Source organism: Euleptes europaea, chromosome 4 (assembly GCF_029931775.1).
Source record: "Euleptes europaea isolate rEulEur1 chromosome 4, rEulEur1.hap1, whole genome shotgun sequence".
Classification (NCBI taxonomy): domain Eukaryota; kingdom Metazoa; phylum Chordata; class Lepidosauria; order Squamata; family Sphaerodactylidae; genus Euleptes; species Euleptes europaea.
Genome location: NC_079315.1, coordinates 106,198,407 through 106,269,262, shown reverse-complemented (window position 1 = coordinate 106,269,262; position 70,856 = coordinate 106,198,407). Strand labels below are relative to the sequence as shown.

General features: G+C 45.2%; 4 protein-coding genes across 5 annotated transcripts in view; 1 reads left to right on the top strand and 3 right to left on the bottom strand.

Moving 5' to 3' along the window:
- The first annotated feature begins 10,173 nt into the window (after nt 1-10,173).
- Nucleotides 10,174-11,535, top strand: RXFP3 (relaxin family peptide receptor 3). Its single transcript, XM_056848867.1, has one exon. The coding sequence runs from the start codon at nt 10,174-10,176 to the stop codon at nt 11,533-11,535; it is 1,362 nt and encodes a 453-aa protein (XP_056704845.1).
- A 7,527-nt stretch (nt 11,536-19,062) lies between these two features.
- Nucleotides 19,063-48,228, bottom strand: SLC45A2 (solute carrier family 45 member 2). Its single transcript, XM_056848309.1, has 8 exons — nt 47,781-48,228; nt 43,003-43,179; nt 42,447-42,509; nt 34,738-35,060; nt 29,139-29,282; nt 28,059-28,182; nt 25,592-25,797; nt 19,063-19,293 (listed from the first exon to the last, which is right to left on the bottom strand). Exons 1-8 carry the CDS (start codon nt 48,226-48,228, stop codon nt 19,069-19,071), a joined length of 1,710 nt encoding a protein of 569 aa, XP_056704287.1. The 3' UTR covers nt 19,063-19,068.
- Nucleotides 48,229-51,071: 2,843 nt separating this feature from the next.
- Nucleotides 51,072-59,272, bottom strand: AMACR (alpha-methylacyl-CoA racemase). Its single transcript, XM_056848506.1, has 5 exons — nt 59,023-59,272; nt 56,438-56,581; nt 55,069-55,229; nt 53,696-53,882; nt 51,072-51,481 (listed from the first exon to the last, which is right to left on the bottom strand). Exons 1-5 carry the CDS (start codon nt 59,270-59,272, stop codon nt 51,072-51,074), a joined length of 1,152 nt encoding a protein of 383 aa, XP_056704484.1.
- Nucleotides 59,273-69,000: 9,728 nt separating this feature from the next.
- The window catches only part of C1QTNF3 (C1q and TNF related 3), an 18,367-nt gene continuing 16,511 nt past the window's right edge, over nt 69,001-70,856 (bottom strand). For both annotated transcript variants that reach the window (XM_056848847.1, XM_056848849.1), the window contains exons 5-6: nt 69,494-69,593; nt 69,001-69,180 (exon numbers count right to left, since the gene is read on the bottom strand). In XM_056848847.1, the coding sequence (XP_056704825.1) occupies nt 69,021-69,180; nt 69,494-69,593 (260 nt within the window). In that variant the 3' untranslated portion in view covers nt 69,001-69,020. The remainder of the gene's footprint in view (nt 69,181-69,493; nt 69,594-70,856) is intronic.

Sequence of the window (70,856 nt, the reverse complement as noted above, 5' to 3'; positions counted from 1 at the left end):
AATAGATCTGATGGAGCCAGCAGGGATGGCGTCTACTAAGAGCAGAAGACCTGCCTTGCTGGTGTAGACAAAGGTCCAACTGCTCCGATGTTCCATTTCTAGCAGTTGGTGGCCAGCATCAGTAGGGTTGCCAACTGCCAGGTAGTAGCAGGAGATCTCCTGCTAATTCAACTGATCTCCAGCTGATAGAGATCAGATCACTGGAGAAAAATGGCCGCTTTGGCAATTGAATTCTAGGCATTGAAGTCCCTCCCCTCCCTAAACCCCGCCCTCCTCAGGCTCCACCCCCAAAATCTCCCACCAGTGGTGAAAAGGGACCTGGCAACCCTAAGCATCAGGTGTCAGCATGGCTGAGCAGCTGTTGGAGCAGCTGAGGGCCCATACTCAACTGGAGATGTTGGGTTGGTCTCCTGTTCCCTAGCGTTCAAGAGGCTGTGTGTAGGAAGCAGAGTGCAAGAGAACAAAGCCTGATGCACCTATTTGAGTCTGGAGATAGAGGATAGAGCCTGCGTAGTGTAGTGGTTAAGAGCAGCGGATTCTAATCTGGAGAACCAGGTTGGTTCCCCACTCCTACACATCAAGCCTGCTCGGTGACCTTGGGCTAGTCACAGTTCTCTCCAAATTCTCTCAGCCCCACCTACCTCACAAGGTGCCTGGTGAGGGGAAGGGAAGGCAATTTGAGACTCTTTCAAGGTAGAGAAAAGGAGGGGTATAAAAACTTCATCATCATCATCATCACCTGGACACCCTTTTTAACCCTCAGCTGGAGTTGAGAGTTGGGTATATGATAGCTAAGAGAATGATATGTGACCCAGGGTGTCTGTGGTTCGAATCTCACCTCAGTGATCAACTGCCATGGGGCTTTAGGCAAGCCACTCTCCCTCATTTCCAATCTACAATGATGACAGTACTGGCTTACCTGACAGGGCTATTGTAAGGATTACAGAAAGATAACATATGTGAAGTGCTTTGAAAATGAAAAAACTATATAAATACTAAGTATTGTGTGTGCGTGTGGGTGTTTATGTGTATCTCACATGAAGTGATACATCTCTTAAATGATTTCAGTATTCTTAAAAGTTATGACATTTCTCCAGGCATGCCAATGTAAGGATCATGCCATTGATTCCTAGGCATGTGTTTCTCCCTATCCATTAGGAGCTGCAGATGCAATCTGATTCAAGAAATGCAGCATGAATGGCTATGCCCCAGCAGCCATCTTTGAACCACCCTAAATCACATGCACTGGGGAGGATGATGAAGAAGAAGAGTTGGTTTTTATATGCCGACTTTCTCTACCACTTAAGGCAGAATCAAACCAGCTTACAATCACCTTCCCTTCCCCTCCCCACAACAGACACCTTGTCAGGTAGGTGGGGCTGAGAGAGCTCTAAGAGAGCTATGACTAGCCCAAGGTCACCCAGCTGGCTTCATGTGGAGGAGTGGGGAAACCACCCCGGTTCACCAGATTAGTGTCCGCCACTCACATGGAGGAGTGGGGAATCAAACCTGGTTCTCCAGATCTGAGTCCACCACTCGAAACCACCGCTCTTCACCACTACACCACTACTGGATGTAAGCAATGCAAGGATTCACGTTTGAGTGAGGCAGATAGACTTTCATGGTCAGTTATATAGTCCCTAATGTCCAGTTCAGTTCTAACAGAGAAGATGGTTGGGAGTATGTATAGCAGACAAGAGAAGGAGCCAGCGGAGGGAGTGCTTGAACTCCCAGATTAAGGTTAAAATTATCTCATTTATAATAATTTTTACTTGATTTAAAGCGGCCCTGAAAGGGTCCTTCCAAGCTGTAATGATCCCGTTCTGCTCATGCATGCGCTAGGCCCCTGCTCTTCAAAATCATTTTAATGATCACTCATGAGTTGCTCAGGCTGTTTCCAGCACTCCGGCTGGCACAAGTGATGCTTCTCCCAGTAGAAGGGTCACGACACTTCTCCACAGCTCAAGCAGGAAAAGATCCTTCCCATCTGGATAGTCATAAAAATATACAAGTGCATCATTACAGGGCTCTGACCTGGGTGGCCCAGGCTAGCCTAATCTCCTCAGATCTCAGAAGCTAAGCAGGGTCAGCCCTGGCAAGTGTTTGGATGGGAGATCTCCATGGAATACCAAGGTTGTGAGGCGGAGGCAGGCAAGGGCAAACCACCTCTGAGCATCTCTTGCCTTGAAAACCCCGCCGGGGGTCGCCATAAGTCAGATGTGACTTGATGGCAAAAAAAAAAAAATTACAGGAAGACAAATAGAGCTTATCAGGTAGAAAAGATCTGTTCAAAGATGGCACGAGGTTTCAAATGGAGCTATAAATTTGGTCTGCCTTCTGGTGTCGTCCCCCCCTTCCCCGCTAATTTCAAAACTGGATTCCAGTTGTTGTTGTTGTTTTTTATTAAATTTCTACCCCAACCTCCCCAGCAAAAGCTGGCCTTGGAGCAACTCAATGTGGTGTATAATAACTATGCCTAGCACCTCCTCGGCTGATCCGAGGGTCCAGCATCCTGTTTCCTGCAGTGGCCTATCGGATGCCTTCAAGCAATAATCATCTGCTGCCATGTCCCACCACCCGGGTGACTTGTATGCAGTGGTACACAGCTGCAGAACACCAAGGAGCTGTGGCTCAGTGGCAGAACATCTGCTTGGCGTGCAGAAGGTCCCAGGTTCAACCCCCGGCATCGCCAATTACATCAAGAGTCCCCAACCTTTTTGAGCCTGTGAGCATCTTTGGAATTATCACGCAAGGTGCTAGGCACAATTACATAAGGGCTGCCACAGGAGGCGGAGCTGTGCCCACGTAGGAAGACCAAGCACAGGGGGGAAAGGTACTCCTCTACAAGAATGCCCTCCAGAACAATTCTGGTTTGCACATTTTTGTGAAATGATAGAAGGCACGGGGGCCTTCCTAACAGCCTCAGGCAGACCACGCTATCATGTGGGACCTGCTACAGAGAACGTACATGAACGGGCAGTTGCCGATTTTACCTGTTTGCAGGGTCGCACCTTCAGAAAGCTTTGCTCTGATGGGCAAAGCTGTCACAGCAGAACATAGCGGGACAGGTGGTCCTGCAGGTACACAGGTCCAATACCATGAAGGGCGTTCTAGGTTATTCTTAAAACCTTGAACTGAGAATTGAGAAGAATGGCTATTTGTAGCGTGCGAGTTTGTATTGACTTGGCTTGTCCTTAGTGGCGTCCGCATGTAGCCAGTTCTCACTCACTGTGCGACAACGCCATTGTTTGCGGCCACAAAAGGGAACAATTTCAAACAAATGCAACCAGCACCAGTGGGGTATCACGACCCCTCGTGTGCGTGCTGAGGGAGAGAGAGACTGCTAGTCAAAATGTTTGTTCAGAGTTTTAATTTTTCTCCTTATTTCCCTTTTTTTACCTATTTTACCTCAGTAGAAATAAGGCACCAGAGGCTTTTTCACATTAATAAACAAGAAACAGAGATGTATTCAACACTGTACCAGGGATAGATTTAGAGGGAGAACTGTATGGAGGAACAGCATAGAAACCAGAGCTCTTTTATAAGTCTTACTGCAGAGAAGGCATAGATCTTAGATGGTTTAGTTGTTACAGAATTACAGTTCTTAAGTTCACAAGTTCCTTTCCGTTCCCAGAACTTCTTATAGATGTTTCTATTCAGACTCTGCTGCCTAGCTATCCGGGAAAGTGGAGATTATTCAACCTCTCTCTCCCAGAGAAATACAGAAGTATGGAGATTTCTCCTCAAATCTCTCTTCCTGTTCTCACTACAGAACTGTCCCACCTTTCTGTGGCAGTAATCCACTAACAAAACCCTGTATCTGGAATCTCCCCTTCCCAGAGCCTATTCCCCTTTAGTGACCTGAGAAAGGGCCCTTTTCCTCCCAATCTCTGCCTGTCACTCCACACGATTTGTTTCACACCAGTTTAGGCAAATCTGAACCTTCAGATTATCAGAGTCATACACAGCTACTGATCACGCAAGTTAACCAAAACCAGAATCCCATTCCTTTCCTCAGACCAGAGAGGGTCCCTTAGCTCAGCTCATTCCCTTTCTCTGAGCTTCTCTCAAAGATTAACCCTTGGTTCGTCACATGGGGTTATGAACGCAAGCAAACAGGAGGAATGGGGTAATCATTTGGGAAGACAAGTTCAGAGCACTTCGTACCTCCTCCGCCCTCTGTTGTGCTGAATATGTTCGCGGGCAAACTTTCAGCTCTGTGGTTCTAGTTCTGCAAAGCCTGTCAGCTGTGTTCCACCAACAGGGTGAAAGAAATGTTTGTGTGCCCTAGGAAATGCATCCTCTTTCAAACCACTTGCAACTGCTTAAAAAAACTATTGTCTGCATCCCGCTAGTAGTAGTAGAAGAAGAAGAAAAAGAGGAAGAGGAGGAGGAGGAGGAGGAGGAGGAGGAGTAGTTGGTTTTTATATGCCGACTTTCTCTACCACTTAACGAAGAATCACCTTCCCTTCCCCACAACAGACACCCTGTGAGGTAGGTGGGCCTGAGAGAACTGTGACTAGCCCAAGGTCACCCAGCTGGCTTCATGTGTAGGAGTGGGGAAACAAATCCAGTTCACCAGATTAGCCTCCGCCGCTCATGTGGAGGAGTGGGGAATCAAACCTGGTTCTCCAGATCAGAGTCCACCACTCCAAACCACCGCTCTTAACCACTACACCTCGCTGGCTCCCAATGCCACTTAAGAAAATGGCTTCTTTCCTCTGCCCTTGAGCGCAGCTGCCTGTCTCCCTAAGTACAATACAAGTGATCAGGGACCAATGCCTGCCACTCACAAAAAGCTTCAGCCTCTGCAGACGTGTCCTCAAAGTAGCAGGTGGACGAACAAAAAGCAGGCTTCCTTCCTGGAAAATTTTTGTGCCTCTTTTGACATAGAGGACTCTGGACTGTTTAAATTTCTCTTATTCTGGCTGACAAGGGGGGGGGGAATCACATTCTTTTTGCGGTACTGTGATAAACTGCTGACGATCAGTTCTTTATTCACTCACGCCCAGTGCTTCTCTGCACTTAGAAATGAATTAGTTCACTGTATAATTTTGCAGCATCTCTGTCCTTAGTGGTATAGCATTAGAGGAATCAGAAAATTAGCAGCTTGGAGAGGGTAGTAACAAAGCTGGCAATTTGGGAAACGAGAATGTGTTTACACAGAGGAAATTGTTGACATATTGAAGGCAAATGAATAAAACCCTCACATTTTCCCTTGAACACTATGTTAGAGCCAGAAAAGCCCCAGCAATAGAAATATGGAATATTTCCTGCATAGAGTCTTGTTATAGGGGAGGCAGCACTTCTCCCATTTCTGCTATAAAACAAAATCAGAGGAGATGTGAAGACTAATGGCTGCACATAGCCTTTCTAGAACATAAATGTGGTAGTGGGAAAATATATATATCCTCAGTTGTCAGATTCATATACCCACCATTCCGCTTATACGCTCGGAGGAGGAGAGCGTATTGGTTTTTATATGCCAACTTTCTCTACCACATAAGGGAGAATCAAACCAGCTTACAATCACTTTCCCTTCCCATCCCCACAACAGATACCCTGTGAGGTAGGTGGGGCTGAAAGAGCTCTAACAGAGCTGTAACTTGCCCAAGGTCACCCAGCTGGCTTCATGTGTAGGCGAGGGGAAACAAATCCAGTTCACCAGATTAGCGTCCGCCGATCATGTGGAGGAGTGGGGTATCAAACCCGGTTCTCCAGATCAGAGTCCAAGAGATTCTCTTGGCTGAGTTTGGGTCTCAGCCAGTCAACTTTGGCCCAAGCATGGATTCAGACTCCAATCTCCCTGGTCTAAGCCTAGCACTGTATCTCCTAGACAAGAGCTGTGGCTCAGTGGCAGAGCATCTGCTTTGTATGGAGAAGGTGTCCAGTTCAACCCCCAGAATTTCCAGATGAAAGGCTCAGGTAATAGGTAATGTGTAAGATTTTCACCTGAGACCCCGGAGACCTGCTGCCAGTTACAACAGACAATGCTGACCTCAATAGACCAATAGTCTGACTCAGTATTAAGCAGTCTGATGTGTTCATATGTACTACACCAAAATGCTTCTCCAGTATAGGGCAAAACAATGAATCACTGCTGTGGAGGGGCAGGTTTTGTTGCTGTTTTCCGCATCTCTTGTTTTCAAAAAAAATGAATGGCATGAGTCCTCCCTCCACTGTTCAGCTGGTACAGCCTTGAAACAACTAAACACATACATTTTAAATAAGAGTCACAGAATGGTGCAGCTGGTGTGGTGGGAGGAGTTTGGGTAAGGGGTTGTGGTTCAGTAGCACAGCCGAAGGTCCCCGGTTCAATCCCTGGCATCTCCACTTAAAATAATCTGGTAATAAGTGGCGTGAAAGACCTCTGCCTGAGAACCTGGAGAGCAGCTGCCAGTCTGAGTAGGCAATACTGACCTTGAAAGATTGCGGGTCTGACTCAGCAGAAGGCAGCTTCGTGTATGAGTTGTATTGATCATCGCTGGTGACGTAATGGGGCATATGGTCAGTGGATATCTGTGACTCATGGGCAACCATACTCCCCAGATCTGCCGATGATTAGATGGTTAGTCCCAGTTTCCCAACGGCAAAATCTTGCAGTTTCAGTGCTGGCAACAAAAGTCTTTGCCTTGAAAGGAAACTTCGGGATTCCTTGCCACAAATTAGTAACTACAGTGCCACTTGTTGTTCAAATAAATCTACAACCAGTGCTAATAAGAGCCTGGGAGAGGTTGACCACCAGAGAGGCTGACTGCAACCAACGCTCAGCCTTCCTCGTGGTCTCCTGTTTGAGGCAAAGGTTTACTTTGAGGCTGTCCAGTTTAAGAAGAAGAGTTGGTTTTTATATGTCAACTTTCTCTACCACTTAAGGGAGACTCAACCCGGCTTACAATCCCCTTCCCTTCCCCTCCCCACAACAGACACCCTGTGAGGTAGGTGGGGCTGAGAGAGCTGTGACTAGCCCAAGGTCACCCAGCTGGCTTCATGTGCAGGGGTGGGGAAACAAATCCAGTTCGCCAGATTAGCGAGAACAGTGGCCAAATACAATCTTTTGATCTGTGGGTGGTGCTAAGGGAAGAATGCAGCAGATGGTTTTATTTAACGGAATGGCTCTAGCCCACGAAATCTTACGTTAGAAGAAAAACTTGTTAGCTTTTAAGGTGTCTTAGGATGCCTGTTTATTTTATCTGTGGCTGATGTAATGCAGCTAAAGCTCTAGGGCAGGGAGCTTTTACTCTCAAAAGTGTATGCCCTGAAAGTCTTGTTGGTCTCTAAGATGCTACTATTACTATGTATGGGTGCGAAAGCTGGACAATGAAGAAAGCTGATAGGAAGAAAGTAGATTCCTTTGAAATGTGGTGTTGGAGGAGAGTGTTACGGATACCGTGGACTGCCAAAAATACAAATCAGTGGGTTCTAGATCGAATCAAACCTGAACTGACCCTAGAAGCTAAAATGACTAAACTGAGGCTGTCGTAGTGCTTTGGTCACATCACGAGAAGACCAGAGTCACTGGGAAAGACAATCATGCTAGGAAAAGTTGAGGGCAGCAGGAAAAGAGGAAGACCCAACAAGAGATGGATTGACTCTATAAAGCACTGGTTCCCAACCTTTTTTTGACCAGGGACCACTAGGACCTTTTTGTTCGGTGCAGGGACCCCAAGGTTCAAAATAAAAATTCCGAGAATTTGAAAATAAACTTTAATCATAACTGTTAGTTAAACATTAAACTTAGAATAATATTTGAATATATGTTTTTATAATAGAGAACTTTTAATCGAAAATATTAATTTATTATGGGTTTATAACTTTGTTTCATGGACCTTAATTTCGTTCTCGCGGACCCCTGGGGGTCCATGGACCCCCGGTTGGGAACCAGTGCTATAAAGGAAGCCAGGGACCTCAATTTGCATGACCTGAGCAAGGCTGTTAAAGATAGGACGTTTTGGAGGGCATTGATTCATAGGGTCACCATAAGTCGGAAGCGACTTGACGGCACTTAACAACACACACACAATGCTACTGGACTCCAATCTACCTGTTTTGCTGCAGACCAACACAGCGAAGCCAGATCTGGAAATAGCTACACTTTCTTTCATAGCGTTCGCGACCTCTAGTGGCAAAGGTTGGAACAGCAACTAGGGTTTCCTGATGAAGAGGCGTTTATAAAGATCAGAGGCGAAACTAGCTCTGGATTCGTCAATGGCCTAAAGTTGCTAACTCCTTCTGCCAATCCATACCTCCCTTTAGCTGCCGGACTCTCCAGGCTGCCACCCTTGAGCACTACATTTAAAAAAATATTATCGTTAATGTTAAATATTAAATTAAATATTAAATATTACTATTAATAATCACGTTGTTCTACTGATAGTGATCGTTCCGCTTTACCGACGGCACTGGCCTTTATGCAATTTAATCAGGTTTGTCATTGTACAGAGACTAGTTCCCTAGGGCATTATTATTATTATTATTATTATTATTATTATTATTATTATTATTATTATTATTATCAATGAACGTATTGGGTTTAGAATCATCCACAGCCTTCCCCCCCCCATCCTTATTGCTCACAGAAAAGTCGGGGTGGGGAGAGAAGTAATGAATGATACAGTTAACTTTTGCAGAATAAACGAGCATCGGAGAAAAACAGGCTTTTAAAAAAACACTACAGCAAGAAACTCTTTCAAAGCTCATACAAACGATGCATCGCTTGAATCACGTTAAGGGCTTGAGAGAATTGAGGTCTCTGGTCAGGTTTTTTTTTTTTTTTAGTTTCCCAGGTTGCAGAGTGTCCGCCGTGAGGTGGGACTGCAAGCACATCGTGCTAGAGTCATAACGAAGAAAGCGATTTTGCAAGACAGACTGAAAACAGAAGAGAGACAAGTTCTTTACTTCTCTGTCTAAACGACTAGGTTCCATTTGCTGCGTATAGGAAAGCAGGACTTCAGTTCATAGAATCATAGAATTACAGAGTTGGAAGGGACCCCCAGGGTCATCTAGTCCAACCCCCTGCCCAATGCAGGACATTCACAACTACCTCTCCCCCCCAAAACCTCAGTGACCAGAAGATGACCAAGATGCCTTCCCTCTCATCATCTGCCTAGGGTCACAGAATCAGCATTGCTGACAAATGGCCATCTAACCTCTTCTGGGGAAGCTGTCCTCAAGACAGAAACGATGGTCGCTCCCCTCCCCGACAGACCGGTTGGGTAGCCTTCTAGGAACCTGCAATTTTTTTTAAAAAAAAAAAAGCATGCAAAAGATCCGCGCGTTTGAAGTCGAGGGTCGTGCCGTGGGGTAGAATCGGGCTGGGGTCCCTGCGGGAAAAGCAATCCGGGTTTCGCTGGTAAGGGAGAGGGGCATTTTTTCGAAAAAAGCAGAAAACCCCAAAAGCCCCCCCACCCACGCACCCCCCCACCCCCGCCCAAGCCCGTGCGTGCAGGAAGTCCCCCGTTCGCGCTCGAACAGGCGGCTCCGCGCCGGCTCTTGGGGCTGCGGAGGAGCGCCTCTGGCTCGGAGCGCCTCTCCCCCAGCCTGCCGGGTTTCAGCACCTTGGAGAGCCCCCGGCGCGCGCCCCCGCCGCCGCCGCCGCCGCGCGCGCCCCTGCCCCCAAATAAGAGCCGGCGGCGGGGGCGCAAAGGCGGCAGAGCTGCGCCGCTCCGGAGACGGGCAGGACTGGGGACCAGGGAGGCGGGCAGAGACGCTCCTTTGGACGTGGCCAGGCGCAGGATCCGTCTCTGGGTCCTTAGCTGCACGCCGCTAGATCCCCTGGAAAGGAGCCGCTAGATCCCCTGGAAGGCAGGGTCAGAGGCTGGCTCCCTTTCCCCTCTTGCTCTCTTGGCGCTTCAGCTCTCTGACTTTGGATCGGCGCCTTGTTCATCTGGAAACCTGTGTTTTGTTTTGTTTTGTTGCTCTCTCTGTTGGACTCCTACCATTCCCTCCCCAAGAGAGAGACTGGCTGTGGGGGTCTCTCTTTTTTTCCCCACCGACTCCCTAGCCGAGGACTTCGCAGTCCCTGTTGGATCTCCGGGCACAGGCTCCCAGGGTTTTGGATACTAAGCTCCAGGCTGGAAGGGGGAACCTCTTTTTTTAGATCCTAGGTGCCGGCTACACTTTGGAGAGGTGGAAGGGGAGAGAGGGAGAGGAGCGGAAGCCTCCCTCTACCATGGGATGGATGCCCTTTGCGAACACAGCTACTGCTCGCTGGCAGCTAGCATGAAAGAAGCCGGGCCGGGAGAAGCCCTGGATTTCTCCCAGAGCCTTCTGGAGGAGAGGCAATGGAGCAACCTCAGCAACGAGTCCCTGCAGGAGCTTTCCATGAGCTTCACCAACCTGGACCGAGCGGACGGGCTCCAAGGGGCCGGCTGGATCGTCCTCCGCATCCTCATCTCCATCGTCTACTCGGTGGTGTGCGCCCTCGGCCTGGTGGGCAACCTGCTGGTCCTCTACCTGATGAAGAGCAAGCAAGGGTGGAAGAAGTCATCCATCAACCTCTTCGTGACCTGCCTGGCGGTGACGGACTTCCAGTTCGTGCTGACCCTGCCCTTCTGGGCCGTGGAGAACGCCCTGGATTTCACCTGGCTCTTTGGCAACGCCATGTGCAAGATCCTCTCCTACCTTACAGCAATGAACATGTACGCCAGCGTCTTCTTCCTCACCGCCATGAGCGTCGCCCGGTACCACTCCGTGGCCTCTGCCCTGAAGACCAAAAGGCAAGGGAGGTTCTGGGGGAGCTGCTGGTCGGCCAAATGGCTCTGCGTCCTCATATGGACCTCGGCCATCCTGGCTTCCCTCCCTAGTGCCATCTTCTCGACCACCTCCACCATCTTGAACGAGGAACTCTGCCTAGTCAAGATCCCTGACAGCCAAGGGAACAATACTCAGTTTTGGCTGGGGCTGCACCAGTCACAGAAGGTACTGCTGGGCTTCGTGGTGCCGCTGGGCATCATCACCCTTAGCTACCTGTTGCTCGTCCGCTTCATCAGCGACAGACACGTGGGCGCCAGCTCCTGCGGCCCCAGCACCAAACGCCGGACCAAAGTGACCAAATCGGTGACCATTGTGGTGTTGTCCTTCTTCCTCTGCTGGCTGCCCAACCAAGCGCTCACCACCTGGGGCATCCTCATCAAACTCAACGTCCTCCACTTCAGCCATGCTTACTTCCTCTCCCAGGCGTACCTCTTCCCCATCACGGTGTGCCTGGCACACTCCAACAGCTGCCTCAACCCCATCTTCTACTGCCTCATGCGCAAGGAGTTCCGCAAGGCCCTCAAGAAGATGCTCTGGAGGATCACCTCGCCCTCGCTCACCACCATGCGCCCCTTCACGGCTACCACCAAGCCGGAACAGGAGGAGAAGGCGTTGCGTGCCCTGATGTCCGTTCACTCCGGCAACGATTCTCCCGCAGCTGATGCTGCTCCTGCCGTGGCAGCCACCATGTGCAACGTTATCTCTTATCCCCCTGGTGTGGTGGTGTACAGTAGCCGATGTGACGTCTTGCCCACCAGTGGCTCTGCTGAGACTCACTGTTAGGCTTCACGGGGTTAGGTGCGGTTGACGTTTTCGAGACTGTTCCTGTCCCCAGGGTCGGTTGATAGGTATCTGTGCGTCGGGGAACTTGCCTGTCTTACAGAGAGCAGGAGGATGGGTGTAGGGTTGTGCCCCTTGGGTTGCTGCATTCCTAGGGGAGATAGGGAGAAGGAAAGGAAAATGTGTGCAAGGATGTGCTGTAACCCAGGGACAATAGCCATAGCGAGGCGTTTGGGAGAGGTTTCCCAATACCAATGCTATCATGGGAACTTAGCTCCAGCAAAGAGAGGAAACAAAGGAGGTGTTCTCAGGACTTGCCTGGACACTTGCTTATCTCTTTTGGAAATTAGCCAGAATTTCTGCTGCTGGCACTATTGGTGGTGCGGGAAGGGAGAAGACTAGGTTGGAGCTGTTCCTGATGAAAGTGGGTGCCTTTTTTTAAAATACAGAAACCACCCTCGGATCATGGTCCGACTCCAGAGGGGAAGGAAGTCCAGGGGACCATTCCTGGAATAACCCTAGAAGTGGAGATTGTTGATATAACTTTGTGTCCTATCCTAAAGGCAGTAGGGAAGGTACCAGGGGTGAGAAGAGAAAGACCAGATCTATGAAGCTGCCATACTCTGGCAGCTGGCAAAAATCTCTGAAGGAAAACAAATCCGGAGCAGTTAGAGACGGCGCATCCTCCTCACGCATCCTATTCGTTTTCTGTGGTAATATTCAATTAGCAAAACCACAGAGGACATCATTCTGGGACCCGAAAGGCTCGGAGCTATAGTGCAGAGTGGGATGGAAAGGACGAGAGATCAGATGGTAGCACAGATTTGGCTTGAGAGGGGTGTAAAGAATCCAGGGTTGCCTTGACAAGAGCTTGGCTGCGTCTGACCAAAGGTCTATCTGGTCTAGCATCCTGTTTTCAAAAACAGACAGCCAGATTCTTCTGAAACCGTACAAGTGAGGCAGGAAGGTTACAGCCAGCCCTTCATTGTCCCTTGCCACCCCCCAAGCACTTGTTGTTCAGAGATATACTGCCTGTGAGGATGGAGGTTCCATTAGCTCTCATAGGTAATACAGCCGCTGATAGATCTGCCGTCCATGGGGTTGTCTAATATTTGTGCACCTTGGGCAGAAAAGAAGTCTGCACCATTTAAAAGAGATAACCTTCCCCCCCCCCCACCCCCGGAACAAGTTCTGGAAAAGATATTTTCTCCATTGCACCTTTTCCTGCCTATCTGACATTCCAAATTATCCAAAGTCCTCCTATTTTGTTAAAAGGGTGATGGCCAGCTAGGGTTAGCACTTAAGCAATAGAAATGGCTATTATGACCCACTTTTCTTTCTTCTACTGATTGTTTTAGAAAAATCCTAGCTCTTACGTTGCTGCCATGCAGAAGTTGGTCACTGCCCCAACCCTGATTTTTAGGTAACCTTCCATATATCCATGGCTACTATTGTACTCATCCAAAAGGGGGCTAACCTTTCACCAAAAGGCTGATTATCATCATATAGTACTGTTGCTGAACATGCTATGACTGTAAAGTGATAGAAACGCAATAGCCTGGTTGATTTCCCAGGATCGGGCCCAAAGAGATGATTCAAGACTGAAGATTTTGCATTAGATATTATGTTAAGTATCAAGAGATCGAGCCTTGTTCCTTATTAAACCATTCTGCTTTATTCTAGATTGAATATTATTGTGACTTCATCCGCCGGCAAACTGCTTGAAAAGATTAGATCATTCTGTTGCCAGTTTTAAAGGTACTAAAACCTCTGCAAAGTTGACTTTTTGTGCTTGCGTCTTTGTACATAGAATTTGAGGCCAGGAACCTTCTGCGGAGATTATTAGCACTGGAATTTCGAGAAAGGGTAGCGGGCATCACTGCAAAACAGCTGTCTTGGGGGCACTACAAACCTTCACTCTCCCCCCATACATATTTTTTTTAAAAATAAAGTTGCAATTAAGTGAAACTTGCAACAATGAACATGGAAAGAAAATGGATTTCAGGGTCTGTAGGAGGTCAAGAAAACTTTCAGGTAATTTTGCCTGAGCTTACTAACTGATGTTTATCCATTGGAAATGAATAGTGCTGAGGGGACTCCAATAACATCTGCAGGCATTTGTGAGCTTAGAGGCTCTGGGAGGGGAATCCAGTTGAAGTAGGGCTGCCAACCTCCAGGTGGTGGCCAGAGATCTCCCGCTATTACTACTGACCTCCAGGCGACAGAGATCAGTTCACCTGGAGAAAATGGCCGCTTTGGTAATTGGACTCTATGGCATTATACCCCACTGAAGTCCCTCCCCTCCCCAAACTTTGTCTTCCTCAGGCTCCACTCCTAAAATCTCCAGGTATTTCCCACCCCAGAGCTGGCAAACTTAAGTTGAAGCCGCTAGTGTGGAGTCCATAAAGGAAAGACTTTAAAAGGGAAGTGGACAAATTTCATGGGCAACGGGGCTATCAATGGCTGCTAGTCATGATCTGAAGGACTGTCTCTTTCCATATGTCCCTGTGTGCCAACTACAGTTGCCAGGAAACCATCTGATGGCTATCCTACCACTTAGGATGGCCTGTCTGGCATCAGCCAGAGCCCTGGCCTTTTCGATCATGGCTCCTGCTGTGTGGAATGGGCACCCACAAGAGGTGTGTGTGTGTGGTGGTGGTGGTGGGGTTCCCTAAACATTATCCCTAAACAAGCCTACTTGTTTGCCAGGGCTTTTGAGAGGGTTTGGATAACAAGCAACTTTTTAAGGGGGGGGGGATTTGGGGTTATTTTATTTTGGTTTCAACTGCTTCTAACTATTATTGTAAGCTACCTTGCCCCATGAGGAAAGGTAGGATATAAATGTTTGAATGTTTGAATGAATGAATGAATGAATGAATGAATGAATATGGATATCTACTCCCTCCAGTACCAGAAGCACTAGGCCTAGGGTTGCCAGGTCCCTCTTCGCCACCAACGGGAGGTTTTTGGGGTGGAGCCTGTGGGGGGCAGGGTTTAGGGAGGGGAGGGACTTCAATGCCATAGAATCCAATTGCTGAAGTGGCTATTTTCTCCAGGTGAACTGATCTTTATTGGCTGGAGATCAGTTGTAACAGCAGATCTCCAGCTGGTACCTGGAGGTTGGCAACCCTAGCCAGGCCTCTTTGTATCAGCTGGTGGGGAGCACAGGTGGGAGGACGTTGTTGCAGTCATCCTGCTTGTGGGCTTCCTAGAGGCAGCTGTTTGGCCACTGTGAGGACAGAAGGTTGGTCTTAGGCTAAAAATCAGGCCACTCTCAATTTGAATCTTAAAAGGTAAGCACCGGGTCATTCCTGACCCATGGGGTGATGTCACATCTCAACGTTTACTAGGCAGACTATGTTTACGGGGTGGTTTGCCATTGCCCCCAGCAAGCTGGGAACTCATTTTACCGACCTCGGAAGGATGGAAGCCTGATCTCCAGCTAGTACCTGGAGGAAGGATGAGGTCTGCCTTGAGTCTCAGTGGGAAAGCCAGACTATAAATGACATAAATAAGTAAATACAAACCGTGTACAAAAGTTTGTTTTCTCTGCTCTGTTACTTCAGCCACCGAGTGGCAGCTTCCTTCTGCTTCCAGTCATAAGCCCTGTCCCCAGCTACCTCTACCCTTCCTTTGGCATGCTATAGGCTTGGGCCTCTGGTAGGAATGCCAACCTCCAGGTACTAGTTGGAGATCTCCTGCTATTACAACTGATCTCCAGCTGACAGAGATCAGTTCACCTGGAGAAAATGGCCGCTTTGGCAATTGGACTCTATGGCATTGAAGTCCCTCCCCTCCCCAAACCCTGCCCTCCTCAGGCTCCACACCCAAAATCTCCTGCCCGTGGCGAAGAAGGACCTGGGGTGACAGATATTGTAGTACAAGAGGCCATGTGATCTAGAGCAGGGATTCTTAAACTTTTTCCACTCGCGACCCCTTTTCGCCTGAGAAATATTTACACGACCCCAGGTATATAGGTATATAAAACAGGTATACAAATCAAACATTTACTTACAATAAATCAAATTTTTTGCCTCCCCACATTCAGTTACTCGACCCCAGTTTAAGAAGCTTTGATCTAGAGAGGTGTCGACTGTGCTGAGCGAAATTTTCTATTAGACATAATCACTACTTGTTGAAAATTGGCTATTGTGTGAATAAGCTCTTCTAGGAACCAAAGAACACAGGTCACGAGAGAAAATAATAGGTCCTGCAGTGTGATTGCTTAATACTTAATGTTGTTCAAAATCTTTTCAAAAAGTATTTTTCCCCACACATGGAGAAATGCCTAGAGTCTTCTGCACTAGATTTCTCTCTCTTTCTTTTCGGTGGTGGTGGGGGTAACATTTCATTTTCTTTAGCCAATATTTTTACACTTTTCTTGTTCAGAAGGTGAGCCTGTGGATTTTGGGCCGGGTACTTTGTGAAGGAGAGGCTCAAAGCTATTGATGTAAGCAAAATATTTTGAAAAGGAGATGGCACTTCTTAAACCGCATCCTCTGGGGTAAATCTATTGGAGGCTGCACAGCTCCCCTGCCAAAGGCAGTTTGAAGGCATCAAGGATCTGTTCCTACATTATTGCATCTGGTTTGTAGCTTGATATATCCAGAATAGACTGTCATTGTTCCTGCTCTCAAGAAAGCTATGCTTTCGGACTGGAAGCGCTGTCCTATAATTCCAGCTGTGTATCAAGTGACTCTTGTAACCCAGTGTGGGAGGGAATGTAGACAAGCTGGAATGTGTCCAGAGGAGGGCAACAAAGATGGTGAGGGGTCTGGAGACCAAGTCCTGTAAGGAAAGGTTGAAGGAGCTGGGTATGTTTAGCCTGAAGAGGAGACGACTGAGAGGGGATAGGATAACCATCTTCAAGTACTTGAAGGGCTGTCATATAGAGGATGGTCATATAGAGGATGTTGTTGCTCCAGAAGGTCAGACCAGAACCAACGGATTGAAATTAAATCAAAAGAGTTTCCGTCCAGACATTAGGAAGAATTTTCTAACAGTTAGAGCTGTTCCTCAGTGGAACAGGCTTCCTCGGGAGGTGGTAAGTTCTCCTTCCCTGGAGGTTTTTAAGAAGAGGCTAGATGGCCATCTGTCAGCAATGCTGATTCTATGACCTTAGGCAGATCATGAGAGGGAGGGCACCTTGGCCATCTCCTGGGCACGGAGTAGGGGTCACTGGGGGTGTGGGAGGTAGTTTGGAATTTCCTGCATTGTGCAGGGAGTTGGACTGGATGGCCCTGGTGGTCCCTTCCAGCTCTATGATTCTATGAATGCACTCTGCACATGAACAGAAGCCCTCCCATTTACGCCGCCCACCACTCCTCCACATGCAGCCTGCTGGGTGACCTTGGGCTAGTCACAGTTCTCTCAGAACTCCCCCAGCCTCACCTACCTCACAAGGTGCCTGTTGTGGGGAGAGGAAGGGAAGGCGATTGTAAGCCGCTTTGAGACTCCTTACAGAAGAGCAAAGCAAGGGGCGGGGGAACCCAACTCTTCTTCTTTTCAAAGCTGAGACCAGTTATACGAAAGAGACTCCAGGGTAAAGTTCTGTTGAGCCCTGGTTTATTAAAATGCTGTCACCGTATACACATTGTGTATGTGTGTTACGGTGTATGTTAGCAATCTGATGAATGCTGACATTTACTAATAAAAGTATCAAGGAGCACAGGGGCAAATGTCAGCAATGTCTGATATTTATCCGTAAATATCAAAGTCACCTGAATGCCTTCAGTAAAAGTCATATATATTCCATACCATGGATGTAAATGTCAAAAGTAAAACAAAAATAAACCCCTCAGATGTGCTGCCATAAGCTTTTCTGATATTTTCCATAAATTTTAAGAATTATCAGTAAACATCAACATCCTTATCGAAGAAGAAGAGTTGGTTTTTATATGCCGACTTTCTCTACTACTTAAGGGACACTCAAACGGGCTTACAGTCACCTTCCCTTCCCCTCCCCACAACAGATGCCCTGTGAGGCAGGTGGTGCTGAGAGAGCTCTAAGAGAACTGTGACTAGCCCAAGGTCACCCAGCTGGCTTTGTGTGTTAGGAGTGGGGAAACCAATCCAGTTCACCAGATTAGCCTCCGCCGCTCATGTGGAGGAGTGGGGAATCAAACCCGGTTCTCCAGATCAGAGTCCACCGCTCCAAACCACCGCTCTTAACCACTACACCATGCTGGCTCTGTGAAGTTCTGAAGTTTACTGTTAACACTCGTTTGATGGCGGAGTTAAGATTTTAACTGAAGTCAGCAAAAATCAGCACTGTTTCTTAGGCCTCACATACAAATGCCACATCACTGTAGCTGTCTCAAAACAGCCTCAGATACAGTGTGAAACTGGAAAGCTGGATTGGGATGTTGGTGGGGAGAAATCAATGACAACTATTCTTCTTCTTTTTTGTCTCCCTGCAGTTGTTTGTGGGCCCTGTGCTACAGTTTGACTGGGCCAGACATTTAACATCTAATATATTAAGAAAACTAAACTGAAAATTCAAGGCAATTCGACATTGGCAGGGGAGGACCAACTAGGATACATGCGCAGGTTTTTGAAGTGTAGAACATTTTCAAATTTCACTTTTAAAATTTGAGCAATATTTAGGGTTGCCAACCTCCAGGTACTAGCTGGAGATCTCCTGCTATTACAACTGACCTCCTGCCGATAGAGATCCGTTCACCTGGAGAAAAACGGCCGCTTTGGCAATTGGACTCTATGGCATTGAAGTCCCTCCCCTCCCAAGCCCCACCCTCCTCAGGCTCTGCCCCAAAAACCTCCCACAGGTGGCGAAAAGACCTGGCAATCCTAGTGATACTTGGAGCACCTCCCACACACACACACACACACACCACTAGAGATTTTTCAGGTTTTATTTAAAAAATCATCTATTGAATATTGTTTTAATGTTATATCAATATGTGAATCAGGTTCTCTGAATCCCCAACTGTCATTAAAGACTAGTCTCTGGTCCCTTTTCATTGCTGAGATATAAGGGGAAAGGCATATGTCTGCAACAAAAGGGGCTAGAGACTTGCTTTTTAAAAATGAAAGCTGGGAAAGCTGGGACTGCAAGTCGCAGCCCAGGGTGGCGCTCAAGGTGGCCCCAACCCACACACACACGGTGCACCATATGATCAGCAGCAGCCCTGGAGACTTGGGCACGTTCACCCAGACGGAGTCCCCCAGCCCCACCCCCGATGGAGGGAGGGAGGAAGAGCAATCGCCCCGTTTCACACTGTCTGCCTGGCTAGTAGTGGTAGCTCATTGCCTGCCTGGCTCTGCACACATGCAGGTCACAATGGAGGGGTCCCAATGTGGATCCTTCACCAAAGTCACGACTGCCTAGGGTACCAAAACCATCCGCCCCAAACTTTTTTGGGAAAGAATTCACGCCCTGAAATTGTTCTGGAACAGATCAGTGGAAGACAGATGTTGTACAAAAGACCCAGGTGGCTACAGCACCGTCTTCCTCCCACCATCAACCGAGAGCATCCTCCGTTGGACAAAGGGCAGTCGTTTTCGGTCAGGCAGCCACTATTTATTGCTTTCTTCCACGTAGCGCACAAAGAACGCCACGAAGCAGCAGCCAAACAGGGCTATGGCAGAGGCAAAGATCACCACCACCACCACACTGCCAGCGGCGCTGACCAGGAAGCCCAGCCCCACCCCCACGATGATTTGGGCCAGCTGCACCATGCACGTGAGGGCAGCGCAGTCGATTCCCTTTCCTCGGCTGCCCTCCAAAGCTTCCTTCTGATTCTGAAAGGGAACAGAAAAAAGGAGACGGAGCTCAAGTTAGAGGAGGTGCCGTCTGTGCTTGGTTGACCATTGCCCATTCATTTCCCTCATGGGTTGTGCTCTGTAATTCAAATACGGCCCAATCTTGCCAAGTGATAGGGCTGCCAACCTCCAGGTAGTGGCTGGAGATCCCCTGCTATTATGACTTATCTCCGGCCGATAGAGATCAGTTCACCTGGAGAAAATAGCCACTTTGGCAATTGGACTCTATGGCATTGAAGTCCCTCCCCAAACCCTGCCCTCCTCAGGCTCTGCCCCCCAAATCTCCCGCCAATGGCAAAGAGGAACCTGGCAACCCTACTGAGTGAGCATCTGGAGCCATTGATGCACGGCTGTTTCCTCGCGGTCTACTTTGGGGCTTTGCTTTGATTATGCATGTATTTTCCAACTGTCAGAGGTCGCCTCTCCCTCCCTGTGCGTTTCCACCCGTTTTGCCCACGTTTTCTGGATTCGTGTTTAGCCAGCATCCAGAAAATGCGGGGAAAACATTCGGGGAGAGCGAGGGGACCTCTGACAGAAAAAGCATGCATAATCAAAACAAAAGCCCCGAAGTAGTCGGAGGGATGACTGCGAGGAAACAGTCATGCATAAATGCCCCCCAAAAAACCCTCTATTAAAAACAAACCTGTTTAAAAGGGGTAGGACATTTCTCCAGATTGTCCTCTCCTTTTAGCTCTTTACTTGAAAGTAAGTCTCACTGAGTTCAATTGGGCTTACTTACTCCCAGGCAAGTGTTTTTGTGTGCGTACCCCCTTTTGATTACGCATGCCTTTTCCGACCATCCAAAGCAGTCGGTGAGGGAAATGTCCCTGCATAAAAGGCCCAGGATTGGCTTCAAACTTGGGTTTTTTTGCAGTGTGAAATGGTTTGAAGAAATCCAGTATTCACTGGATGGATGGCCAGATATCAAAGGATTATTTTTTTGCTATTATCTACCATTTGTGGCTATTTTAAGTGTTTTATTTTCCTACATCATTGAAATGTTCGAGCGCTTGACTGAAGGGTCTTCCGTGGAGATTAAGTTCACATTCAGCAGGAAACAAGAGTGCTTCATGAATTTTAAAGGTTTAACTTTGCACGGTCAATGATTAATACTCTACTGAAGTGCATATTTTCCACAGAAAAACCTCTCGATGGCCTTGACATCAGCTTAATGAATCTACAGATCTTCCAGCAACTCTTGATTTTTTTTCTTTTTGCTGTGCAAACTTTACCTGAGAAAGTCTGAAATAAAAAAGCTTTTTTTAAAATATCAGAGTTGGCCAAACCAATTGAATCATCAGTAAAGCAAACAAAATTGATTCTCTTTCAGGAGACATCAAATGACATATGATGAGTATCAGATTTCTGCTCAAGCATCTCACAGTCCTTTTAGCTTTGCTCAAAATTGAACAGCCCTGAGAGAGTTCTGTGGAGGTAGCTTCTTCTGATTGTGCTAACCTGACTAATTTGTAAAGGCTGACCTGGGTTCACTGCTTCTTCTGGTGAAGTCCCACCCCAAAATTCAATCTGACTTGCATTCAAAACACCTGCTTAGCTGGGCTGTTTGACCCAGTAAAATTAACTGTCCGTGGACTTCAATATGAAGTTGGAGAAACATTTGGCCTCATTCTTTGGATCATCGTGATAGATGAAATCACAATGCAGTTTATCTTTGACTGCAAAGAAAGATTTATTACAATAAATGGGGTGTCTTAGTATATTCTGAGACACCAGACAAAGATGCATCCATCCCCTTAAGGGATCAATGGCCACATCCGCAGAAGAGAACAGGCAGTTCCAATGGGGATGGGGGTAGAGGAATCCCTGAAGGTTAGCTACTGGGCAGCAGCAGTAGTGGAAGGTGACACTGGCGGAAGATCTTTCGTAGACAACGGCAGTGCCACTACGGCTAACTCTGGTTAGTACTGCGCAGAAGAAGGCACTGGTAAACCACTTCTGACCAACCTTTACCTTGAAAACCCTATGATGAGACAATCCAAAATGAAAAAAGATATAGTGCTGGAAGATGGGACCCCCAGGTCGGATGGCACTCAATCTGCTACTGGGGTAGAGCAGAGGACAAGTACGAGTAGCGCTGTTCTTAATGATGCGATTGGACTAAAGCCGAAAGGACGTTCAGTGGTTGACATGAATAGATGCAAAAGGAAAGTCCGAAGCTGTTCGACGCATATAATAGGAACATGGAATGTGAGAAGAGTGAATCAGGCTAAGCTTGAAATTGTTAAACAAGAAATGGAACGCATGGACATTTCAGTCCTGGGAGTAAGCGAATTAAAGTGGACTGGATTAGGACATTTTCAATCAGAAAATTACAAAGTGTTTTATTCAGGGAATGACAAAAAGAGAAGAAACGGAGTTGCTTTAATAGTGAGGCAAGATGTAGCAAAGGCAGTCAGGAGCTATAATGCAAAGTCTGACCGAATAATATCAATCAGACTTCAGGGAAAGCCTATCAACATAAGCATCCTTCAAGTTTATGCCCCAACTACAGATGCTGATGAGGAAGAAATTGAAAGTTTTTATGCCAGTGTTCAGGAAGAAATTGATCACACACCTAAACAAGATATGCTGATAATCATAGGTGATTGGAACGCAAAAGTAGGAAACAAAGCAGAATCAAATGTTGTTGGCAGATTTGGGCTAGGAGCACGGAATGAAGCAGGAGAACGCCTCGTAGAATTCTGTGAAGACAACAATCTGTTCATTGCAAACACATGTTTCAGGCAACCAAATAGACGATTGTATACATGGACATCACCAGACGGCCAGTATAGAAATCAAATAGATTATATAATTGGAAGCAGAAGATGGAGAAGCTCTATTCTCCCAGCCAAAACAAGACCAGGAGCCGACTGCGGTACAGATCATGAATTGGTAATATTGAAAATCAAGATAAAGCTTAAGAAAAACACCAAAACATTCATAGCACCAAAATACAATCTAAGCAATATTCCGGAAGAGTTTAAAGACCATGTAAGGAACAGATTTGCATTACTAAGTTCAAGTGAATGTAAACCTGAAGAACTATGGGTGGAAACTAGAGATATTATCAAGGAAGAATGTGCAAAGACTATTCCTGTAGCCAAAAGAAAAGAAAAACCTCAATGGATGTCTGAGGAAACTCTTAAAATTGCCAGAGATAGACGAGAAGCAAAAGTAGAAGAAATAGACAGAAATAGAATCAAAAGTCTAAGTGCAACATTCCAGCGACTAGCACGTAGAGACAAAAAGACCTATTATAATAACCAGTGTAAAGAAATAGAAGAGAACAACAAAAAAGGAAGAACAAGAGATCTGTTCCACAAGATCCAAGAAATCAAAGGGAAATTTAAAGCACGGTTAGGCATGCTGAAAGATCAGCATGGAAATACATTAACTGAACAGGACAAAATAAAGAAAAGGTGGGAACAATACACTGAAGAACTATACAGAAGAGATGAAAGGATAAAAGATTCTTTCCAAGAAGAATCTTTTGAAGAAGAACCTACAGTTTTAGAAAGTGAAGTGAAAGCTGCATTGAGAGCAATCGGGAGAAACAAATCACCAGGAGCAGATGGGATATCAATAGAGCTATTTCAAGCCACAGAAACGGAGTCCATCAAAATCTTGACAAGAATATGCCAACAGATATGGAAAACAAAACAATGGCCCACAGACTGGAAACGATCCATTTACATTCCAATTCCCAAGAAAGGAGACATCAAAGATTGCAACAACTATCGGACCATTGCATTAATTTCTCACGCAAGTAAAGTGATGCTCAAAATCTTACAGCAAAGGCTGTTACCATAGATGGAACGAGAAATGCCTGATGTTCAAGCTGGTTTCAGAAAAGGAAGAGGCACTAGAGATCATATTGCAAATATACGCTGGTTACTGGAGCGTACGAGAGAATTTCAGAAGAAAATCAGCTTGTGTTTCATAGATTACAGCAAAGCTTTTGACTGTGTGGATCATGAAAAGCTATGGCTGGTTTTAAAGGAAATGGGTGTGCCACAACATCTGATTGTTTTGATGCGCAACCTGTACTCTGGACAAGAGGCCACAGTTAGAACAGAATATGGAGAAACGGAATGGTTTCCAATTGGCAAAGGTGTCAGACAAGGATGTATTTTATCTCCCTATCTCTTCAATCTATATGCAGAACATATAATTAGGAAAGCAGGATTAGATTTAGATGAAGGTGGAGTGAAAATTGGAGGGAGGAACATTAATAATTTGAGATATGCTGATGACACCACATTATTGGCAGAAAATAGTGAAGATTTGAAACAACTACTGCTGAAAGTTAAAAGAGAAAGTGCCAAAGCAGGACTGCAGCTGAACATCAAGAAAACAAAAGTAATGACCACAGGAGAATTACACAACTTTAAGGTTGACAACGAGGAAATTGAAATTGTTCAAGACTTTCTATTCCTTGGCTCCACCATCAACCAAAAGGGAGACTGCAGCCAAGAAATTAGAAGGAGATTGAGACTGGGAAGGGCAGCCATGAAGGAGCTAGAAAAGATTTTGAAGTGTAAGGATGTGACTCTGGCCACCAAGACTAGATTAATTCATGTCATCATATTCCCTATTACTATGTATGGGTGTGAAAGCTGGACAATGAAGAAAGCTGATAGGAAGAAAATAGATTCTTTTGAAATGTGGTGTTGGAGGAAAGTGTTGCGGATTCCGTGGACTGCCAAAAAAACAAATCAGTGGGTTATAGATCAAATCAAGCCTGAACTGACCCTAGAAGCTAAAATGACTAAACTGAGGCTATCGTATTTTGGTCACGTCATGAGACGACAAGAGTCACTGGAAAAGACCGTCATGATAGGAAAAGTTGAGGGCAGCAGGAAAAGAGGAAGACCCAACAAGAGATGGATTGACTCAATAAAGGAAGCCACAGCCTTCAATTTGCAAGATCTGAGCAAGGCTGTCAAAGATAGGACATTTTGGAGGACTTTTATTCATAGGGTCGCCATGAGTCGGAAGCGACTTGACGGCACTTAACACACACACAGTATATTCTGAGCTGCATCCTCAGGAATTATTTAAATTCAAAGTCACAAGAACACATGAAGCTGCCTTATACTGAATTAGACCCTTGGTCCATCAAAGCCAGTATTGTCTACTCCGATCGGCAGTGGCTCTCCAGGGTCTCAGGCAGAGGTCTTTCTCATCACCTACTTGCCTGGTCCCTTTAACTGGAGATGCCGGGGATTGAACCTGGGACATTCTGCATGCCAAGCAGATGCTCTACCACTGAGTCACAGTCCCTTGCCGAAAGTTAGATTTAAACTTTTTTGTGGCATTGTGTTCACTGTTAAGAAGAAGAAGAAGAGTTGGTTTTTATATGCCGACTTTCTCTACCACTTAAGGAAGAATCAAACCAGCTTACAATCACCTTCCCTTCCTCTTCCCACAACAGACACCCTGTGAGGTAGGTGGGGCTGAGAGAGTGTGACTAGCCCAAGGTCACCCAGCTGGCTTCATGTGCAGGCGAGAGGGGGGTGGAATTTGTTTGACTTTCATCTCTTGCATCGGGACCGCGAATAGGCATTTTAAAGGTCAGATTTAAAAAAGGAGCGTTGAGAGAGCATCAAAATCGACCCTGCATAAATGGCCTACCACACATGCCGAATAATGCACTTTCAATCCACTTTCAATGCACTTTGCAGCTGTCTTTTACTGTGTGAAATGGCAAAATCCACTTGCAAACGATCATTCAAGTGCATTGAAACTGGATTGAAAGTGCATTTGGGACATGTGAAAGCGCCCTAGATCTGCTTCCCTGACTATGGCTCCCACATTATGATCAGCAGATCCGAACTGGAATGTTGCATTTTGTAGCTGATATAGGTAAGAGAACCTTTAAGCAAATGCTGCCGTCTCCTGAATTGTACCAACTGTCTGGGAAGATGGCACCAGGATGAGACGCATGATCCAGATGTGTACCACGCTGACACAGCAAAGTGAAAGGAAGAAGCAAAGAGGCTTTGCCAGAGAAAGTGGCCCTCCCAACTGGTTCCAACCATGTAATTTCCCCTGAGACTTAAAAGCACCTCCACACAAAACAACCTGGGGCTTTCTGCATATTAGTATTAAAGAGAGAGACCTGGGCTGTGGTCTGTCACCCCCTTGTTGCATAGTGTTGCTCCCACCCTCGATGGGACACATGAGGAGTCAGAACATGGATCTGGTAGCAATGAAAGTGCCGATTTTATTAACGAGAAATATGAAATACCAATGCTGGTTCATTCTCACTTACCTCTTCCTCCCTGTGATATTCAGCAATGAGGTTGAACGGTACGGTATATAATGTGCTGGACATTACGCCAAAGAGGGAACACAGAGCCAGAGTAGAATAGATTTTGGGGAAGAGTCCAATAAACCCAGTGCCCAGTCCAAAAAGCAGATATCCAATGAAATAAAGTCCCTTTAATCCTATGTAAGGTAGTAGGGCTTTCTGCAAATCTGTTGGGGTGGGGGAGAGATGAGAAAAAAGAGGGGATTTTGTTTTTGAAGATAGAAGTATAATTTATTAATACGGTCACTGACCAGCAGGAAAAATAACAGCCACAACAGATGATAAGAAAACCACAACTGCAGCTACTACAGCTACTACAAATAAGCCTAAAAATTACATATTACATGTATGAATAAAATTTATATAAACATCGTATAACTTGGTGTGACCCCTTTAATATTTTGAGTAATAAAGTATTTCTGTTACTCTTATCCTGTCAGGGTACGACATATTTTAATAGCGGCAGCGCAGAATTTGGCAGTCAAGAGTGTAAACTGTGATTTTTCATCCGTTAGAAGCTTCTTAGCCAGAAACTCATCTGGCTGGTCAGGGAAAGTGTTAAGCAAAGGGGAAAGAACCCTTGTGCAGACTTCTTGGTAGAATGAATGTTTTTAAAGGTGGGCATTTTAACCACAGTTAGAGTATGGGATGTCTCACAAATTTTGAAAACACTTTTTTCTTCTTTACAAGTAGGGTTGCCACCTCCAGGTGGTGGCTAGATGAATCAGTGGCCTGAGTCAGAGTAAGGCCACTTTATATGTTTCCTGGGAATGGGAAGACCAAGCAAACAGTATGAAGATAGACAAGGATCATTGCCCTGAAAATACTGATTATTGAAAAAAAGTGTTTTTGGAGCCTGGTACTTCCAAGAGTGTCTGGAAACTATATAAGGTACTTTGAGTTCTTCAGAGAAACAACAGGATGCAAATGAAATCAATCAGTCTATCAATTTGCGTTGGAACTTCACATGGTTCCACTTGTAGGGTTGTCAGTTCTGGGTTGGGAAATTCCTGGAGATTTTGGGGATGGAGCCCAGGGAGGATGGGGTTTGGGGAGAGGAGGGACTTCAGCAGGATATAATGCCACAGAGACCAACTTCCAAAGCAGCCATTTTCTCCAGAAGAACTGATCGCTGTCGGCTGGAGATCAGTGGTAATTCCAGGAGATCTCCAGCCACCACCTGGAGGTTGGCAACCCTACTAGATCATTTCTAGCACTAAACCCAGACTGAAACAAAAATACTGAAAGTAATGATGGTATACCACAGTAATTAAGGAATGAGGGGAAGTTTGGCTGCCTTCATGTGTGTGGTTTCTTTTTGAGGATATATATCTCCCAACCCTACTCTTTACATGTGAACAGGCAGAAACATGAATATGTGTGAATCCACACACACACACCCATCATACAGACCACACTATGATTTAAGAAGCACTCGATTTGGACCTCATCTTCACCATAAACTCACTATTACCTTGGGCCAGTCACATACTCTCAGCTTAGCCTACCTCACAGGATAAAACAGAGGAAAGAAGAATGATGTAAGCTGCTTTGGGTCCCCACTGGAGAGAAATAAATATGAATAAAGTAAAAAAATAAATAAATTATCATTAGGTAGGTCACACTCTCAACTTCTCACCTGTAATTGTGGGATGGGTGCAATAACAATGCTGTAAGACCACTGAAATAGCATATGTGAAGTCCTTTTAACATTTAAAGGGCTCTATAAATGCCGACAGGGATGCCAGCCACCAGGTGAGACCTGGGCATCACCTGGAATTACAGCTCGTCTCCAGACTACAGAGATCAGTTCCCCTGGATAAAATGGCTGCTTTGTAGGGTGGAACCTGTGGCATTGTACCCCACTGTCCTGCAAAGGCTTCAGTCCCCAAATCTCCAGGAGTTTCCCAACCTGGATCTGGCAACCCTAACCCCCCCCCATCCCCTGCTGGTGACCAAGGGGGCCTAGTAACCCTAAATGCCTAGAAGCATTCACATCATTATCAGGCAGGAGTCTATGGCCATTTATGCTTGGTAATTAGCAGTGCATTCCAGGCCGAAGTGCCCCGCATATATATTTTTTTAGTTTTTCACGCTGAACCGTTATTCAGGAAGTGACTGCGAAGCCGGTGCGCACCTGCTTCGCATTTCTTAACAGCCCCTTTAACACGACTTTTTGTTTTTGCTCTGCCCCTGCCTCGAAGAATCCCCTCAAGGAAGCATGCAAAATCACAGCCACGCGCTAGCTATGCAAACGGTGTTTGCTAATGGCTATGCAAACGAAGGACCAAAGGAGCAGGCGAGTGGGGTGGGGGTGGAATTTCTCCTTTTGCATCGGGACTGTGAATAGGCATTTTAAAGGTCACATTTAAAAAAAAAAAGAGCTTGTTGACCCTGCATAAATGGCCTATGTCTTGGTGGTACTCACAGGAGTAGAGTGAGGAGGAAATGGCATTGATGCACATCCCCCAACATCCCATCTCGACGCCCCTTTCATAAGTCAGATAAGCCGTGGAGTTATGAGGTGCGTAAGGATCGCCGTCGAACACAATCTGCAGCGCCGCCACAAAAGAGAAGGAGAGGGATTATGCCGATATCGTCACGTTTTCCCTTTGTCAACAAACATGCAGACAAAAGACTAGGAAGGGAAAAGGGGAAAGAATCAGAGGGAAGAAACACTGGAGGTTGTTGTGTAAATGTATGTTGTTTCGTGACTGTTATTTTGAAATTTTATTGTGAACCACTCTAAGCACCAGCTGGGGGGTGTTTGGGGGGAAGCAAAATGGAAATATTTCAAATGGATACATGAATGAGAACTATGCAAATGAGGCTATAATGATCACACTAGCTCATTACTGGGGATTTAGAACATGCATTTATTTAGAAAATAATTCATAATGCCTCGTGGAACCAACAGAGTTTGGAGAATGTAAGGCGGATTCCTCTTTAAAGTTGCTAGCCTGCAGTGCTGCAGGAAACAAAACAATATATTGCTAGGAGATGCTAATAGAGTCCTAGGGTGAGGTGGAGGGGAATGAGGGATTTGTAACACGTTGCTCAGCTTTATTGTAAACAGGCAAAAGGAAAATAACATTACTGCAGGCTCAGGAACCTTCACTATTAAAACTGGCCTTTCAACCTTGGAAGATAAAAAGGCAGATGCGCTTTAAAACGAAATCCCCATCCATTAGGGTTGCCAGATCCCTCTTTGCCACCGGCGGGAGGTTTTTGGGGCAAAGCCTGAGGAAGCCTGACTATTTAGTACGTGTGCAATTTTTGCTCCAGCATTACCTGGAGGTTGGCAACCCTACCATCCATTCAAGAAACCCAATAAAAAGGCCTGAGGGCATCCATCCTGGCTCTATGGAGTCTCCTGTACGGCTGTTTGACCCTAGATTTTTACAGATCTGAGTTTGCCGCCACGTACGCATAACCAAATGGATATAATAATCCAAATAAGAAGGGGGTTAGTCTGCACTTTTAGGTGACGGTGGATTGTTTTCGTTACCTGTCCCATGAAGTCCGTGAAGAAGAGCATGTTGGAGAGGAAAGCCGTCCATCCCATCAAATGGCTCATGCACAAGCAACGATAATGGGAAGGCATGCTTAGAAGCGCTTTGAGGAGGGCCTTAAGCGTCACCTGCCTCTCAACCTGAAAGGAAGAATTTCCCAGTGTCTAGTTTAAAGCCCACCAAAATCATCAGTGGAAGACAGTCAAAGAGATAGGACGTCCCTGCTTTCTTACCCCAATGAATTACTTGCACTCTTTTAACAATGGCAAAACCTGAATACTCTTTCTTGTGCTATTTGCCCACGGACACTGGATGACACTTTGTAGCCCAAGGGGTCTCAAACCGGGTATCTCAGCACCAGGATTAAGGTTGCCAGGTCCCTCTTCACCACCGGAGGGGGTTTTGGGGGGCACTGCCTGAGAAGGGCAGGGTTTGGGGAGGGGGTGGACTCCAATGCCATAGAGTCCAATTGCCAAAGCAGCCATTTCCTCCAGGGGAACTGATTTCTATCGGCTGGAGATCAGTTGTAATAGCAGGAGATCTCCAGCAAGTACCTGGAGGTTGGCAACCCTAACCAGGATGCAAACACTGGACTCTCTGCCCCATCAGGGAAGCATGCCAGAGAAAGATTCTACTGGCCTGCTTTCCGCTGCACTCCAGCGCCACCACTGCAAATGGGCAGAGAACGATATTGGAGCCAACAGCAGGGATCAGCTGAAACAGGAGGCCAACAGAGTTTGAGCTGCTCTTGGACTGCTCAACCCCTCTGGGTTGTTTGCCTCCAGGCCCCCTGGCCTGACAGTAGGGTTACAGCGAGTTGTTAAAGCCGCAAAAAGTAAAAACTGGACCTGCAAACATGCAAGTATTCGTATTTAGGTGTAAACCCGTTTTATGAGTGAAAAGGATACCTAGCTGGCTGACAAAGTTTGGGTTCACACTTAACGTTGGAATACACCATTGCTTCACACATGTTCCATGAATAGGGTTGCCAACCTCCAGGTACTAGCTGGAGATCTCCTGCTAATTCAGCTGATCTCCAGGCTGATCAGTTCGCCTGGAGAAAACAGCCACATTGGCAATTGGACTCTATGGCATTGAAGTCCCTCCCCTGCCCTCCTCAGGCTCCGCCCCCAAAATCTCCAGGTATTTCCCAACCCGGAGCTGGAAACCCTATCCATGAAGTTATGTCAATAAAACTATTTCACCAGCGGATAGCTAGAGATTCTCTCATTGGGATGTCTGGTGTGTGTGTGTAAAGTGCCTTCAAGTGGCAGCCGACTTATGGTGACCCCTTTTTGGGGTTTTCATGGCAAGAGACTAACAGAGGTGGTTTGCCAGTGCCTTCCTCTGCACAGCAACCCTGGTATTCCTTGGTGGTCTCCCATCCAAATACTAACCAGGGCTGACCCTGCTTAGCTTCTGAGATCTGACGAGATCAGGCTAGCCTGGGCCATCCAGGTCAGGGCGGGATGTCTGGTACATAATTATTTTATTTAGAGAGTTTTTATGCTTCTTCTTCAAGGAACCTGTCTAAATGAAAGTTGATTCAGTAGTATTTTAGTAAATAAAACTGCTAGATTAAAAAAAAAAGTAAAGTGCTATTCTACTTGCTTTTCTCCCCTTTGGAGCTTTATACAGCCTGGAATGGGGGTGGGGCTGTACCGATTAGGGTTGCCAGGTCCCTCTTCCAACCGGTGGGAGGTTTTTGGGGCAGAGCCTGAGGAGGACGGGGTTTGGGATGGGGAGGGACTTCAATGCCATAGAGACCAACTGGCAAAGCGCCCATTTTCTCCAGGGGAACTGATCTCTGTCGGCTGGAGATCAGTTGTAATAGCAGGAGATCTCAAGTTAGTACCTGGAGGTTGGCAACCCTAGTACTGATGAGGAAACAGCGTGAAGGGAAAGCATTAAAAAAAAAACCTTTCCAGAGTACCACCGCCCTAGTCTAGATCAGTGCCCACACATCTCCCGCATCTTTTTCTGAGGGAAAATTACACATCTGGAGTTCCAGTCACAGGACCCCAGTACCACACACAGTTTGGTTCTTGCTTTCCAGCACAGGTTTACAGCTTTAGTTCCTAAATTTGCCCTCCTACGCTGGATCTCATAACCATGCTGCCTCTAAATTTCTCAGACGATAAGTTGGTGAACACATCAGTCTACTGGCTAGGGTTGCCAGGTCCCTCTTTGCCACTGGCGGGAGGTTTTGGGGGTGAAGCCTGGGGAGGGCGGGGTTTGGGGAGGGGAGGGACATCAATGCCATAGAGTCCAATGGCCAAAGCGGCCATTTTCTCCAGGGGAACTGATCTCTATTGGCTGGAGATCAGTTGTAATAGCAGGAGATCTCCAGTTGGTACCTGGAGGTTGGCAACCCTACTACTGGCACAGATGGGTGGGCCTGAAAGTCCTTGTTTAATTCCTCCAGGATTTTGGCTGTCTCTATGTGCTCGAGTTTCTTTTCAAAAGATGACTGGCTTAAAAGGCAGCTGTGTTTGTACCTCCAGGTACACAGGGATGATGCTGAATTTCAGGGGAAGAAGAGGCTCAACTGAAGCTAAACCAGGACATCAAAGAGACTTTAGAAGCATGACACTGTTGTACTGGAGGAGGTGATGTAAGAGGCCTGATCCTCTGGGAATTGCCTCTGACAGACTGCCCAGCCGCTAGAGAAACACAGCATGCTTTTACACTAGAAATATCAGATTAAAAAGAAAAAATCTGAACCAAATGCTTACGGCTCATTTCCAGCTAATATATTAGATCTGATTTGTGCAGTTCTCATTGAAAGGTGAGGCTTATTTCTGAGCAAATATATTCACAAAAGTCCAGGGCTACACATTTCTTTTACTTTCTAACATTGTTTCCCAAAAAAGAGACTCCAGGTGCTCCAGGGTGGTGTAGTGATTAAGAGCGGTAGACTCTAATCTGGAGAACCGGGTTTCATTCCTCACTCCTCCACAGAAGCCTGCTGGGTAACCTTGGACTAGTCACAGTTAGGGTAGCCAGGTCCCTCTTCGCCACCGGCGGGAGGTTTTGGGGATGGAGCCTGAGGAGGGTGGGGTTTGGGGAGGGGGAGGTACTTCAATGCCATAGAGTCCAATTGCCAAAGCGGCCATTTTCTCCAGGTGAACTGATTTCTATCAACTGGAGATCAGTTGAATTGCAGGGGAACTCCAGCTAGGACCTGGAGGTTGGCAACCCTAGTCACAGTAGTCTCAGAACACTCTCTCTGCCCCACCTACCTCACAAGGTGCTTGTTATGGGGAAAGGAAGGGAAGATGATCGTAAGCCACTTTGAGACTCCTTAAAAGTAGAGAAAAAGTGGGGAATGAAAACCATCTCTTCTATTTATTTTTGGAAATAAACATAGGTAAAACTGCTATGGAATTTTCTAATTTCCATTTTCAGACAGCAGCTTACACACATGTGGAATAATAAGAATTAACATCAAAAACTAAAATATTGTATAAAGAGTCATCTTGGAGAAGCATAGGTAGAGAGAGAAATCTCTCCCGTACTTTTACCATAAAGGAAGCTGGCACCATCAACAGAAGGGACTTGTGATCTAGAGGAAATGTAAGAATTGTAACCAAGACGAATGGTCCATCAAAAATTAGTTGCATGTAAGAGTTAACCTTCATGTGGTGTTCAAGTCTCATCACTGCAACATCTCACACATATCCATATGTAAATATGGATTTGGACTGCAGTGCTGATAAAAGAAGCAGATTAAAATTTCCCCATGCACTGATGCTTTGATCCAAATGCTCCTCCCTAGGTTACTGGTAGGGAAGCATCTTGTCATGCCTGACTTTTTTTCCTTATCAGAAGCTAAAGATGCCTGGGGCAGGGAATTTTTGATCAAGGAAACAGCCCAAGATGAAGAGCTGAACTCTCCTTCCCCAGCACTATAGCCCTGATCCATCCTCCTCACCTCCTCATAGAATCATAGAGTTGGAAGGAACCACCAGGGACATCTAGTCCAACCCCCTGCACAATGCTGGAAATTCACAGCCACCTCTCCCCCACACCCCCAGTGACCCCTACATGCCCAGAAGATGGCCAAGATGCCCTCCCGCTCATCATCTGCCTAAGGTCATAGAATCAGCATTGCTGACAGATGGACATCTGTGTGTGTGTTAAGTGACATCAAGTTGCTTCCGACTTATGGCAACTCTATGAATGAAAGTCCTCCATGTAGCCTCTGCTTAATAACCTCCAGGGAAGGACAGCTGACCACCTCCCGAGGAAGCCTGTTCCACTGAAGAACCGCTCTGTTAGAAAATTCTTCCTAATGTTTAGACGGAAACTCTTTCGAATTAATTTCAACCCGTTGGTTTTAGTCCGATCTTCTGGGGCATCAGAAAACAACTCGGCATCGTCCTCCATATGACAGCCCTTCAAGTACTTGAAGATGGTTATCATATCGCCTCTCAGTCTTCTCCTCTTCAGGCTAAACATACCCAGCTCCTTCAACCTTTCCTCATAGGACTCCTTTTCAGGCCCGCAAACCACGTGGGAGTTCCAATCACATAACTGCATCATATGTAGTTAGACCCTTAGTCCCATGAAGATCTATGTGCCATCACTCAATTTCATTGCTTTCAGTGGGATTTAGTCATGATTAACAGTTTTGAATCCTGACCTGGATGGCCCAAGCTAACCTAGCGCTTGTCATATCTTGGCTCCTAAGCAGGGTCAACCCTGGTTAGAGCTGAGATGGGAGACTACCAAGAAAGTCCAGGGTTGCTATGCAGAGGCAAGCAATAGCAAACCGCCTCTGTTTGTCTCTTGCTTTGAAAGCCCAATGAGGGTGCCATAAATTGGCTCTGACTTGATGGCCTTTTCTACCACCACTTTTAGGATCAGACTCACTTCTCGCCTCCCCCCCCCCCCAAATATCAGGCTCTAGACTCTATTTTTATTTTAGACAATCTGGTATTCCAAGTTGAGATATCAGTTTGTGTTAGGGTTGCCAGGTCCCTCTTTGCCACCGACAGGAGGTTTTTGGGGTGGAGCCTAAGAAGGGAGGGTTTGGGGAAGGGAGGGACTTCAATGCCATAGAATCCAATTGCCGAAGCGGCCATTTTCTCCAGGTGAACTGTTGGCTGGAGATCAGAAGAAGAAGAAGAAGAGTTGGTTTTTATATGCTGACTTTCTCTACCACTTAAGGGAAACTCAAACCGGCTTACAATCACCTTCCCTTCCCCTCCCCACAACAGACACCCTGTGAGGTAGGTGGGGCTGAGAGAGCTCTTAAAAGAACTGTAACTTGGCAAAGGTCACCCAGCTGGCTTCGTGTGCAGGAGTGGGGAAACAAATCCAGTTCACCAGATTAGCCTCCGCCACTCATGTGGAGGAGTGGGGAATCAAACCCAGTTCTCCAGATCAGAATCCACCGCTCCAAACCACTGCTCTTAACCACTACACCACGCTGGCTCTCAGTTGTAATGGCAGGATATCTCCAGCTAGTACTGGAGGTTGGCAACCCTACTTTGCACTGTAGTCAAGGTTCCAGGATCACAGTCTTAATTGAAAGAGGCTTAAAAACAAGAATGAAAAGTAGATATTGTAATATAAAAAAGGTGCCATTACCGGAGCGTCTGGTTTTTCACTGAGCTTCCCTTGTTGAGATAAAGTCTGAATTTCTTTATAACCATTTTTAAAATAGCCATCCTTGACTGTTCCTACGGAGCCATACTGATAGGGCTTTTCTGCGTTCAGCAGGTGTTTCGATTCTACCGAGACGGCGGCGAGGGATGCTTCGGGGATACTGCACAAATGGACAGCCAGACAGATCAGGAACACGAGAGCTGCGTAAAAGAACATCACCTGGAATTCTGATCCCAAATATTTTCCCAAGACAGTATGACCCCAATCAATGGCACCTGTGAGATAGCCAAGGGCCCCTCCTAGACCTAGAGAAAAAGAAGAGACACGCCCGTTAACATACAGCAGCAGCTTACTTGTGAATTATTTAGACTACCCTGCAAATTCTTGGTTTGTTTTATTTTTGCTTCTTGCTTATCCAGTCATAAAAGCCTTTTGCCACCTATCAATAATGTGTTAAATATTTTAATAACGCATTGCAGCATAATGTATAATGGCCAACTAAAATATATGAAATATATATATATAACATATATTACTCCCTGGCCAACTTAGCCTTCACCTCAACCTACGGTTGGCCAGCTCCAGGTTGGGAAATACCTGGAGGTTTTGGAGGTGGAGCCTGAGGAGAGCAGGGTTTGCAGAGGGGAGGGACTGTAATGCCATAGAGTCCAATGGCCAAAGCTGCCATTTTCTCCAGGGGGAACTGATCTCTGTGGCCTGGAGATCAGTTGTAATAGACTAGAGGAAGAGCTCTAACCACCCCCTGGAGGTTGGCAACCCTACCCCAGCCTCATATTTTTTGAAAAATTCTGCTGAAAGATACTCCAGCTCTGGCGAGTCCCTAAGAGAAACAGCAACCACAAATATGGAAGAGCCGCCCAGAACAAACTATGTCATTGGCACACAGACGGGAGTGAGAGGGTTTTTCTGGATGCAATCAAATAAATCAAAGCGGAACAGACATGTGTAACTAAGTTTGTAGATAAACTAAAATCCTCTTAAGGAACAGTCAGCCCTTGTTCCAGAACTAGATAGTCTGTAGAGGGGAGGCCACACCGAGGGCCATCAATAGGGTTACCAACTCCAGGAAATTCCTAGAGATTTGGGAGGAGATGGATCTCATTGGAGTATAATTAGGGTTGCCAGCTCCAGGTCAGGAAATACCTGGAGATTTTGGGGGCAGAACTGCACAAAGTGATCTACAACCGGAGAGCTGGTGATGTGTGCGCGAATTCTAGAACGATGTTCTAGAATCCTACTTTTGATGGGTCGTGTACTGGAACCCACGTAAATTTTGCCGCAGGGACATAAAAGGCAATACACGCAATATTTAGTCTCACAATTCTTTAACTTCGAGACATAAACTACATGCTAGGCATTTATGGCATTTAAAATGCCCTTTATTTACTCTATCATTCCCATGAGACATGATGTCAGAATGTACCACCTTATCACAGATTGAAGTCGATTAGGAGGTAGTACTGCTACACTTTTTGTATCCTTATGTGGAACAAGCTGACTATTGTTAATTAAAGAATGGCAACAATAATGGCAGTCGAATTCAAGAAGGGATCAGCTTTTGAAAGGGACTAGATATTGTAAGTATAGAAACTATGTTGTAAATAACAAAAATATTAGAATTGTTTTTCTTAAGAAATAGTTTATAGATTATTATATGTAATTATTTGTATATTAAGGGGGGACTGAAGAAGAGATTAACATAAGAAATCAAAACGGCCATATCCCCACAGGTTTGTGGCTTCACTTCGTGGAAACTTTCATGGAACCACCATTTCATAAGAACATTGACCTTTTGGACTGTTGATGATTGCTCTTGACTGTTCATGTCTTTTGATGGTGTACATGTATGATGTTATTTGTCTGTATGACTAGTTGTGGTCAGTGTGTATTTGTGTAGCTTTATAAATTTTGCACTTTGTGTAAGCTTTTCGCATCTATGCTGACTACCTGGAGGTTGGCAACCCTAGGTATAATACCAAGAAGAATGAGGGGGGGTATTTCAGAACTGGAATGGTGGTGGGAGATGTGATTCATGTTTACTCTTGGGTCCCAATAGTAGCTCAGCAATCCTGTTCGTGACAGACCATTTGGTTTAAGGATGTTATAGCGTAGGCACCCTTTGGGAGAGAATGAAAATGAACTCATGTGTCCCTGTAGGAAGGAATCCTTAGCAAATAACTTCAGCTGGTGCAAAGTGCAATGACCATATTTTTTTGTGTGGTATGAGCAAACGGATCCTATTTCCCCAATACTGAAACAGCTGCATTAGCTTCCAAGTTCAAGGTACTGGTTTTTGCCGTTAAAGCTTTATACAGGCTGGGTCTAGGATCGCTTAGAGAGCTTCTTCTCCTGTATGAATTCTTCTAGATCAACTGGAGAGGCTTTGCTTTGATTTCTACCTACAGATTGTCCTCCAGGAACAGCAGAGCCTTTTCAATAGTGGCCCCAAGAGTTGTGGAATTATCTTCTGGGGGTAATTTGCCTTGCCCCATGCTTCGGTTGCCATCTTCCAAGTGCGGCCTTGAGATCCCCGGATTTTAGGGTTACCAGGTCCCTCTTCGCCACCGGTGGGAGATTTTTGGGGTGGAGCCTGAGGAGGGCGGGGTTTGGGGAGGGGAAGGACTTCAGTGCCATAGAGTTCAATTGCCAAAGCTGCCATTTTTCTCCGGGTGATCTGATGTCTATAGGCTGGAGATCAGTTGAATTAGCAAGGGATCTACTGCTACTACCTGGTAGTTGGCAACCCTACTGGAGTTACAGCTGATCTCCAGAGATACGTTCCGCTGGAGAAAATGGATGGTGAATTCTATGGCATTGTACCCCGCTGAAGTTTCTCCCTAGGCTTCACCCCCCTAATCTCCATGAATTTCCCATCCCAGAATTGATAACCCTACTCATGTAATAAGAGCTTGGAAATTATTTTACTCAGGACCGACTTTCTAAATTGATATCTGATTACTAGTTTTAATAATGTCTGCTTCTCTTAACATTTTACACTATTTTTGGCATTTCACTTTTGTTATATTACTATATTTGTGTTGCTTTTAATTCATTATGATTCATTTCGTGTGCCACTTATTTTGTCAGAAGAAAATCAGCCTATCGATTTTGACAAGCAAATAAATGAAGAGACGCCACAATGCTCGATGCTTACAAAGGACAACCCAGGCTGAAGATTAGGCAAGTCCCACGTAAGCATAATGAAAAACCTGACCCCAGGCCTACTCAAAGTGTCCTTTGCCCCGTTATGAAGTCTGGGATGGATTTATCTGTAATTATTCAGGCAAGTCTGAAACCCTGGCTGGGATAAGAAAAAAAAAGTCAATTGTTAGTCCTTCTATGTTTCCAGCATCAGCTTTCTGCAGTGAGAAGTCCCAAATGCAAAAACATTCACAATGAGAAGAGCGAAAAACCACAGAAGCTGTGGATAGCTAACTAGACACGTAACAACCTAAAAGGACAAAATCTGTATACACCCACATTGGAAATAACTCTGATGGGATCCGACGTCACAGCCCCTGGGGCTGCCAAGAGGCATAACCTCCTCTTTGTGTTGTGAGATCAGCAGACACTCAGACCACACGGCCGCTGCCTTTCTTCTCTCCCCCTCTATAGCAGCCTGATATGCAAAGCTGGTCTGAAGGTCAGAGAAAGATCAGCCAAAGTGTGCAACCACAGGGAAAGGAGAAGCCCTCATTTACACTGCAAGGGACAGAAAGACAAAACTGTTTGGGCAAAATATTTCCAGCAGAGAGGAGTTGATAGGGTTGCCAGGTCTCCAGGCGATAGAGATCAGTTCACCTGGAGAAAATGACCACTTTGGCAATTGGACTCTATGGCACTGAAGTCCTTTCCTCCCCAACCCCCCCACTCAGGCTCTGCGCCAAAAATCTCCTGCCAGTGGCAAAGAGGGACTTGGCAACCATGACTATAATGGCAACCAGGAGCATTGCCACTATGTTCCACTAGCATGTAGTGCTGGGCATATACAGCTGTGAGTGTGGGTAGGCTTTCCAGGTGCCTCTTTGCCACCAGCGGGAGGTTTTGGGGGCGAAGCCTGAGGAGGGCGGGGTTTGGGGAGGGGAGGGACTTCAGTGCCATAGTGTTCAATTGCCAAGGCGGCCATTTTCTCCAGGGGAACTGACCTCTATCGGCTGGAGATCAGTGGTAATAGCAGGAGATCTCCAGCTGGTACCTGGAGGTTGGCAACTCTAAGTGTGGGTGATGGAGCACTTGCAAGCAAACAGGCAGGGAAAGGGCACGCAGGCAACAAGGGTGGTGCATGGGCAAGTAAGTGGCAATAGGCCCCGACAGCTCAGAGTATGTTGATGCCAACCTTGACTGTGTAAAGCAGGGGTCCTCAAACTTTTTAAACAGAGGGCCAGTTCACTGTCCCTCAAACACTGTTGGGGGCCGGACTATACTTTTTGCAGGAGGGTGGTTGTGGCTAATGGGAGTCGGCGTGGCTCTCCTGTCCTCGCGGCTTGTCTCTCTTTCCTCTTCCCTCCCATGTGTAGGGAGCTGGGAGGAAGTGACCGGTCGTCACATGAACACATGAAGCTGCCTTATACTGAATCAGGCCCTCGGTCCATCAAAGTCAGTATTGTCTACTCAGACCGGCAGCGGCTCTCCAGGGCCTCAGGCAGGGGTCTTTCACATCACCTACTTGCCAGGTCCCTTTAACGGGAGATGCTGGGGATTGAACTGGGGACCTTCTGCACACCAAGCAGATGCTCTACCACTGAGCCACAGCCTCTCCCCTCTAATACATGAACACATAAAGCTGCCTCATACTGAATTGGACCCTTGGTCCATCAAAGTCAGTATTGTCTACTCAGCCCGGCAGCGGCTCTCCAGGGTCTCAGGCAGAGAGGTCTTTCACATCACCTACTTGGGACCTGCTGCATGCCAAGCAGATGCTCGACCACTGAGCCATGATCTCAGGCTGAGGTCTTTCAATTCACCTACTTGCCTGGTCCCTTTAATTGGAGATGCTGGGAATTGAACCTCGGACCTTCCGCATGCTGAGCAGATGCTCCAGCACTGAGTCAGGGCCCCTCCCCTGATCTCTGTCGTCTGGACATCAGCTGTAATCCCAAGATATCTCAAGGCCGCACCTGGAGGGTGGCAACCCTATTTTAATCCCCCCATTGCACACAAAGAGCCCCACCTGATCCCCCCCCCCAGGGATCAGGGATCTCCCCCCTCCCTCCCCGTCTCACCGGAAGCGCCCCCCGCAGTGCTGGCACTGGTCGCCCACCCAGCCGAGCTGGCACTCGCACTGGCTGGTGCCGGGCTGGCAGTGCCCTCCGTTGGCGCAGGGCTTGTCGCACTCCTTCGCCTCCATCGAGGCGGCTGCCGGAGCCAGCAGGAGGGCGAGGGCGCCCAGCAGGAGCGGGAAGGCGGCGGCCATCATCGCCGCTGCGCTGCCCGCCGGTCACGGCTGCCTCTGGCAGCGTCGCTCCATTGCCTCAGCTCAGGTGGCGGCTGCTGTGAGAGGCTCGGCGGTCAGTCCGCCACGGCTGGCGCACGGATGGTGGCCGGAGAGGGCTCCCGCTGTGGCGCGGCTTCCAGGGAGCAACAGTGGCCGGGCGAGCTCATCCCCTCCCGCGCTAAGCGTCACTTTCTTTTTTCCCCCACAAAGGGGGGGAGAAAAGGTCGTCGCTCCGCCCCGGCGTGTCCCTTGGGGATCAACACACTTCCTCCCAGCATTACCATGCAGCTGCAATTTTTAAAAGGGGCCAGGTTCAGGACCCTGACGGGCCGGATCCGGCCCGCGGGCCGTAGTTTGAGGACCCCTGGTGTAAAGGCTAAATCTGCTTGTGCCTGAGTTAATCCTAGCCATCAACCTTTTCCCAGTTGCATGGCCATGACCTGGGTTCTGTTCTTTGCCCCACTTAGGGTTGCCAACCTCCATGTGGTGGCTAGAGATCTCCCACTATTACGACTGATTTCCAGCCGATAGAGATCAGTTCCCCTGGAGAAAATGGCCGCTTTGGCCATTGGACTCTAGGGCACTGAAGTCTCTCCCCTCCCCAAACCCTGACGTACTTAGGCTCCGCCCCAAAAAACCTCCCGCTGGTAGCAAAGAGGGGCCTGGCAACTCTAGCCCCACCAATCTAAAATAGGACCAAAGGTTGATGGTCTAGGAGGGGAGGTGGAGAAGTGGCACTGTAACCATCTTTCCCCCCAAATGAACCCACAAGCCAATTAAAGCTGCAATCCTTTCTACCCCCCATAAGTTGTCAAGCCAAAACTTAACAGGCTGAACACAGTTACCAACAAGTAAGCCCCCCTGAGTACTTCTGAATAAACATGCTTTGGGTTGCTTGGCATGCTCTGCCCAAGTATGGCTTTGTTAGTAGCCCTGTCTACCCACCAGGGTTGCCAGAAAAAAGTATAAACCATATTGGTTGATGTTTAGGGTTGCTAACCTCCAGTTAATAGCTGGAGATCTCCAGCTGATCACCTGGAGAAAATGGCTGCTTGGGCAATTGGACTCTATGACATTGAAGTCCCTCCCCTCCCTAAACCCCGCCCTCCTCAGGCTCCACCCCAAAAATCTCCCACCAGTGGGGAGAGGGACCTGGCAACCCTATTGATGTTCCTATTTTATAGGAGAAGCGCAAGACCTCTCTTCCCCCAGCACGAACCATGACATCTTTTCAGCAGCTAGTTAAGATCTTTTTATTTGTCCAGATTTTTTTAAAAAATAGGGTTAACTGTTTGTACTTTACTGTCTTCATTACTGTTCTGTTGTTCATCTGTCTTTTATTGCTGTGATTTAATTTACGAGGACTATGTCTGACGTTAACTAATTTTGTGTTTTACCTGTTTTATGTGCTGCACGTTTTATTGGTTCGACATAACAAATTTCATTGGTTGCACATATTAATTGCTGGAAACGGCCTCTGGATTTTTTTAATTAAGAAGTATATAAATATATTACCAAAATACAATAAAATCAGTGCTGTTCTATAGGTTTTGTAAAAGTGCAGTGGAAGGCACAGGGCTTTTGAAATATTTTAGCATTTTGTGCTGTGAAAAATGTTTTTATTTCACATTACGATTTCTTTATGACTTTTTTTTTACTTTGCAGTGATTTATTTATTGTTGTAGAGTTATGTGAATTGCAAACCCCCTTGAGCTATGGAAAGGCAATCTATAAAATACATGTATGACAGTATCATGAGTAATCACTGCTGGTATTTCTGTTTGTTCCTCTCCCCTGTGGAAGGCCCTCCAGGCAGCTTCGCTTTCGATAATTAAAACCATAATCGACAAACAGCAAAATTGATCATTTGCATGCGAAGGAAACAAGGGCAGCATAAAAGACGTCCCAACGATAAAGACAGCACCATAAAAAGCAGCAGCAGTGCGAAAGAGCAGCCTAAAAATTCTATTTCAGCAGCATTTGAAATTTGTAAAATCTAAATCAGGCTAGTTGATTGTGGTACTAACAATGCCTATGGCAAGTTTCATTTCCCACCTGGTATTTGGGATCCAGGGGAAGCTGGAAAGGGTGTGCTGTTTTTGTGTCACTTGCACACTCGGTAGTGACATTTTATATGCCTCGTTTACTCAGAGGTAAGTCCCGCTGGGTTCAACGGGACTTACTCCCGAGTAAGTCTGCCTAGGATTACAGCCTTAATTTTTTTTTAAAAAAAAACCTTTGCTGTTGTATCTTCTCTGGCTCTCGGCTAGATTTCTGTTCTCGTGGTCAAAATACCAATCTGCAAAACAAACAAACAAACAATAAAAATAAAAAATAATAATACCCCTCCCAAATCAATGGCGCGTCTTCGACCATGGGCTGTAGGAGCTTCCTTCAGCCGAGGAAAGGCAACTCGGAAGCCCGTAAGCTGGAGGAAGACTTCAAACTTTGGAGCTCATTGGAGTGGGCAAGACCCATGCCAACGTGGGCAACAGGAAGGGAGATTTGTTAGCCTGATTTCTTTTTAACGGTATGGCTCTTTCTTTAAACAATGCTGCTGTTCCAGACCCTTTCTGTAGCGGCTGCGGTCACAAGATGACCCGCTCAACAATGCTCGTGACTGAAGCAGCGGATCAGATGATTAGTTCATTCATGAAGCTTAGACAGAGAGCGAGAGAGAGAGAAAAGGAAAAGGGGGAATGGCGTTCAGGGCAGCAGCAGCTGCCTCCCTCCCCCAATGGTCGTCCGCAAGTCAGTCTAGGGGAAGGGGGTCAGCCCCTGGCCCATGTTACCTGTCAGGAGGGCATGATAATGGAGGCCCTTCTCCTTATCCTGGTGGGAGCAGACGTCAAACAGATAGGCCTTGATGGGGCCGTCAATAAAGTCGGCCGCAAAATCAAAGAGCCCGACTCCCAGCATGGTGATGACAATCGCCCAAGTCCTCTTTGTGCCTCTGTCAGCGACCAAAGCTGGAAAAGAAGGAACGAGGAACACACTGACATCCACCTCTGCCCGGTGGAGAACTCGAGTGCCAATGCCAGCTGTAATCCACAAGGGCTTTCTTAAATGCTGAGATCCTAGGGTTGCTAACCTCCAGGCAGGGCCTGGAGTTCTCCTGGAATTGGAATTAATCTCACGAACACACGAAGCTGCCTTATACTGAATCAAAGTCAGTATTGTCTACTCAGACCGGCAGCGGCTTTCCAGGGTCTCAGGCAGAGGTCTTTCACACAACCTACTTGCCTAGTCCCTTTAACTGGAGATGCAGGGGATTGAACCTCAGACCTTCTGCATGCAAAGCAGAGGCTCTACCACTGAGCCACAGCCCTTCCCCTGCACAATGCAGGAAATTCACAACTACCTCCCCCCCACACCTAGTGACCAGAAGATGGCCAAGATGCCCTCCCTCTGTTCTCCAAAGTATAGTATACTAGAAGCATAACATACTACAAGCTTTGCTCCTATGTTTTCTATTCCGACATGATTTACAAACGTTTCCCATGTCTGAGGAATAGATAATACTGAGTAATGGAGAAGAGAGTCTAATGGCACGGAGCTGAAGTAACTTCCATGACTTCTCCAGCACTTGCATATATTAAAGAGAGACTGACCCAGAAGAACATTTGCTCTCCCTACCTGCCTGCCTCCCACCAACACCAGTTTTGACAGGTTCGAATCCCCAGTCTGCCATGGAAGCTCGCTGGGTGACCTTGGGCAACTCACGTGCTTTCAGCCTAAGCTACCTCACAGGGTCGTTGTGAAGATAAAGTGGAAGAGGAGAAGGATGTAAGATGCTTTGGGTCCCCGTTGGGGAGAAAGGTGGGGATAGAAACGAAGTAAATAAATACATTAAATAAACGAATAAAAGAATCTTGACGGTTAAACTGGGGAAGTACTTCCGCAAGACGCAAACACTCCTGCATTGTGCAGGAATAATCAGGCTGCAAATTTAATTCAGTATAATCATGTCCCTTAGTTTAAGTAGCATTGCAGCCCGCAGACAAAATTACTGCTTGGCTCACATAGGGCCACTATACAGTTTGTCTGCCAGTAGGCTTAAAAAGGCCCTAATGTGATAGCTGTTCCTCGGAAAGAGCCATTTTGGGTACAGCCTTATCGCCTGGCTCAGGCCAACGTGCTGCTTTCTCTCTGCCACAAGCTGCCAACTGGAACATTTAAGCACAGAGAGTTAAAACCGTGCCAAGGGCTGCCTGGTTTCGGTTAGGAGACGGCACTGTTGCGTTTCCAAACAAACCTCAGAAGCCAGTTTCTTCCAGCCCCCCTCTCTTCTCCTTTTGCCCACTCCCTGCTTTCTGCGTAGTAAATAGGAATCCTTTTTGTTGCAGAAAGGGTGGGGGAGAGGGTTGGGACAAAAGGAACTGGCCGGAAAAGTGAAGGCCAAGTCTCCCAGTTTATTGGGGAATTAATAAAATAGCAGCGTGGTGTAGTGGTTAAGAGCGGTGGACTCTAATCTGGAGAACCGGGTTTGATTCCCAGCTCCTCCACATGAGCGACGGAGGCTAATCTGGTGAACTGGATTGGTTTCCCCACTCCTACACATGAAGCCAGCTGGGTGACCTTGGGCTAGTCACACTCTCTCAGCCTCACCTACCTCACAGGGTGTCTGTTGTGGGGAGGAGACGGGAAGGTGATTGTAAGCCGGTTTGAGTCTCCCTTAAGTGGTAGAGAAAGTCGGCATATAAAAACCAACTCTTCTTCTTCTCTGGACTGCAGTCTGGCAGACCTGAGCACATAGTTGGAGATGATTTGCGTGGCACACAGGTGTACACCAGAAGACTTCATTAAGTGCCAGAGAAGACATTCCTTTCTAAAATAGAGCAATATTCTTAACGCTCACAGAATGGGACTGATGGATTTTAAATCACTTTCGCTGGCCTTACTCACACTGAAATCTCCTTAATCCTGTTACCGGTAATTGTAAAGACATACGACTAGTTTCAATGCGAGGTTCAAGCAATTTGTAAATCGTGCTATGAGATAAAAGATTTTAAGTAATCCCTTTAGTTTCTCTAGGGTTGCTTCAGAGATAGTAACAAGCAGATGTTTTTTCATCGATTTCTCATCTGCTTTAGATTTTATTTTAATGTTATTTTAATGTTTTGTATGATAATGTTTCAATGCGAGGTTCAAGCAATTTGTAAATCGTGCTATGAGATAAAAGATTTTAAGTAACCCCTTTAGTTTCTCTAGGGTTGTTTCAGAGATAGTAACAAGCAGATGTTTTTTCATCGATTTCTCATCTGCTTTAGATTTTATTTTAACATTATTTTAATGTTTTGTATGATAGATTGTTATGGCCTTTGGCCCAAACAATAAAATTTATCACTGTCACTATCACTCCATCTGCTTTAGATACACTTGATCCAAACGGCAAAAGTCCATCTCAAAGCCCATTAACTTTGGTGAATGCAGGAAAACAATGCTTAAAAACAGTGGGGGATTGGTCTTTACATTCAGTAACATAAAGGATCCCGGAAGCAATCTGAAAGTAGGTGCTCAGAAGCAAATCCCATGTTATTTAATTGGGATTACTCCCAGGAAAGTGCCTTTAGGATTGTAACCCATACCTACTAACTTTATCATATAAATAGTTGCCTTTTTGCCCCTGGTGGGATTGCTAGGGTTGCCAATAACCTGGAGAAACAATATTTTGCCACTTTAACACAGGTTTCATGTGTGGAAATGGGCACCTGAAGTTTTTCATGGCATGAGTTAAATAACATCACATGGTAAATAACATCCTATTAAACCTCTATTAAAGGGGCAGACTCTTGGTAACCCTAGATTGCTCTTGTGTATGGGTTAGTAATACTGGCCTGTTACTGCTAATAACAATAGTATTATTATCTCCTGCCAATAGCAACCTCTGCTTCAAGGGCATGGGATTACAATATCATTCAACATTTGCAGGCAGTTATGCCTGGACTAAATAATGAGCCACACTTTTTGTCCATTTTCTTTGTCCTGGAACCTCTGTGCGACTGGGGAAAGGTAACTAAGCTAACACACATACTGAATGCTCAAACAGGTCAGAGACAGTAGCAGGACTATTGTCTTCTTTATCTAACATATACTCAGCTCTTTCCCTGCAAAGATGATGTCTCTTATTTTTCTGCCTCCAATTATTAACTTGCATATTACTGTCTGCTCCTTAACACACTTACATACACACCTGAGCAACCTCTTTAAGTCGAGTCACATTTTTCTGATTATAATTATGTGCCATCAAGCAGTGCCGGATTTGCCCATAGGCTTGGCAGGCTGAAGCCTAGGGCCTCAAAACCTAGAGGGCCTCCGGCCAAGGAGTATAATATGAATTAAGGGCCACAATGTCCCAACAGAGGTTGTCCGCACTGAGCATTCTATGCATTGAAAGTGATAAACCGTCCTAGACGAACAAATTTTGATGAATTTTGGATGATTTTGTTAAGAGAAAGGCTAGAAAAAAAAATCTTTTTTAGCCTTAGTGTATTCTGATGGTAGTTTCTTTATTTCTTAATATGTATTTTAAAAGAATGTAACAGTAAACTTACAATTTCATTTCCCTAAAAATTCCTGCTTATGCCACAACATGTTTACAAAATTTGATTATGGCCAAAGTTTTTCACAGCGTTGATTTTATCATTTATACTTTCCCCCCACAATCACTACGGTATTTAACAATAACTTGTCTTTTAGAGGAGGAATTGTGAATTGTGGCATTTTAAACACCCGTCATCATCCTCGGCTTCACTGAATTTTGTTTAAAACCCTCTTCCATCTTCCTCTAGCCGTGAGGGTGGGGGGTTGGAAGGGGCCTCAGAAGTGGAATAGCCTAGGGCCTCTCTTCATCTAAATCCGGCACTGCCATCAAGTCACAGCCAACCCATGGCAATCCCAGGACCATGGGGTTTTCAAGGCAAGAGATGAGCAGAGACGGTTGCCCGTTGCCTTTGTCTGCACAGCAACCCCGGTCTTCCTTGGCCGTACTAACCGTGGCCAACCCTGCTTAGCTTCCAAACTCTGACAGATCAGGCTAGTCAGGCTACTCACATATTTCTACCACTTTGGGGGAATCCCTACCTTTTCTGGCCCACAAAGCCCGATGTCAGCGAGGGCATGCAATCGGACCCTGGATAGCGAACTCCGTGAATTTCTTTTCATCTTTCCTTCCCGTGAGAAAGTCTTCCAGGGAGGAAGGAAGGTGCAATAGCCAGAGGCTCTATAAATCCCCATTTCAAAGTGACTTCCCGATTGTAATTCTGCTCTGATCTCAAGGTGTAAATTCTCTGTCTCTTGGTGTTGAGGAACCTCTAATGTTTTGCATTTCAAAGCTTTTACTTGTAAACATTTCTAGCTTGTGTACTCTATAAAAATGCCCTCCAAATGATTTTGCGCTATTCTAACGCTATGCCTTCCTAAGACTACTGTACTCTCCCTTTTAAATAAATTCTCTTTAAACAATCTGCAAACGTCTGGAGTAAAGTTGATGATTCTTGAAAGGCAACGGAGTCCTAGAGTCTGACACCCGAAGAGCTTTGCTGTGCTTACCCAAGAGTCGCCCACTCACCTGAGACCACCGTATCACCGTTGAGGAACAAAGCCATTCCCACCAACATCATAACGCCAAGGGCCAGGATGTACGGTCTTCGCTTGCCCCAACTTGAAGTACAGTGGTCGCTGGCCGAGCCGACTACAGGCTGAAGCACGAATCCAAGGATGGGGCTAATGAGCCATACGAGACTGTACAGGCTTCTGGGGAGCCCCACACTCAGCAGGACGGGTGTGACGAAGGCAGCCTCCACCGCGTAGCAGAACTCTCGGCCGAACATGGCCATACTGTGCATAACCAGCCTCCCGGTCGCCTTCTTGGGGGGCTCCACTGGCCCAAAGGGCTCTCCTCCAGCCAAGGACTGTAACATGGTCTCTTCTTTGTCCTCACTGTATTCCATGCCGGCAATGCCCAGCTCACTGGGCTGTGGAAGTAGCCCCCCAAAATCCCGTTCAGTTAGAGTCATTTGGCTGGTTTCTGGGAGAGTGCTCTGTCAGGCATGGGTCTTGGCTTGGTGTGTAGGCAAGGAAGGAAGCTGGAGGAGAGGCGCAAATACTTTTGGTGGTTCTGGGATCACAAGTTTCACAAAGGGGGAGAAGCGGGGAGGGGTGAGCGTGTCTGAAAGATTAGTGCAATTAGGACTGGCTAGCTGGAGTCTTCCCAGCTCTCCATGACTGGAGGATTATCTTCTAGAGGCAAAAAATGTGCATCACGTGTACATACAACTCTCACACACTTGAGACCTAGTTAGTTGGAAGGCATTTTTTTTTAAATGTCACTATAGCTGAATAATCTGTTTCTTCCCATTTAGCCAGAATGCTCTAGCCAGATACCTTGTGTGTGTGTGTTATGTGGGGTGGGTGGGGGGAATAATTGCTACTCCTTGGTTTTAGGCCATAAAGGATTAACATAGAGCAAAACTGCGAGTAGACTATTTTGGAGTCTGTGGAAGGAAGATACAGCACAAAATCTGTGGGGCTTCGGTTCTTTATTCTTTGCTTTCCTTCTTTGTGGGGTCTGTGACCCCCCTCCCCTGGAAAATTCTATTCTCGTCTGAATTTTCAGCTTTCTCTCACCAAAGCCTCTTGCCTTGTTTGCTTATGGAAAGCATGCAGACAGTATTCTATCCATCCAACTGCACAAGGAAAAGGTTACCAGGTATGGAAAAGATCACCAGGTATGGAAAAGATCAAAAGAAAGACTTTATGAACTTTTTTCTGGATACAGCCTCAAGTGTGATTATTTCTTCCTACTTATGGTGGTGTGATTTGTATGATTAGTGGTAATATTTTAACTAATGTTCTAGCCTCTTTTTTGCCATCTTAATAACTTGGGGGTTGGGTCAGATGATTGCACTAGCTGCCAATGGCCTCCTGAGGCCAATTCAAAGTGTTGGTTCAAAGCCCGACATAGCTTGGGACTGGGTTATCTGAAGGGCAGTCTTCTCCCATATATTCCTGCCCAGGAGTTCACAGGGAGATGCCCTCTTGACCATCCCACCAATTAAAGAGGCTCGTTTGGTGGGTACCAGAGACAGGGCCTTTTCCATGGCAGCCCCACAATTATAGGAGGTCCCTGGATTTTGCAGTGCAGCACACTTTCTGGGTTTGCCATATTTTATTTAAAGATTCCATTTGCCAGAGTTCTATGACGATACCATAACTCTACAGCATTCATTCCTCCAAACAAAACTAGACCCTTACTAAAGGACACAGTGGTGAGGTGCGCCCACATATTCACAAACACAGGCACTTTGTAGGGAAGTGGATTTTTAAAAAGCATAGTCAAGAAATACAGGTGTGTATTATTCTAAAACAGAAATTACACCAACGAGTTTCTAAAATGCAAATTAATTTCACCCTTATTTTAGTAAAAAAATTAAAAAATGTATTTAACACATTCTATTAAAACCTTTGGATAGCTTTATAACAGTCAATCTGAAGAAGTTTCAGTTAAATCAGTTCAAAAGTTAAGTTTGTTGCCATGCCGCAGTAGTTACATAACGAAGTATGGACCTAAAATCAAAACGGAGTAGCCTTAATCAAACTCAAAGACTTCTATTGAGCCCACTAGCCAAAACAACACATAATAGAATTATATATACCAATTACAAAGGACATCAATAAAATTTTGACAGGATGGCCAACACAAATGCAAAAGGAGGCTATTTTTCTGGGCAACATATTTCTTTATGTTTGAAATTAAAAATAGGGTGTGTATGTGTGTGGTGGTTCTCCCCCCCACCCCCAGAACTTCTCACATTTCTTCAACAACCGATGCTGGTATTTGTACCTTCTGTTACAGGATCATGAAACCAGTCCTCTGTTGTTTTTTCCAATCCACAGGCAAAGTGGTTTAAACTATAAAGGATATTCCCCCAAGAGCAGGCTTATTGAACGAAGCTATGAAAAAAACTTTCAGTTCTTTGCACTGTGAGCGGGAACTAAGGCCTTTTTGAAAACACTACTAGGGCTTTGATGCTACAATCTAAAAGGTAATGCACATCTGTTCAAATGTGTCTTTCAGATTTGAATCCTTTGTCTTATATAACTTTATAGCAGCCCACATTTGTCTACAGTTTTTTAAAATCATTTTTTTCATACGCTTAACAGTGCAATCCTAAGCAGAGTCAATGTGCTTTGAAGGGTATAACTCTGGTCGGGACTGTACTGACAGAAACCAATCATTCCACAATACATCAGCACAAGCAACCTTTTTTGCTGGCAGCGGTTCTTGACGTACTGCATTATGACCAGCTCAATTCGAGTCCAGGAGTACCTAAGAGACCAACAAGATTTTCAGGGTATAAGCTTCTGAGAGTCAAAGCTCCCTTGGTCAGATACCTGATGAACGGAGCTTTGACTCTCGCAAGCTTATACCCCAAGTATTTTGTTGGCCTCTAATGTGCTCCTGGACTCAAATTAACCATTTTTCTGCAGACCAACACGCTCCCCTTTGAAACCATCTGCATTTAGACCCATACACACACCAGCATGGGTTTAGTCCGGTCTCTGATGTCCACTTTCCTATCCTAAAGGCCCGGCTCTCAATGGCTGCTAGCAAAGTAGTAGGAGGCCAGCAATAAATCTCTTGCAAAACACTGACTCTCCCCAAAACATCATTTAGCTGTAGTAAATTGCAAATATCCCCAACTCCCCACTGGAGTAATATCCCTTCCCAACACTACCTGAACTGTTAAATGGTTCTGTTCATAACCCTCCCTTGTTGAGTTCACAGTACCCATGCGTAAGATAAGTTAAAAAAAATACCATTGGGCAGTATTGGACCTTTGGTTTCTGTAGTTTTATATTATAAGTTAGACTTTGGCTTATTGGATTCAATTACTTTAAGAGATTTAAGCTGTGTGATCTCTTCCTTAGAAAAACCATACTCTAAGAGAATCTCTTCAGAGTGCTCTCCTATAAATGGATCCCTTTTGGAAGAAGGGGTAGCTGGGGTCCTGGAAAGAAACGGAGAAGGTCTAGGACTGATCTCTTCCTGATCATTTTTAAGGAAAGTCCCACGTTCCTTGTTGTGCGGGTGCAAGGCGACATCGTCAAAAGACAAAACTGGCGTCACGCAGGCGTCCGTGTTGTCAAAGATTTCACACCATTCTGCTTGGGTTTTCTTTGAGAACAGATCAGCAAACCTCTTCTTCATTTCAGGCCAGCCAGAAAAATCATACTGATCGGGTAGTTTATGAGAATCTAGCCTCAGACCTGGAAAAAGAGATAGATCGATAGATCGATAGACAGAAAGACAGACAGACAGACAGATAATTTGCGGCCCTTGGCCAAAGAAAGAAAGAATCAGCTGTGTTTTAAAATAGATCTGCTTAATTCACTTGTTTTTTAGAGGCTACAGAGAAAAGTCGAAGGGAGGTGTTTTTAAATATTGGTCTTATTTAAGTTTTATGGTTTTAGGAACAGGAGGAATGAAAGAATTCACTGAAGAAGGCAGTATTTATTATCAGCATCCCAAAATGGTATTAAGGTCACAGATCAAAAGGAGATGACAAAAAGAATGGAAATCTAATTCTCAAAAACAAGGATGTAGGCACATGTCATATAGATGGGCATGCTCAATATTGACATATGTGCACAAACCTCATTGGGCTGATATTGTTTGTGGGATCCTCAGAGCCGTCGGTGTGATGATGTACAAGCACATTCTTGGATCACTTACACAGAGGTCAATATCCTGATATTAAAGCATTTTTGTATACAAACAATTCCAGGTCCTTATTGACTATCTCGGCTTATTCACAAATCACAAGTCCTATTGTATCAGTATGAGACTGTTTCTGTCTAAGCAACAGTTTCTTTTGTTTACTCCAAAATCTGGGTTTTCCTTTCCCAACTTTTATATTTTCTTGCCTTTCAAAAAACTATTTGCATCTGTCTCAATTATTTGGCTATATTCTTAATTATACACATACAAAAATAAGGCATTTACGGTATACTACTGAAATTCATAAGTATGCCAAATAGTACAATTTTGTATTTTACTGAAGTTATATTCTTTTCATGTTGTTAAAACAGTAAAATAAGTTCAGGGTTGAGAAGAAAGAATCACATATATTATATTTTCTCCAAAGCTTCTGACTCACTTCCATGCCTCAAAAAAGATATTTTCTCCCTATGGCTTCAACATTTCCGGACATTTTACATCTCCGGAGGAAGAGGTTTGAAAGAATGCTTTTGCCCATGTACAAACTTCAACCATGACCCAAAAGGTCTGAATTCACAGACTGGGTGGGTGTTTCAACAATTCTGATCCCTGTAATCAAGACATGGGGAAGGCTTCAGGTCACCCCGTTCTGTAACTTTAGTCCACATGGCTGAAAGAGGAAGTACCCAAAGTACAGTTTGCACAGCTGGTCTCCTACAATGCTTATCAAGGTCTTATCAAAGGAAAATAACCTTATATTAACTGGGTTCCTTTTATGATGAACCCCTTGGGGTACTTTCCATCCCTATATATAAGTATTAGTAATCCCCTGGACAAATGGATCTGAAAAACAGAAGCCCAAATATTACGTTTCAATTTAATATATACATGTCCTGCATACAGCTATATAAATATCACCCCTATTATGCAGTTATTGGTGGAAGAAAACACGGTAAAATCCACTTTCTAGTGAGTTGTATAATGCCCTAGTAAAAAGACATCCTGGATTTTAAGAGACATATTAATTGGCTAATAACCACTAGAAGTGTTCATTAAAACTAAAATTAAATATGAAAACATGAAGCTGCCTCATACTGAATCAGACCCTTGGTCCATCAAAGTCAGTATTGTCTACTCAGACGAGCAGTGGCTCTCCAGGGTCTCAGACAGAGGTCTTTCACATCATCTACCTGCCTAGCCCCTTTAACTGGAGATGCTGGGAATTGAACCTGGGGATTGAACTGGAGAAGGATATGAAAGAGGAGCTTACCCACAAGTTTCTTACTGGTCCCCCACTTTTACAATCACTTTGTGCTTTTCCCTCACTCTCAAGATGACTGCAACCTTGTTTTGATTTTAAAAAATGCAAGCGCACATTTACAAAATAATTTTTAAATTTTTTTTTGCCTCAGAACAGGAATTTCAGCTACTGATGCAGCAGATAAAAGAATCCCAGTTCCTCCAGCATCAGTCCCTTTGTATTCAAACTTATGGTACCCACAACTTTCTTTCTTTCTTAAAACTAGTCTTGCCGAAGAGCCAATTCTGACAAGCTGGGAGCCTATGACTGGACGACCTCATTACACTCTTGGGGGGTGTAATTTACGAAGTAATTTACGAAGTCATCTTTTCCAGCATGCCTGAAGACTCGCCAAAAATGCAGAAACCCCTACTTTGTCTATGTGTAGCCTCGGTTTACTGTTGTTATGACCATATTGGGGCCACTGGCTACTATTAGAAAAAAATGGTGCGGCCCAACTTACCACTGAGAAGCTGCTCGTAGAACTGTGGCTCAAGGGCACCAACAGCCATGAATTTCCCATCTGAGGTCTTGTATGTTTCATAAAAATGGGCGCCACTATCCAGAAGGTTTTCCCCACGAGGTCTGTTCCAAAGACCCAAGTTTTGTGACTTCCACAGGAAAGAACTTAGGTATGCGACACCTTCTACCTTAAAGATACAATATACAAAAGAATATAATTTCACATATCAATAGTTTCAATAGAAACACAGGAAGTACTCAGCTCAGTTCTTCTTCCTTTGACATAGACAGACTTTTTCCTGCTTCCCTGGTTTCCCACCCAATATCTCTCTGAACTCAAAATAGCCAGAATTTATTTCTGACACAGAAGGACTTGTGTGGATTCCTGCTATTTGGTACTATTATTTATGGCTTTTATATCCAAAGACATGTCTCCACTTCTGAATGTCATTACGTTCTTGGCTACAGCCTCAAAGAGCAAGTTTCATAATCTACTGTGAGGAGAAAGTGGTTCCTAATATTAATTCTTAACAGCCAGTTTTCTAGATTTAATCTGATTCTATAATAAGATTCATTTCTCTTGTTTAATTTTTCTTCACTATATCCTGTATATTTAATTTAAAACACCCTCACTGAAGCCTTCACTCTTTCATGTTTGCTATGATCAAAGGCCTCTAATAAAAACCTGTAATTAAAAACTGCAATAAAAGCATTGAAGTGTAAACAGCAATTCTGAATATATTTGTGGACCTATAAATTCACTTGACTTCAATCAAATCAGTTCAGGACACATCAAGAAATTTTCAAATGTCGCATTAATCTGGTAAAGAAAATTCACACACGAGCCTAAACAAGATGTATATCAGTTTGCAAACCTGTCCCTACTGAATGCAATGAATGAATCTGAAAAAGATGCACGTTCCCCATCAACTGCCACATGTTGCACATAAAAGAGCACATAAAACTGAATTGGGGACCCATATGTTTAAGACTGGGAGCATTCTGACAAGCATATAAAACCACCTAAAAAGGTAAAGGTCCCCTGTGCAAGCACCGGGTCAATCCTGACCCATGGGGTAACGTCACATCCCGACGTTTACTAGGCAGACTTTGTTTACGGGGTGGTTTGCCAGGGCCTTCCCCAGTCATCTTCCCTTTACCCCCAGCAAGCTGGGTACTCATTTCACCAACCTCAGAAGGATGGAAGGCTGAGTCAACCTTGAGCCGGCTAACTGGAAACAACTTCTGTCGGGATCAAACTCAGGTCGTAAGCAGAGCTTGGACTGCAGTACTTCAGCTTACCACGCTGCACCATGACCAACTACCCTCCCTTTCATATTATTTGCCGGTTTTTACAATTTAAAATCAACTTACCATACTTGCATCAATAACTTGCCCTTTACCAGATTTTGTGCGTTCGTACAGTGCTATAATTATGCCCAGTGCACACATGACTCCACCACCAGCAAAATCAGCCAGAAGATTGACAGGAGCATAAGGATTTTCATCTTTTCTGCCAAGTCTCGATAACACACCTATATACAATAAGCACACACTTAAAAATCACTTCACAGACCCACCGTAAGTCACCCTGTGCCGGGGTTTATGCCACTTTGGACGGAGCAAGTGACTTGGACAACAGAACTGGGGTCACATTTGCTCCTAAGCGGCTCTGCCCCCGCCCCTTCAGGATTGCACGGTTTATCTCACAATTTCAAAAATGAAATTATTTTGTTGAGAAATCCTTCCTAATATCTTCTGAACTTCAAGATGCTCATGATGTACCTGGAGGACTGCCTACTCCCTTATGATCCTATCCAACCACTAGACTAATCTTTTGAGCCTCTGCGTCAGGTGCCCCTACTTTTTAAAATGAGGCAGGTGGCAACCTGGAGGAGGGCCTTCTTTGTGACACCGAAATGCTGGAACTCTCTCCCCATGAAGACTCATCTGTCTCCATTGGTTACCATTTTTTGCCAGTGGGGTGAAGCCTTTTTTTTGTTCAGCATTCCCTCAGTGATTCCTCCTTCCTGCCCGGTTTTTAATTGCTGTTTTTATGTTTTTGAATGTATTTCAGCTCTGGTTTTGTTGTAATGCTGTGGGTTTTGTTGGTTTTAATGGTTTTTAAGATGTGATTTTATTATGCATGTTTTAATTTGTTAGCTGCCTTGGTGGCCCCTTATGAGGGCAGAAAATCGAGCTATAAATTTTGTAAAATAAATGAATAAAGAAAATGGCATTAATACTACACCTTTCATTCCATTCTTAAACTGCTTGATGCTACACTGTGGTGCAATAATGTCCTTCCAGATAATTTTCAGCAGGCATTTGTGTAAGGGACTTGCAAAAAGAAAGCTAAGTCCTTTTGCTAACAGAACCGCTTGAAGATTCCACACATGGTACAGTGCCTGACCTGACACACCAACTCCAAATACCTTTTTCAATACATAATCTGTCCAGTTGCTTTTTTCACAATAGTAAATTTTAGATAACATCTGGCCCTAAATACAGAACATGTTAGTAGTTAAACTATAATGAGCATTTCAGTCAGTTCTGTGGACTTTGGTACTACTGAGCTGTAGAACAAAGTCTCAAAATCAGCCCTAACCAGCTACATAACACCGGCTGCACCATTCTAAATAGAGTTACACTTTTCTAAATCCATTACATTACAATGAATCACGGTCAAGCACATGAATTGCACACACTAAAAGCATTTCTAATACAACATTGCACAACTTACCTGACACAGCCAAATAATTGATATCATGACCTGCCATCTTGCTGTATGCTCCTGAACTGCCAAATCCTGTTAGCCTAGCATATATGAGTTTGGGATTATCTTTAAGGAGGATATCTGGACCAAGATTAAGATTTTCCATGACACCTGAACAGGAAAGAGAGGGAAAAGTTCAAGTTTGGATAATTACAAAGTAGAGACAGGGTATCAAAAGCAATTCTGATTTCTGCCGCTTTCTGAGCAATCCTGATCAGGTCTATTCAGAATCCTATTCAAGTATATTCAATGGTATAGTCCTAAAATAGTGGGTTTAGGATTATACTGTTACTGATTGGATTATAAATATTAGGATTATATTGTTACTGTTGCATTTGGGCATTTTATAGAAGTGGTGACAGGAGGTTTCATACAAATGTCTACTTTTCACAGTGCTCTATAACAGCCGGTTCACTTGTACAATAAATCGTCACAGGGAGCGGCATATTGATGTGAGCGATGAATAATTTTACTTTTAATAAAATATTTTGGTTTGGCACGTGCAAATTAACATCTGAAGTGGGCAACACAGGTGACTGCACTGGTTACTGTTGGGAAAAATGCATGTTGTGATTTTTCTAATCACAGAAATCTCTGGTGCAACTATCTCTGTATATCACCGCACAGGATGGGTTGCCAACTGGTCAACAGAAAAACACCCTGCCCCATTAATAGAGACTTCATGTGTGGAAATGGTGAGCTAAAGCTTTTCACAGCATGGAGGTAAATAATATCACCTGGTAAATGACACTCCATTAAGCTTTTGTTAAAGGGACCTGACATTTTCCTCCAAGCCTGTTGGAAGACCCAACAGGAGATGGATTGTCTCTACAAAGGAAGCCACTGGAAAAGACAATAATGCTAAGAAAAGTTGAAGGCAGCAGGAAAAGAGGAAGACCCATCAGGAGATGGATTGACTCCATAAAGCAGTGGTTCCCAACCTTTTTTTGACCAGGGACCACTAGGACTTTTTTGTTTGGTGCAGGGACCCCAAGGTTCAAAATAAAAATTCCGAGAATTTGAAAAGAAACTTTAATCATAACTGTTAGTTAAACATATATTATAATAGAGAACTTTTAATTGAAAATATTAATTTATTATGGGTTTATAACTTTGTTTCGCGGACCTTAATTTAGTTCTCGTGGACCCCTGGGGGTCCGCGGACCCCCAGTTGGGAACCAGTGCCATAAAGGAAGCCACTGGAAAAGACAATCATGCTAGGAAAAGTTGAAGGCAGCAGGAAAAGAGGAAGACTGGAGATGGATTGACTCCATAAAGAAGTGGTTCCCAACCTTTTTTTGACCAGGGACCACTAGGACTTTTTTGTTTGGTGCAGGGACCCCAAGGTTCAAAATAAAAATTCCGAGAATTTGAAAATAAACTTTAATCATAACTGTTAGTTAAACCTTAAACTTAGAACAATATTTGAATAAATATTTTTAAAATAGAGAACTTTTAATTGAAAATATTAATTTATTATGGGTTTATAACTTTGTTTCGCGGACCTTAATTTAGTTCTCGCGGACCCCTGGTTGGGAACCAGTGCCATAAAGGAAGGCACTGGGAAAGACAGTCATGCTAGGAAAAGTTGAAGGCAGCAGGAAAAGAGGAAGACCCAACAAAAGATGTAGCAAAGAGCAAGAGTCCAGTAGCACCTTAAAGGCTACCAACAATATTTTCTGGCAGGGTATGAGCTTTCGTGAGCCACAGCTCCATAAAGGAAGCCACTGGAAAAGACAATCATGCTAGGAAAAAGTGGAGGGCAGCAGGAAAAGAGGAAGACCCAACAAGAGAGGGATGGACTCTACAAAGCCACAATTTGCAAGATCTGAGCAAGGTAGGACGTTTTGGAGGACACTGATTCATAGGGCCGCCATGAGTCGGAAGCGACTCGACGGCACTGAACGACACAGGCCATTGATGCCTGGGAGGTTTTGCCTCGGGTTTGCCGCTCTCTAGCTGCACATTTTCCCCCCTATCCGAATTCTCAAAACTCTGCATTGGGGGCTTACTGTTGAGTTTTGAGAATTCAGATGGGGGCGGGGGGGGGAAACGTGCCTCTAGAGCACTGGTTCCCAACCAGGGGTCCGTGGACCCCCAGGGGTCCGCGAGAACTAAATTAAGGTCCGCGAAACAAAGTTATAAACCCATAATAAATTAATATTTCCAATTAAAAGTTCTCTATTATAAAATATATATATATTCAAATATTATTCTAAGTTTAATGTTTAACTAACAGTTATGATTAAAGTTTATTTTCAAATTCTCGGAATTTTAATTTTGAACCTTGGGGTCCCTGCACCGAACAAAAAAGTCCTAGTGGTCCCTGGTCAAAAACAGGTTGGGAACCACTGATGTAGAGAGCAGCAAACCCGAGGCAAAATAAGCCTCCCGTGCGTAAACGTTGACGCGCTCTGCCCCGTCCCCGTCCCAGGCCGCCCCCTCCGCTCCTGCAAGGCAACCCCCCCCACATTCCGGAGGGGAGGGGAGGGGAGGGGGCGCCCCCTTCCCTGCAGATGCCCCCCCCCAACCCCGCTCCCTGGGGCGGGCACCTGGTCGGAAGGGCTCGAGGAGGACGTCGGCGCGGCTGCAGAGGCGGGCGAGCGCCTGGGCGCCGCGGGGCCGCTTGAGGTCGAGCGCCAGGGAGCGCTTCCCCCGGCCCTGCGCGCCCGCCGCCAGCGCCGCGCGCCCCGGCCGCTCCACGCGCACCACCTGCGCCCCGAAGTCGGCCAGCACCTGCCCGCACAGCGGCGCCGGCGCCAGGCCCGCCAGCTCCACCACCCGCACGCCCCGCAGCGCCATCTTGCACGGGCGCGGGGCGGAGCGCGGCCCGGCCCAGCCCAGCCCAGCCAGCCGCCTCCTCCTCCTCGCGGGGCGGGGCGGGCCGGACGCCGCGCTGCTCCACGCCGCCGCCGGGTGGGTCCGCAGCGCGCTTTGGGGACCCTCGCGGCCGTTGGCCGTTGGCGGCCGTTGGCGCGCGGGAGGGTTTCGCCGCTCTCGAGATGCGCCTCTTTGCCCCGTCGGAATGCTCAAAACGCAAAAATAAGGAGTAGAGCAAAGAAAATGGGGACTCTAAAATAAGCCCTGGAATAATAATAATAAAAAAGGAGCAAAAATAAGGACTAGAACAAAGAAAAAAATAAGGACTCAAAAATAAGCCCTGGAATAATAATAAAAAAAAATAGAGCAAAAGTAAGGACTAGAGCAAAGAAAATAGGGACTCAAAAATAAGCCCTGGAATTAAAAAAAAAAAAAATAGAGCAAAAATAAGGACTAGAGCAAAAAAAACATGGACTCAAAAATAAGCCCTGGAATAATAATAATAATAAAAAGGAGCAAAAATAAGGACTAGAGCAAAGAAAAAAATAAGGACTCAAAAATAAGCCCTGGAATAATAATAATAAAAAAATAGTGCAAAAATTAGGACTAGAGCAAAAAAAAAAACATAACGACTCAAAAATAAGCCCTAGGATAAAAAAAAATAGAGCAAAAATAAGGACTACAGCAAAAAAAATTAGGACTCAAAAATAAGCCCTAGAATTAAAAAAAAGAAAAAAAAAGCACAAATAAGGACTACAGCAAAAAAACATGTACTCAAAAATAAGCCCTAAGCCCTGGAGCAAAAAAAATAAGGACTCAAAAATAAGCCCTAGGATAAAAAAATAGAGCAAAAATAAGGACTAGAGCAAAGAAAAATATGGACTCAAAAATAAGCCCTAGAATAGAAAAATAGAGCAAAAATAAGGACTACAGAAAAAAATATGGACTGAAAAATAAGCCCTAGAATAAAAATAAAAATAAGCCCTAGAGCAAAAAAAAAAAAATAAGGACTCAAAAATAAGCCCTAGAATAAAAAAAAAAATAGAGCAAAAACAAGCCCTGGAGCAAAAAAAAACAAGGACTCAAAAATAAGCCTAGAATAAAAAAATAGAGCATAAATAAGCCCTAGAGCAAAAAAAATAAAAATGTGGACTCAAAAATAAGCCCTAGAATAAAAAATAGAATAAAAAAATAGAGCAAAAATAAGGACTAGTGCAAAAGAAAAAAGAAAAAAAGGACTCGAAAGTAAGCCCTAGAGCAAAAAAAAAAAAAAAAAAAGGACTCAAAAATAAGCCCTAGAATAATAAAAAAGAGCAAAAATAAGGACTAGAGCAAAAAAAATATGGACTCAAAAATAAGCCCTAGAATAAAAAAATAGAGCAAAAATAAACCCTAGAGCAAAAAAATATGGACTAAAAAATAAGCCCTAGGATAAAAAAATAGAGCAAAAATAAGGACTAGAGCAACTGTCCTATGGGGAGCGGTTAAGATGCTTAGGACTGTTTAGCTTGGAAAGAAGGCGGCTGAGGGGAGACATGGTAGAGGTCTGTAAAGTTAGGCATGGTTTGGAGAGAGTGGACAGGGAGAAAGTTTTCTCCCTCTCCCATAATGCTAGAATGCAAGGTCATCCGCTGAAGCTGGAGGGTGAGAGATTCAAAACAGATAAAAGGGAGTATTTTTTCACACAACGCATAGTTAAATTGTGGAACTCCCTGCCCCAGGATGTGGTGATGGCTGCCAACTTGGAGGGCTTTAAGAGGGGAGTGGACATATTCATGGAGGAGAGGGGTATTCATGGCTATTAGTTAGAATGGATACTAGTCATGCTGCATACCTGTTCTCTCTAGTATCAGAGGAACATGCCTATTAGGTGCTGTGGAACACAGGCAGGATGGTGCTGCTGCAGTCGTCTTTTTTGTGGGCTTCCTAAAGGCACCTGGTTGGCCACTGTGTGAACAAACTGCTGGACTTGATGGGCCTGGGTCTGATCCAGCAGGGCCTTTCTTATGTAAGCCCCTGTGCAGAGTTTTGAGAATTCCGATGGGCAAAAAATGTGCAAAACCTCCCATGCATAAATAGCCATAGTTCTTAACCCGATAGTGGGATCCTATTGTATATTGACTCGGAAGTAAGCACCAGGGTTATTCCTTGGTAAGCGCGTGTCGGTTTGGGGGAAGTTAGGTTTGGACTCCCCCCCCCCTTTCAATTTACGCTGAAATAAAAAATTTAGGCTGCAAGCCTGCGAACTCTTTCCCCGGGAGCAAGTCTCATTGAATAGTTTGTTTAGGATTGCAAAGAAGAGCTTCCTTTCCCCTGATTTCAGGCACTGTACTACAAGTGTTTCCCAAACTTCTGATAAAATTGCTTTTAATTGTAAGTTGGAGAACACTCCGGATGACTGTAATTCTTGTGCAACCACATTTTACAAGTCACTGTCTTTAAGGGTTGGGAAGACTCGGAGAAGTCACAGGTCCTCCAGGAGTAGAGACAAGAAAAAAGAACCAAAGGGGAAGGAAAAAAGAAAACAAGAAGGAAAGGGAAAAGGAGGGGAAGGAGAAAGGGAAAGGGATGCCTGCTGATCTACTTAACTGTTGCTACCTCAACCATGTCCCTGGCGGAATAGCTTTGTTTTACTGGCCCTGCAGAACTGAACTAAATCCGGCAATCTAAACCTCATTGGACAGAGAGTTCTGGCCCTGGTTGAGGAAAGTTCTTTAGGCTATAGGTGTTGGGTAAATGTGCAAGTAATTGGGGGGGGGGAGTTTTTTTTAAAATGAGTTTAGACCAAACAAGAGAGGGAACATGAAGTTTTAAGCAGGGAAGAAAAGTCTTCTTTTGTCTCAAACATCTGTATTTTATGTCTAGAACTTTGCCATCTGATGGTTCTTTGTGAGTAATCAACTCTTCGAAGATACTTTGAAATATTCATGCTGTTTTCTGAAAAAAAGGTAAGAGCGCAAAGCAACCTTTATGTTTTTGACTAAGAATAATCAAAGGAAAGGCTGGAAAATTTGCATATCTGGTGCCTCATTAGTAGTGCACGTATTTATTTCTGGAAAGCTCCTGCAGATGGTGAATTAGCATAAAGTTTCTTTGAAACAGATGTAAATTTTTGCATTATTTTGTTTTATACTTTTGGGTCCTGTTCGAAATGTAACTTACATTGGTTTTGCAAAGCTAACAAAAAATAGTTTTAATAATGCAGAATTTGTTCAGCAAGCAGCTTTAGCAAATTGTTGCTAGCAAAAGCATACCATGTGCCATTTCACTTCCTAGCTAAATGAGTTTCTACCAGGGCCAGTCAAGGTGAAGTATAACCCCCTCAGGCAACAGAGTTGCAGGAACCATTATCAGCCATTGGTGTATTGTATTTTTTTGCCACCATGGGGGGAAATCCATTTGTGATGCCAAGGATAGGAGTACTGAGTTTTGAAAGTCAAATTCACATGAACACATGAAGCAGCCTTATACTGAACCAGACCTTTGGTCCATCAAAGTCAGTATTGTCTCCTCAGACCGCCAGCGGCTCTCCAGGGTCTCAGGCAGAGGTCTTTCACATCACCTACTTGCCTAGTCTCTTTAACTGGAGATGCCTGGGATTGAACCTGGGACCTTCTGCATGCCAAGCGGAGGCTCTACCACTGAGTCACAGCCTCTCCCCAAATAGTTGCTCAGGGATGCTTCATGATACCTATACACATAGGGGAAAGCCATGGCCAGTCCCAGTTCCTTGGCTGGTTTACCTGTATATTATATGTTTGCAAATATGAGTGTGTGTGCATATTAAACATATAAATGTATATTTGTGTGTATACATATTAAACAATTATGTAAAAATGAAGTAGCTGTCAGAAAATTTACTAGACAGTCATGAACAAATTATTGTTTCTTATGGTCTATAAACCACACTTCCTGAAGATGACCTAATTTGGAGAATGCTGGTGATGGTTGAGGGTCACGGGTTCAGCCCAAAGCACACATTTATTTATTTATTTAGATACTTATGCTTTGCTTTTCTCTCCAGTGGGGACCCAAAGCAGCTTACTACATTGTTCTTACCTCTTCCATTTTATCATCACAACAATAACTCTGTGAGGTTGGTTGAGAGAGAGAGCAAATGGCCCAAGTTTAACCAGCAAGCTTTCACGATCTGTGAGCCTCCACCAGCTCTGATTATACCTTTACTTTAATGATATTGCTCACATGGCCAATTCAGTCCTGAACAACGCTCCGATGATACCTAACGACAGTCAGTCATCTTGACCACGCCTATCCACCCTGGTTTTCCCATTCTTGCCCTTCAAGAGGGAACCTCAGCTCTCTCTGTTGGGCCATGCCCAAGTGTCTGTCATTCTCAGCGATCCCCCCCATTGGACCCTCTTGCCCTGGGCTGTGGTATGCCCGCTGCTACTAGATTACTGACTAGTTTATGCTGATGTGATAATACAACACCAGTTCTTTGGCATCTTGGAGAGACAGCGTGGTATAGTGGTTAAGAGTGACGGACTCTAATCTGGAGAACCGGGTTTGATTCTGCACTCCTCCACATGAGTGGCGCACTCTAATCTGGTGAACTGGGTTTGTTTCCCCACTCCTCCACATGAAGTCTGCTGGGGGGATCTTGGGCTAGTCACAGTTCTCTCAGAACTCTCTCAGCCAGCCCCACCTACCTCACAAGGTGTCTGTTGTGGGGAGGGTAAGTGAAGGCAATTGTAAGCCATTTTGAGACTCCTTAAAGGTAGAGAAAAACAGGGTATAAAAAACCAACTCTTCTTCTTCTTCATTCGTTACCTGTTTGTTTCTGGGGAAAATCCAGGTGCTGGTTTGTTACTTTTACGGTGCATTCCTGAGCGGAATGCCTGTGCCGGTTTTTGGAGGCAATGTGGCTGCGCTGCCTCATAGGGTTGCACAGCAGATCGCCACCTAAAAGGTGACCTTCCTGCCAGCATTTGGGCCACTACGCCGGCATAAGTAGTCCGGACTCTGGGGCCCCAAACGCCAGCGCAGAGCCTTCCTGGCCTCCTAAGGGCTTTTGTCCTTAGAGCTCAGGAATGTGCTGTTAAAGTCCTTCACAGCCTGGAACCTGCATACCTTCACCAACTAAGGTCATCGGGTACCTCGCTTCTGACGGTCCCCTCTGTTTGGCAAGTTCACTCAGCTACAGCCCATGCTGTGCCCACAGTTTGCTATGGAAAACTACATGCTTTTCCTTCTGTAAAAGGTGCAAAGCAGAATTATTTTTGATGCACCTTTAGTGGAGGTGACTAATAGATGTCTCTGGCAGCTGGTTAGTGTCCATGTCTTAACTTGATATATTTTAATTTGTATGTTTTAACTGTGTTTTGTAATTGTGTGTGTTTATGTTTTGGGCATTGTGGAAAGTCGAGATATAAATATTTTAAATAAATACATTTAACAAAACATCTTCTGGGTTAAGTGAGCGAACTGAATATGCTAAGCACAAGCCCCCTGCCCCCAGCCAAAATCCTAGAGTCAGCACCATCTTATCCTAACTGCAAGCACCGGGATGATAAAAGGAGGAAACTTGGAAGATCTCAGAAGAGCCTTTCCTGGACTGTAGTCATTTCTCTGGCAATTTCCTTCCATGAAGAAAAGTCTGAGAGCTATGGGACAGCAAGAGAGTAAGAAAACTAGGAAGAGAAGAATGTTGACTGGAGGAAAGAGCAGGAAATTCTGAAAACAGGCTTGAGTAACAGAAGCCTCGAAAAGTGGAAATTGACAGCACTTGATCCTTGTGGTCTGTGTTACAAGTGCTATTCCTGAGCATATGTTCTAATGATCTATGATACTGTGTGGGCAACTGCAGGGAAAAGTACATCATGTGCCTATTAAAGTTCAATGTACCCTTTATTGTACTGTTGTTGGTCCCTCAGAGATAATATGCTGTGTAGATGTTTGTTTCCATAGTTACCCATTATCTCGCTTTTGTACAACTATTAGGTAATTTCTGGATTCATTAATTGTCACTTAGCTTTATCTTTATGTTGAATCCACATGCTTCCTCTCTGCACTCTTAAAATTTGTGATCTCCTAGCATGTTTTTCTCAGCTTCGCTTTTGACCTTTTGTTTATTTCTTATTTTAAAGTAGGAGCACACAATTGCCCAACCTTATTTTGACTTAAATGTTTAAGGTGTCAGAAGGATGGAGAATCAGGGAATGTTGTAGCCTATGCCTGTAGTGGGTCTTTCAGCCCATTCCTGAATGGGGGGGTAGTTACATCAGGGCCTCCTCCTGAGAGGCTTCCCGGCCAGAAAATAAAAATTTACAAAGCATTTAAAATTTAAAAAACTCTCCCATTGAATTTCACGGGGCTACGCATGCTATTTTGCTGGTGTAGCTCCGGCGCAGCGTAAAGGGGTACTCCTGGGCCAAAAGAGGTTTGGAGGCTGACTGATGTCAGCCCTGCCCCAGGGAATGCCCCAGGAATGCCCCCCGGATGCTAGTGTGGCCTCTTACACTGGCACAGCACTGCCGGGGAGGCAGCACTGGCACCCAAGTTCCATGCCACTGCGCCGTTCCCGGGGGCCGGAGTAAGTCCCCTACGCCAGTGTCCATGCCACTTTGCACGGTGCAAGTGAAATGGATGCCGGTGTAGAGGTCACGCTGGCTCCTATGCGGCTCCAGCCACCCCCCATTCAGGATAGCACGGTTTGCCAGCTTTTAGCTCCAGTTATTTAATTCTTGAAAGGACACTGAGACTCAGACATTGTGGGCTGCTTTCACACCAAGGATAGATATGGAAAGGGGAAGGGGGGGCTATGAACCCCTGTGGCCTGGAACACCCCCTTTCCATATTTAGCAATGCTATAGCACTATAGCACCTCTCGGCAGGAAAAGGGAAAAAGACCCTTTAAAGGGCTATAAGAAAAGGAATGGTGTGCAGCAGTGAGGATTTTTTTGCCCCCATCAAGTCACAGCTGACTTATGGCAACCCCTGGTGGGGTTTTCAAGGCAAGAGATGTGCAGAGGTGGTTTCCCGTTGCCTGGCTCTGCCTCGCAGCCCTGGTATTCCTTAGAGGTCTCCCATCCAAATACTTGTCAGGGTTGACCCTGCTTAGCTTCTGAGATCTGATGAGATTAGATTAGCCTGGGCTATCCAGGTTAGGGCCAGCAGTGTGGTGCCCTGTGCCATTATGCAAGCAGACTCCTCTCTTTTAAGTGGCATGGGTGTCCACTTGGACACTGCCCCCACAGGTACTCTGCAGATTCCCCCCTGATACAGATTAAAATTGGTTTATTTTTTCCTACATCTTAAAGGAATGAAATGAGCACCATGTCCAGGGGCTTTTTGCTTTCCATGCAGGAAAAAAATCACCCTGTGGAAGCAGTGTAAGTTTTGTGCAACAAGCTGTATGACCATTGGAATTCTCTGTGGCATAAAACCTTGCAGTGAAAAATGTGTTCACACTTTAGTACTTCTCCAGTTCTACTCCTAGTCCCCTGCATATGAGCACTTTTTTTTCTTTGGTGTTTGAAAGATCCAACATGGACTTTTCACTGGGACCTTCTTGATTGATTATACTGCACTGTTAACAATTGTCCGGTTTTTGGAATCCCATCCAAAGCCCCTGTGTACTTCTATAGTGACACAAGAACATTTTCCAAAACCATCTTTACTATTCAGTGTACAAAATAAGCAAATACTTAATAAAATACATTCATGACAACAAATACTAAACTGGGTTTCATACTATAAAGAGCTAGGTTCAGAATGCTATTAATAGGAACTAATGATTCTGATGCTGTTTTGTTCTTTAAAGAATGCCAAAAGGTTGCTAATATGCTTCAAAGCATTAAACCTTTTGTTTGGTGCAATTTAAACAAAGGCAGCATTCACTTGTCATGAACAAACTTAGGTTTGTTTGTATGATAATAAGCCTAGTTCGTTCTCGGACTTGTGCATTCCCTCCTCCCCTCATGCACAAAATGTCTTCCTGATTTGTGAAGTCTGGGGGGGCAAGAAACAAACACCCATTCGTTAAAGTGGACATCACAACAAATGGCGATTAGATCAAAGGATTCTTAACCCGGAACCTGGAAATCTTCAGAGAAGGAAGCACATAATTTACAACCAAACCACCATCATTCTCGTCATTAATATATCATAGTTTGTTCATGAAGTTGGAATTCAGCCAAAGCCAAGATTTAAGAAAATACATATTCAAATCTACAACTATTAAGGTAAAGTATTTGAATCAAACCAGTTTAGACCAAATCATTTCAACAGGGCTAACAGTGCAATCCTAAAGAGAGTTACTCCAATCATTTCAATGGGCTTAGACTCCAGTAACTCTGCACAGGATTGCACTGTAAATCACTTTAACGACAGTCATTCACTTTAGCCGGATTGAAGATTAGCCAGAGAATTAAGATCAGTACTTTATCAATGATTAATATAAACTGAAAAAAATCTAACCCATTCTTCCTAAAATGAAGCTTTGTGCACAGGTTAGCAATTATACAAGGCAGAGGTCATGTTTTAAACTGTTCGGCCTGTTCCAATAGCAATTATGTTCATAGTTATGAATAAATTCCAGAAGAAAAAATCTAATTAGCATTTAAAAGACTAGTTAATTTTAATCCCAATCTTGAACATATTCACTCTGGTCTAGCAAGGAAGAATTCTGCATAAGTAGATAAGGGTTAGGTGCTGGCCTGAAGAAATGTGTCTTCTTCCTTTACTGCATAGAAATGGGCACCTGAAGCTTTCCATGGCACAGAAATAAGTCACCTAGTAAAAAAGTCACCTAGTAAAAAATAAGTCACCTAGTTTAAAAAAAAAATCACATTAAGCCTCTATTAAAGGGGCAGGACATTTTTCTCCAGGTTTCTTGGTAACCCGGATATAGATTACCAGGTAGAATGTGATATCCTACATGCAGGCTGCATGTGGATGCACACCTGAATTAGTTCTATGGATGCAGGTGCTCCAAAGCAGATATGTTCCTGAGATAGGGTTGCCAACCTCCAGGCACTAGCTGGAGATCTGCTATTACAACTGACCTCCAGGTGACAGAGATGTTCAACTGGAGAAAATGGCCGCTTTGGAAGGTGGATTCTATGGCATTATAACCCATTGAAGGCCCTCCCCCCCAAACCCCACCAACCTCAGGCTCCGCCCCAAAATCTCCAGTTATTTCTAGGGTTGCCAACCTCCAGGTGGTGGCTGGAGATCTCCCGCTATTACAACTGATCTCCAGCCAATAGAGATAACTTCACCTGGAGAAATTGGCCGCTTTGGCAATTGGACACTATGGCATTAAAGTCCCTCCCCTCTCCAAACCCCTCCCTTCTCAAGCTCCACCCCCAAAATCTACAGGTATTTCCCAACCAGGACCTGGCAACTTTATCCTGAGATCTCCATGGAATGACTTCCCCATTCATTTGAATGAAAGTCTGCATGCATATGGTCTCATGGAGATCTCTGAATTTAGTAAAATGCCATGACAATCATACCTTTGCATTTCCTGGAATTTCCAGGAGTTTAGTGACTCTACTCAAGGACTAGCAGACCACAGAAAGATAGTGTGATCCAAAATGACACAGAAGAGGCATATATCAGTTCATGGGTAACTTTCCCTAGCACGCTATACACTAACTAAAGAGATCAGAACAAGGCCCTACAATTTTAGCATGTTGCCATTTCATTTCACAGCACAGGGGAAATAAACAGCAAAGAAAAAATATCTTTAGGTTTAAGCTCTCATCTATTTTGTTTCGAAAAGAAGAAACCCCGCAAAAGTGGAAAAGCGTTGATGATCTCCATGCAGCGCCCCGTTGCCCATCCGCAGCCAAACTTCATCTCCCTTGGCAAGTTTAAGGACTGCGCTGTTGCTCGATGTGTCCGTTTTCCCTTTTGATTCGTAGCTGAAAACAAAGATTTTTGAAAAAGATAAAGCAAACATCCTACCGTTCCTAAACCTAAGATCTTGCAAATGTCCCCCAGCAGAAACATTAGTCTGGGACTGTGCCTTACAAGAACAGGTCTCAGGAGAAATGTGGTGGGTAGAAGAAGGGTTAAGTCCTTCTCCCCCCCCCCCAACATATCCCTGCAAATTAACCCCTCCTGGTGCTGTTTGGCAGCAGAGAAACATCAGGCCTTTTTGGGCCACGATCAAGTTTACTGATATGCAAACCTGCCTTTTAAAAACGGTTTGTAAATTAACGCCCATCAACATACCTATATAAACTGAAAACTGTATTGCCATTGTGCATTAAGTAAACGTACACTTCCTCCACATCTTCGTGCTTCATCATATTGAAGGTGAAAAAATACACCCCTGCAAAGTGATAATGTCATTTATTAAAGTTCTGCATACAAAAGATGGGACAATTCTCTGATTGAAGTTGTAAGAAGCCTACTGTCTTTCCTCCCTCCCTCTCTCCTTCCCTCCCTCTTTCTCTTAATTTGCAACTGGAGTCAGAAGTCAGTTAAACCGAAGGACTGAAGCACCCACCCTGGACCCAGCTGATCTAACCACCTTGATCCATGCCACTTTAGCACCAAGACTAGCTCATTATAATGACCTCTACATGGGTCTGCTCTTAAAGTCAACTTGGGCACTCCAGTTGGTACAGAATACCGCAGCTCAGTTATTATCGGGAGTAGGATGGCCCAGGCTAGTGTAAGCTCCTGACCCTTCGAACCAGAAATCACCACAGAGTCATATAGAATCCAAGCAGATGGCTTTTACTGGTCAAAAAGGCAATACAGTGCATACAGGGAACTATGGCAGCTATGAGAGTCTCACTAGCCGAACGATAATATAAGGCAGTAAATGGCGGGAGATTATACAACATCAGCATATACAGACAGAGTCAACTTTCCCAGGAGCAGTATTCCCAGGCCTTGGTATGTGTGGTCGGCCTTGAGGCTAGACAGTACAGTACCGACACAGAAACAATACTGAAACCGAGATAGCAGCCTGACATCCTGCTCCCCTTAAGGCCCCCTCCCAGTCTGTAAGGGGGATGGTCTGTCCGGGTAGGCAGTGTGAAAGGCATCGATTAGTTTGGGGGCGGAGACATCTCGTGCGCGAACCCATTCGTCGTAGGCAGGGGGGAAGTGTTTCCAACGGACCAAATACTGTAGGTTTCCATGGTGAACACGAGAGTCAAGGATTTTGGAGACTTCGAAGTGCTCTTCCCCCCCCACCATGATGGGCTGTTCGGGGGGCGGATCGGGATGCCATTGTGGAGAGGCCGTATGGGGCTTCAGGAGGCTAATGTGGAAAACGGGATGCACACGCCTCAGGGTTTTCGGGAGAGCTAATTCCACCGTGACAGGATTTATGACCCGTGTGATCGGGAAAGGGCCAATGAATTTAGCATTGAGTTTAAGGCACGGACGGGTGGAACGTAGGTTTTTGGTGGAAAGATAGACCAATTTACCCACTCGCAGTTCGCCCCCGGGGGAACGATGTTTATCAGCTTGTGCTTTGTATTTGCGCTTGGCTCGGTCGAGATTGCTAACGAGCCAAGGCCATGTGGTACGGAGGGTGTGTGCCCAGGAAGCAACGTCAGGATCTCCCTCCCCCTCCACA

What these genes read in the sequence shown, in the direction of transcription:
- AMACR (XM_056848506.1), bottom strand. Translation starts at nt 59,272, where the DNA reads ATGGCGCTGCGGGGCGTGCGGGTGGTGGAGCTGGCGGGCCTGGCGCCG. An exon ending in CAATTATTTGGCTGTGTCAG is followed by an intron (nt 55,230 to 56,437) that starts GTAAGTTGTGCA and finishes TATTGTATATAG; the next exon opens with GTGTGTTATCGAGACTTGGC. An exon ending in AAGTTATTGATGCAAGTATG is followed by an intron (nt 53,883 to 55,068) that starts GTAAGTTGATTT and finishes TGTATCTTTAAG; the next exon opens with GTAGAAGGTGTCGCATACCT.
- SLC45A2 (XM_056848309.1), bottom strand. Translation starts at nt 48,228, where the DNA reads ATGACTCTAACTGAACGGGATTTTGGGGGGCTACTTCCACAGCCCAGT. An exon ending in GTGAAAAACCAGACGCTCCG is followed by an intron (nt 29,283 to 34,737) that starts GTAATGGCACCT and finishes TCTTCCTTTCAG; the next exon opens with GTTGAGAGGCAGGTGACGCT. An exon ending in TTCCTCCTCACTCTACTCCT is followed by an intron (nt 25,798 to 28,058) that starts GTGAGTACCACC and finishes CCACCCCAACAG; the next exon opens with ATTTGCAGAAAGCCCTACTA.
- RXFP3 (XM_056848867.1), top strand. Translation starts at nt 10,174, where the DNA reads ATGGATGCCCTTTGCGAACACAGCTACTGCTCGCTGGCAGCTAGCATG.